A 72,089-nucleotide genomic window follows, 5' to 3' on the forward strand; every position below is an offset into this window, starting at 1 on the left:
GGAACTGAAAGCTTCCTGTGCCAAAACTTCTCTAAAATTCTCCTGTGTTTGAATAGGGAGTTGTTGGTAAAGACCAGGCAAAATTTTCCCTGAAACTATTGATTCCCAAGGGTAAATCAAAAGGACAAGTGGAAATGATTTATATATGCCACAGGACTCAGGCTTCTGCCTCAGACCTACTTAAATGCTAGTACCGAAAGCAATCAAAAGAAGACACTTCTAAGTAAACGTCAATAACTGTCTCACAGGTATGGACGTTCTCTCTTCCCTTTCCCTGGGGACAACCCAGACTTACAGCTAATCTGTCATTGAGCACTTACTGTCTGTAAGAGGAGGAGAAAGAGGAGGAAGAGGAGGAGAGACCAACTGACCACAGATTAGATAGGAAATCTTAAAGTAAATTTCTTTGCCTCCTTTTTTTTTTTTTTTCTTTAGGGATAGCAGCAGAGGTCTGGAGGAAACTTTTTTTTTTTTTTAAGTAGGCATACATAATATTACTGTTAAAATAAAACGATAGATTTGCAGAACTGTTTTGTACCTGGATTCATATTTAGGTTTGTCATTTTCTTAGCCTGCGGCTATTCCTGAAACATGTGCAGTGATTGTCTTCTTTCACATTTTGTTGGCATATATTTCCATGTTATGTTTCTTTGTTTTCCTTTTCCATACAATCCTGATGTTAAGATGATGTCTGCAATTTCAACAATATCAACGTTACTGGATTAATTTCCTTCAAGTTTTTTAAAATAACAGCAAAAAGTTTATAAGCAGCTTACTACTCTAAACTTGTTCTTTATAAGTTTGTTTGGATTTACAAGTTTCTGCTCTTCATCAATGAGGAACTGTCATTAGTTAGTGTATCCTATGTGTGCATGATCCTGGGCACTTGAAGATCTCAACTTGCAGAAGCTCCTGTGTTCGGATGGAGAGACGAGTCCTAAACTGATCATGAAGTAAACCCCCATTATGCCCAAGGTACTATGCTGATGAAAGCTATATCATGAATTATAACAACATATGGGTACACATGGTGTGAGGGGCTTCCCTCCAGCAAGGCAAGCAGGCAAAATCGAGCAGAGACAAAATAATCCATTTCCCATCTTTTGCTATCCACAAAGTCCATATTTCGGTAAACTTTGTTTCAAATTTTTTGGTTGTTCTTATTTCTTAATAAGAAAAAGAGACGATCCTTGCATTGAATGGAGTTGAGCTTTGAATAATTAATTTGGTGTAATTTTTTTGTGAAGGTCGTATTGGTCCTTTCCTGCACTGCTGAATGTCAGGTCAGTGTCATGGGACATTGTTTGGAGACATACTTCGCCTCAGCACATTCAGGATTCTCCTAACATAAGTGCCATTTCCTGGCGTTTTCTTCCCTTGTGATCAGGAAGTTCTTCAAGTGTCTTTAGTTTACAGAACCATTTTGTGTGCATGGGGGTAAGGGGATTAGGGAAACTAGCAATTTGGGTCAAAGCCCTAGTGACTCTATAGATGATACTGCGTTTGCACTTCACTGGGAATGCAAGAACAGCCCAAGTCATGACTTCACAGTGAAAAACAGAGGAGACGACTCTGGAAAGAGCAGGAGTGTTGTTAGAAGCGATGCTGACAGGGAGTAAGAGTTTTAAGGGTAAACTGGAGGCAGATGAGAATAAACTGCTAAGTAAAAAACATAAACATCTTGAGTAAGCTTTCTCAGTTAGAAATAGTTTTTTTTTCTTGCTAGATTTCAGGCATATTTTCATCCCTTAATTTGACTTTCTCCTCTTTCCACATTAAATGGATGGAAAAGTGTTACCAAAAAGTCAGGGGTTATAATGATGAAAAGCACATCTCAGAGCAGTGGTTCTCAAAGTGTGTTCCCTGGACCAGCAGTTTTAACATCACAGGGGAATTTGTTAGGAATGCAAATTCTCAGGCCTTATTCTAGACCTACCAAGTCAGCAGTTTTGGGGCTAAGGCCACTAATTTGTGCTTTGACAAAAGTTCTCCAGGTATATCTAGTGTGTATCAACATTTGAGAACCACTGGTGTAGTGATTAAGGGTATGACATCTGGAGCCAGATAGCTGTAGTACTTAGGGCAATTCATTTGTTTGTTTGTTTCCCATCTGTAAAATGGTAGCTGTACCAAACTCACAGTGTGGTAATGGAGACTAAATGAGCTAAAGTGTGTAAAATCCTTAGAGCAATGCCTGGCCACTGTAAGTGCTATATAAATGATTAGGTGATGATGATAATCTCTTTATAGGTGTTATTTTCATTTTTTCCCCCCACAGGGTACATTTCACAATTTACAGCACAGTTTTTTGTTTACCAGGAGAGCTTCTCCCCTATTATCTTAGAGTTATTTTCCATGGCTCAAAGCAGCATTTCTCAGCATGTGTTCCATGGCTTATTTGCATCAAAACCACCTGTGGTGCTTATTAAAATGCAGATTCTTAACTTCCCCCCAGACCTACAGCAGTGATCAGAATTCTCTAGTGACTCTTCTTCACCCAGAAATTTCAAAACCACCACCCTTGGATAACAAAGACTATGATCTTCATTTTGCAAATGGGAACGTGAGGCACAGGGGGTAGCATAAGCTCAGGGAAATCCAGAATCTCAGTAAGACCACGAATAAGAACTGGATTTCTGATTTTGTGTTCTATTGACAGATTATGCTGCTTCTTTGTGGCTTTATTTGCTTTATCAAGAATTTGATTCGGGTTGTGCCACTTTGTTTACTGAGACCTAGCATTATTTAACCTAAAAATAACATTTACATTATAAATCTAGAACTATCAAAAATGATGAGTTCCGAAAAATATACCTGGACCATTATCCATCACTCAGCTAAAACTGTTTCAGTTGTGGCTGTATCTAATACATCACTATTTTTTTTTTAAGTTAAGTATTCTTAAAAATTAATTAAATTTTTTTGGCTGCGCTGGGTCTTCGTTGCTGTGCCTGGGCTTTCTCTAGTTGCGGACAGTGGGGGCTACTCTTCGTTGCGGTGTGTGGGCTTCTCATTGCGGTGGCTTCTCTTGTTGCGGAGCATGGGCTGTAGGCGCACAGGCTTCAGTAGTTGTGCCTCGTGGGCTCTAGAGCGCAGGCTCAGTAGTTGTAGCGCACGGGCTTAGTTGCTCCGCAGCAGGTGGGATCTTCCTGGACCAGGGCTCGAACCCATGGGCCCTACGCTGGCAGGTGGATTCTTTTCTTTTTTTTGCGGTATGCGGGCCTCTCACTGTTGTGGCCTCTTCCGTTGCGGAGCACAGGCTCCGGACGCGCAGGCTCAGTGGCCATGGCTCACGGGCCTAGCCGCTCGGCAGCATGTGGGATCTTCTCAGACCGGGGCACGAACCTGTGTCCCCTGCATCGGCAGGTGGACTCTCAACCACTGTGCCACCAGGGAAGCCCTGGCAGGTGGATTCTTAACCACTGCACCACCAGGGAAGTCCCTAATACATCACTCTTATGTTAAAGATGAACTAAAAGGGCTCAGAGAGGTTGAGGAAACTGTCAAAAGTCACATGACTAGACATCAGCAGTGTGGAAATCAGAGCTTGGTCTCCCAACTGCCAATCCAGTGTCCTTTCGCCATATCCCACTGTCCTAATCCTTGCTGATTTAAATGATTTAAAGGAGCACTTAAATTTTAGAAACAACTTTACCTATACTGCTCACATAAAATCTGGTCTCAGCAGTTTTTTTTAACCTCCTTTAATTTCTTTTACTTAAAGATATGCTAATATCACATCTTCCTTTTTACAGTAATGATAAATCAATAATATACTGACAACTAATAACTCAAAGCTCCACTGCATAATGCTTTTTCATCAGTGCAAATTTGACTGTTCTAAAGCAGTTAGATTGACTTTTCAGGCTGTGATGAAAACGCTTTGGGCCTTGTCACACAGGGCCTACAGGTCTTGTATACACTGACCTATTACAGTCAAGCTCCCACACAGTATTAATATGCATTTAGATAACTTAGCTCTTAACTTGAGGCTACACAGGGATATTTATCTCCTCTACAAATCACGCTCGTGTAATTGGTGGGACAGAGGTGCTATTCATGCCAGGATCACTTGATTATCCTATAAAATGATTTTCTTTTTGTCTCAATTGTTTGTATTTTTATATTATATATGAACTTCATCTTAATGCAGTCATCTTTTCCCACTTCTCTTTCCTGCTAAGTTTCTTTTCATCTTACCCTTAGCTAGTTCACTACTACTTACTACCTAGTTAACTACTCCTCATTTTTACATCTTAGCTCAACTGTTACCTCCTCATAGAAGTCTTCCTTTTCTTTCTCTCTCTCTATAAGAATCTCCCTGCCCCCATACCATGCACTCTTTGTAACTTTACAGCGTTTATTTCTTCATGGCACTGATCACAATATGTAATTTTAAAATTTATTTGTTTGCTTTTTTATTGTTTCTCTCTCTATACACTTGACTGTGAGGTCCATGTGTCCATCATGCAGGTGTCTGCCCGAGTACTAAGCATGATGCCTGATACACAGCAGAGGCTAAGCCAACATTTGTTGAATGAATATGTCTGTGAGTTGCTGTGGAATTTTGTAGTCTGCTTAGAGGGGTATGAGTACGTGTTATATCTTGGTCCCCTATGATAACTTCTTTTGGATGATCTCCTTCAGTGACAGACACTAACATAGACGTAGGGTTGTCTATCTACTCAGTTAGTTTCCTTGACTCCAGATCTATTAAATGGACAGGCCTCCTAGACCATTTGGACCATGGTACCTTATCGTGAGTAAACCTAGGTTTTCTAGATCATTCTAGACCACGATGTACTATCTTCCAGAGCTTGTATTCTATGGTAGCCTCTGGTCACAGGTGGTTATTGAGCACTTGAAATGTAGCTAGTATGAAGTTCCATATGCTGTGAGTGTAAAATACACATTGGATTCTGAGGATTTAGTATAAAAATGTAGAATATCTCAGTAATACCTGTCATACTGTTTACTTATTGAATAACATTTTGGGTCTATTGGGCTAAATAAAATATATTATTACATTTAATTTCACTTTTTTTCTTTTTACTCTTAAAAAGTGCTACTGGAACATTTGAGATTATATATGTGGATCACATTTGTGACTCACATTATATTTCTATTGGGCAGTGTTGTTCTAGACCTAACTAGTTCACCTCTGTTGTTTGGCAGTGTGGACTGAAGGTGATCCCCTGAAGGGAATGCCCAAATTGCAAGAGCCTCTCATAGCCTGCTCCATTCTTGTTAGCTGTGCACTAGGGGAAGAACTGGCACTCCAGGAGAGTGGCTCAGGTGTCATTTCAGTACTCCCTCAGTGTCAAATCACGAGGCCCACATACAGTTTGCATCCCGAGACACAGAAACTTCAAATATATTGTTAGTGTCCATATATCTTGCTTAAAATAATGATAGGACCAGAACCCAGATCCTTCAATTATGCTAAGTCATTGAATTACTTATAGAAGGACTGACTAATAAAATTATATCTTCCTTTTAAAATGCAATACTAGAAAATTTTAAAGGATTGTTAATTAGTTATACAGGTTTTCTTTAAAAAAATCAATTAATGATGAAATTACACCAGTCTTTAGACAACTAAATAGAAAATCATATTGTATACTCTGATAAATTAAACAAACAGAAACTCCTATTATTGCCACGTGTGCTATAGTAGAGGATTAAACTGGGATGACCTTTATTTGGCAAAAGCGTATACACTGCAAAGCAAAATTTAAACAAGTCAGATATGAACATGAACTCTACTTGTAAATAAACACAAATCTAATAACCATTCTTTGCAAAGCTATAAAAACTCCCTTGGAGACCATACACTGCAGTTTGGAAAACTGGTTGCTATGTCTTATTCCAAAAGCCCTCACCACTGACACATCAGGCAGACTTCTCTTCTTAGGTAAGGAGATGGATTCCTAAATAATTAGCTTCATCATCATTATCTTCTGGTTCATTCATTAGTTTAGCAAATATTTAGTGGGAACCAACTATGTGCCAGGCATCTGTGTGTTCTAGGTGCTCAAGATGCTACAGTGACCAATGCAGACAAACTTTTGCTCTTTGGAGCTTAAATTTTTGTGCTTAGGTATTTTCTCAACAGGAAGAATAAAATGAAAGGATAAAGCAAATCTAAGCAGTGCTACCTTAGAATGCCACAGGTAACTTTTTTTTTTTTTTTAAGTTGGGAATCGAAATGAATTTGAGACTTTCTATCCTGTGTCTTTCTTGGGGAATTTGAAAGTGGAGGTGCATATGGAAGGTGGAGGTGCATAAAACCATACCTATCCAAAGTACTAATTAGTATTTTCAGAATGAAAATGTCAGAAGACCCTTTAAAGCTTCAAATAAAACCATTAGACTGTGTTAAGGGATTTTCCAATCATTCTGGGGGGTCTTGGCATACTTATTCAGGTCTTCTTTCTTCTGCTGGGACATCCCAACCTATAGTTAACCAGATGTCTTAGTTCTTACATCCATTAATTCTAGGAACTCCCAGTCAGAGTGGCTTCCCTTCCCGCCCAACAGACTCATTCTCATTCTCTCACAGTCCGAGTCCTGCCCCGGCACATATTCTCTCCCTTCCACATATTCACTTGCTTACACTTCCACAGGTTCCCCTTCATCCCTTTCAAGCAGAGAGGCTCCTTTAATATGGCATTTTCCCCTTAAAGTTCAGCCGGTAGATGTCTCCATTACTCCCTTATAGCGAAGACCTCGGCAAGTAGGGTTTAATCATTTCTTTAACCGACAACAAGGAAGAAGATTTGATAATTTGCCCAAAATGAGCAGATGCTCGGGAGGACACGTCTCCATCCTACGTCCCTTCCCTCCGATTTAAGCCACAAATGAAAACTACTTTCTCCCTCTTTACCAGGCAAAAGGAAAGGCTGATTTAACTAAGCATGCAAGATGCCAACACCCTCCTCCTCGGTACATCCAAGTTTCCTTCGCTCTGAGCCACCACAAGTCTGCTTCTCCCTTCACTCCGCCCACCCCACCTCTCACCCCCTCAGGTTCCCGAGTCATCAGGGAACGCGAGCGGGTGAAAGGACTCAGCGAAGCTGCATTCCGCGCCACCGCCTCCTCCTGCGCCTCGGGTTCAGCACTGGACAGCTCCCGCACCAGCCCAACAAACGGCAGTCGGCTGATTGACAGAGGAGCCGGCCAAACAGGGCACAAGACGACTTGAAGCCGCCCTACCAGGGTTTGGTTGCGGCCAAGCCGCCTCTTTAAACCGGCTTTCCTCCCGAGAGCAGGGAGAGGCAGGAGTGTGGTTTGTGGCCAAACTTAAAGACTCCAATTAACCAGCTGCCTAGCCCTCGTGGTTCCGGAAAGACAAACGCCTTAAAAGAAACCCTAGCTGCTACGCTCGCGGTGCGGGTCTGGGCGCGCGCGCTCCGCGCCTCGGGGCGAAGCGGACGAGGAGGAGCCTGAGCCGGGAGGCGGGAACGACCTGCCACGGGCGAGACGATGGAGCAGTGTCTTTGGCGGCCGCGGCGGCGGCGGCAGCAGCAGCAGCAGCAGCAGCTCCTGAACACACCTCAATGAGAGCGGCGGTGGAAGCTGCTAAGCAGAAAGACGTAAGCAGGCCAACTATAGCTGCCGGCGGCGAGAGGGGATGTAAGGTGCCGGGCTCCAGGCTGCGAGGTGCGCAATCCCGAGCAGACCCATGGTGGAGCAGGAGCAGCCGGCGTTGCCACAGGTGATCTGATCTCCTGCGACGGTAGCTCAGTCAGCCGCGCGTATGTCAGAACATCCCTACTTTAAAGTCCTTTTGGACTGGGTGCCAGCTGAAAAGGGGGAAGACTCCTAGAAAAAGTCTTAGTGCTGATAGATTGACGGCCAAAATTTAAAAAGTGACTCCCTCCGTTACCTCCTCTCCTTGCTGCGAGGCAGATGGGAGCCATGGCTAACCCCTTACTCTGCTGCCTCCTGCTCGTTCACCTGGGATTGGGAGCTGCCGGCGCCAGCCGCGACCCTCCAAGTCGGACGGATTCCTCTCGATAGAAGGCCCTGAGGGCGAAGCAGCACGCCCAGCAGCCGGCTCGAGCCTCTGCCTCGGACCCCTCGGCTCCCTGGAGCCGCTCCACCGACGGCACCATCTTGGCGCAGAAAATCGCCGAGGAGGTGCCCATGGACGTGGCCTCTTACCTCTACACCGGGGACTCCCACCAGCTGAAGCGAGCCAACTGCTCCAGCCGCTACGAGTTGGCGGGCCTGCCGGGGAAGTCGCCTGCCCTAGCCAGCTCCCATTCCTCCTTGCACGGGGCGCTGGACACGCTGACACACGCCACCAACTTCCTCAACATGATGCTGTAGAGCAATAAGTCGCGGGAGCAGAACTCGCAGGACGACCTGGAGTGGTACCGGGCACTGGTGCGGAGCCTCCTGGAGGGTGAGCCCAGCATCTCCCGGGCGGCCATCACCTTCAGCACCGAGTCGCTGTCCGCCCCAGCCCCGCAGGTCTTCCTCCAGGCCACGCGCGAGGAGAGTCGCATCCTGCTCCAGGACCTGTCCTCCTCAGCACACCACCTGGCCAACGCCACGCTGGAGACCGAGTGGTTCCGCGGCCTCCGGCGCAAGTGGAGGACTCACTTGCACCGCCGCGGCTCCAATGAGGGGCCCCGGGGCCTGGGCCACAGCTGGCGGCGCAGGGACGGTCTTAGCGGGGACAAGAGCCACGTCAAGTGGTCTCCGCCTTATCTGGAGTGCGAGAACGGCAGTTACAAGCCCGGGTGGTTGGTCACTCTCTCCGCTGCTTTCTACGGGTTGCAGCCTAACCTGGTCCCGGAATTCAGGTAGGGAGGGAAAAAAGATCAAAGCAAAGCCTTCCTTCCGGGTTCATGGGTAGGTGCGCGTGTGGGGAAGGAACACTGTGGCTGTGACATTTAGGCCTCCCACCTTCAAAGCAGAGACCCAGGCTGAGGGACACCCCACGCAGGCGCAAGTGCTTAGGGACAAGAAGTGCCCCGCATTTGTCAGCTTCAGACACTCAGCAAAAGCTTTTCTCTCAAATCAGTTCCCCTGCAAGGGGCAAGGGACGGGAGCTCTTGGTAGAGCTGAGAGATGCCCTATGTTTCTCTCTAGCCCTCGGGAGAGCAGGGAGGGGAGTTCCCGGTCAGGGGTGATGCACTGCACCCTGGCAAGCTCAGGGCATGCCAGCCAGGCACAGAGTGGCGTGCCAACTCACAAGAGTAGGAAAGGGAGTGGGAAGAAAAGAGTTCGTTATTCCCGCTACTTCGGGATAGCCTCTACCTACTTCCTCCTATGTGTGTAGTTTGAGGCGCCAGTCTGTTGTTAGTCAGTTACCAGAGCGCCTAATGAAAACGCTGCAATCCCCTGGGCAGTTCTGTCCCTTCAGCAGTGAGTCAGTCCCAGCAGCACAGCTGTCTCTAGGATCCATACTTTGCAGTTTGACAGGTGCGCTCCTTCTACTTGTCTCCCTCCTTCCCTCAACCCATCTCCCATTCCTTGGTCCCCTCTTTCTCCTGTTTTCTGTGTTAGGCACGCCTAGGGGTTCTCTGGCCCTTCACATACACACACTTTATAAATGAACCTGGTTGAGTCATCCTAGGGAGGGAGGGATCAGTTCTCACTGAATGTACTCAGGGAGCTCAGAGAAAATTTAGTAACAGTTCTGTATTTCCTGCCTCAAGGTGTAGCATTTGTGGGAAGATGAGAATTTGCAGATTAGCAGGTGGTAACTTGTGCCCTGGGACGTGCCTGATTTTTGAGGTGAGGGACTTTTAGAAGTAGCCCTGTTGAGTGAACATGAGGAACAGGAAGGAAAGAGTGGAAACTCCAAAGAAGGCCTGGGAGAAGGCCACAGATTGACTGGTATCCTCCCCAATTCCCAATGGGAAGAAGGTCTTGGGGGTTGAGGTTGCTTCTGTACTTTTTGGGAAACTGGGCAAAAGTGAGAAACCTATGTGTGTTTTAATGCCCTTTTGGTACAACAAGGACAGGATGATGACCTGGTGAAAGTTACCAGGGGGAGTACTGGGTGGGCAAATGGGAGGAGTCAGAAAGCTTATTTGTCTTGGCACTGTTATTTACTGCTGAATGACCTCGAGAAAGTTGCTTAATCTCTCTGGGCCTCAACAACTTACCTATCAAGTAAGGGAGTTGAACTAGATGGTCTCTAGGGAGCCATCCAGTTATAAAACTCTGTGGCTTTTAATGCTGGCAACACTTGAGAAGGTATAAATGAAAAGTAACCTCCTTTCTCTAATTCTGTATGACCATATTAAATGTTTTTTGTGTGTGTCTATCTCTTTAAAGGATCTTGTCTTAAACCAGCGTAACTCTTTCCTACTTTAAGGATAATCTTACTTCCTCCTGACTTCTGTAGGATCCTATTAGTAAAAGCTGAGCCCAGCTTTGAGTCTTTGCTATATTATTTGCTCAGAAAAGATCTGCAGATGCCATTCACTGCTAGAAAATTGCTTTTGGCCTTCGCATAAGCCTTTTCAGGGAGTCCCAGGGCCCAGGACTGAAAGATCAGTTGATCAATCGATCGATTGATCTATCCATTCACCCAGCTTACTAACGTGTATTGATACTTTATGTTAGGCTCTGTGCTAACTGCTTTGCATGTATTATCTTGATTAAGCCTCACGACAAACCTGAGTTAGGTTTTATTAGTTTCCCCGTTTTACAGAAAAGGAACCTGAAGCACAGAGAGATTAAGCTTCTTTCCTAAGATCACGCAGCAGTTAAGCAGCAGAGTCGGGATTTGAGCTCGACTCACACTTTTAACCACTATGCTAAACTCTGTCTCATGAAGGTGTCCTAGGAATGCTGCATGTATTGCAGCTGCTGCATAAAAATATATGTATTTTCAAGGGTCAGATGTGAGACTGGGGATGAGAACCATTCATTTTCAGAAGTATTTCTCATAAGGCTCAGAAACCACAGGTCACCTACATGAACTCAGGCCTTCCGCAGGCCAAGATAAAAGGCCGAGACACCAGGGGTCATGTTGTGTAGGCTCACACGACCCGATCTAATTTTTGGACTATGTTCAGAAAATAGATTGTTTCCTCTGGCTGAGTCTCTTTAAGTGCCTTCCTAGTCATCGATGGTGTTCTTTAGCCAAGGCACGAAGCCAGGCCATTTAGTGTGTGGCTCTCTACAGAATCTGGCTCCTCCTAGCAGCACGCATGAAGAGCAGAATAAGTGCTCTCCTGTGAGTACTTTTGCCCCATGTCCCATGCTCCTCAAGTACTGTATTGAGGATTCGCACAGATGTTAATTATAGGAACTGGAAGAAATCTTAGATCAGATGGTTCTTCCTGTTTCATAAAGAAACAGATAAGAAAGGTGAAGTGACTTGTCCAAGAATCACATATCGAGCTTTTAACAACAGCAGAAATAGGATCCAGGCCTTCTGCCTCTGGTTCACACTATGCCATATATATATATAAATTTCAACGGGCCTTTTCTGTCTCTTCATACTCATAAAAGGCAAATGTTTTTGATGTTGTTGATGTTTTATCACCTAAGATGTGTATTCTAAACTTTTATAACGTAAGTGAATAATATTGTACAGGTATGGTAACAGGTAAACCTCAAATGAATTTCTGAGAAACCATGACTAGGCTCTAATCATGATTTTAAATCTATGTTGAATCTATAGAGTGTTATTTGCAAAAAGCCTTATCTGTAATAAAAAAAATTTGCTAATGATTTCCTCATGGAAGAGAAGAGGAGGATAAACTTTGTAGTTAAGACTTTCATTTAACTTCAGTTACTATTTCAGCTAATATTTCGCCAGGTCTTACTTACAAGGTTCAAGATTTAAATTATATTTTATTTTTAGAGAATTCAAATCTGAAATATGAAATTCAAAAGTAATGTGGAAAACATGGTCAACTACCTTCTTATATTAATGCTTATCACTGTAAAACACCTCTCAGAATAAATTTTATTCCCCTCTGCTTCAGAATGACACAGGTTTCTTACATTTTAAGGCCTAGTGTAAGACTCACATGTGAAGAGAAGTTTATTGCTCTTTTTTTTCCCCCCCAAAATGGCATTAGTGTTTTACCTAAATGGCTCCTGAGTCTTGTTATAGACCTATAGTATAAACACTTAAGTTCTCATCTTCTATCCCAGCAAAAAAAAAAAGAGAGACTAACAATTTAAGGTATACTCTAAATTATTTTTATTTATCATCTTAGGTTTGTGATGTCCTTGCAGAGTTTTCTTCAAAGTTAAGTCCTTTGCTTTTGTATACTAATTTTTCTGTGTGGAACTTAAAGTACTATGGAGTTTGAGCCCATTCTAATGAACTCATAGACATATTCCTGGTGGTGGTTGGAACTGTTTAGTGCCTAGGATGAATATAAGGTACCTAAGTGTTTGTTGAATTTAAATTAAGGTAAAGGAACCTTTGGGAATTCTTACTTGATGAGCCGTAAGGGATTTTGGAATTCATTTGGTTTCTTTCCTCTTCTCATTGTACAGTGGAGGAAAGTAAGACCCAGAGGGCTAAAGGAATTTGCTAAGAGTGGCACAGCTCTTTTGTGGTGGGTTAGAATTAATGGGAACCAATATATATTGAGCATCTACTATGTGTCAGATGTTTTATAAATATCCCACTGCATGTAGTTCTTAGTATTCTCAGGTAGTTACAACTTCAGGAAAGTTGAGCAACTTGCCCAGGGCAACACAGCTAGTAAATTAGGGAGCGTGAATTAAATTTAGATCTATCTAGCTATGAGGCTTGTATTGTCTTTCTACTACCCTATGACGCTATCTCTTAATTACCAATTTTGTTTTCACCTTGTTATTAAAAATGTAACACGGTATTGGCTTGAAATAATTAATATATTTGGCCAAATACGTGACAGACACTTGTTTTTTTGGCCAATCATATAATCAAGCATGTTGTATAGAGAGAAGAGTATTAGACTTGAGTCAGAACTTTGCCCTAAGTCCCAGTTTTGTCTCTGACTGGCTGTATTACCTGTCTGAAAATCAGTTTCTGCACAATTAAAACGTGGAAAGAGACTTGGCGATATCCATATACCTTTATAACTCTTTGTTCTATGAGTTCTTAAGCGACCTATCCAACGGGCAACAAGGAGGCTTTGGAAACAGGACTGATACACATAAATGCAGTACCTTGTGGAAATGATATTGATGGGGGAGGAACGTGCAGAAGAAGAGGACACCAAATGAATGTCAGGTGTGCATTTTTCCACAATAGTGTGGAAACGCCTTTTTAGAAACTTACATAAGTAACATTGGTGTCACTGAGTCACTGACTCCTGAGGGGTTACTCCTCTCTCCTTCACAAACATGTGCCCACACACCTCCATCAGAGATTCTGGTATAGATCTCTGCAGATGGCAATTTACATAGTATTAGAGAAATGACCATCTTGCTCTAGGCCAAACATACCCTGTCTCTCTTGTGGGTACTGGTAGTGGTGAAGAGGTTACCTACAGGAACACGACAGAGCTGTCTACCTGGGTAATGGATCAGAGTTTTTAGATGGACTTCTGCTATTGAGGCTTTTGAGTCTCAATTATTTCATCTTTAAGCTGTGAATAGTAAAGTGTATCTTTGGGATTTTGTAAAGACTAAATGAAGGACTGTTATCACACAGGAAGTTCAGTAAATATTTTGTGTCACAGCGTCTGTCTTCCTAAATACTGAACACTTTTAGTTGTATTAAAGTCACATGATTTATAGTAATTTATAATTTATATAATGACTTAGTTTCATTCCTATTATTGCGAAGGCTTGTAATTACAGTGGATCACGGGGGAAATACTGGCCTTGGAGACAGGAGACATTGACCCCAGCCTGGACCACATCCTTGGCTATGGTGCTCCCATGGGCAGCAGTTGCCTTTCTAATCCTGTTTCCTCATCTGTAAGTTAAAGGGGGCTGGACTAGGTGACCTGTTGGGCTCCTTATAATCTAAAAGTCTATGATTATGTACATAACTAAATGTGTCACTTTAACTTGTGAAGTTTCGATGGTTGTGCTGAAACCAGTTAATGTATCCTCACCTGAATGCAGATCATGTTCATATATGTTCAGTGTTTAACTTTATCATGGTCATTTACTCACAGGCTATTTAGAGAAAGCCCTCTCGGTGTACACTGGATTAAGTATACATACTAAGGGAAATGAGAACTCCATTTCAAAATAAGAATAAGCATGATCTGAGTTTCTAGATCTTGAAAGATCACCTGAAATTTACTTAAAGTCAACAAGAAGCTGTTTCACAGATTTCTAAACCAAGGGCCTCAGTACACTTGTGTAATTTCCCCCAAGGTAATCAATGTTTAGGCATCCTGAAGCTCCTACTTACTGTTTAAAAACAACCTGTCTCTGACTTAACTCTGTAGTTGGTGTTAATACTTCAAAGGAGGCTATTTAGTGTGGTGTAGCAGTGGTACAGCATTATCTTGCCACCTTCTAGAACACGCATTCGGAAGCTGAAATGGGATTTCAAGACTGCTAAATAAATGACAGGAGTTTGGGCCTCCCCTCTGGGGAGAGAACTCATGCCTCACAAGACTGATTTTATGGCCTCAATTGCTGGCTAAGTCAAATTTTACTTTCAACTTCATAAAAGCATCAGTTTTTGTTCACTGTTCAGGGTTTTAAGGCTACCTTTTTCCAAGATGCACCGTGTTTTATGATTATATTGTAATATACTGGGATGCCAAGAAGTATGCTGTTGGTGTTATTTGTACTTGGTTGGTACAGAAGCATTAGGGCCTTGTTTGTCTTCTCTATTCAGCTCTGGATTGATGTTCACAGGGTTATTTAAACAGAATTACTGAAACAGTACATTGGAATTTTGATAACTTTAGCAGCTTGATGGCCACTATGTGCAAACAGGCAGTTCAGCGGTCTTGGGACTATGTTTCGGACACTTTGCAGACAACAGCATCATTAGGCTCTTGCCCAGCACAGCTATGGCACATACGTACATTGGCTTGTTTTGCTGGTCTTTTAGTATTATTCGTTTTTCAAGTTTTAGCAAGAAACCTTTTCTGGTGTAATTTCTACTTTGGCTGGGCATTTACTCATCTAACAAGTCTTTCTTCCTAAAACTTGACCTATGAAAAGATTTAGGTGGATAGGCTGTTCTATAAAATACTTCTTCAGTTTAGGAAAAAATTAATGCTCTTGGCTAAAAGTCTTTCTCAGGTACCCACCCCCCCAGCCCCATTTTCTACAATACCAAACTTAGTGTAGGAACCATGACTGACTTTCTCTTTTACACCAAAGGATATTATAGTGTCTCAAAGCAATCACAGGAGTCACCTAGTTTTATTACCTTCATTATAGGTAGAATTTATAGAAAACAGAGATTAGCTTAAATGTGATCTGACCCCAAGATCATTTTCTCCAAAAAACAGTTTCCTTCCTTTTTATTAAAGAAGGCAGTCTCTTTCTCTTTTATAGTTAACTGATACTTATAATTAATTGAAATCCAGTTAATTTTTATTCATTATAATATCTCTTGTAACTTTCCCCCATTTAGAATAAGACAAAACAGGATTTAAAAAAAATCCTGTCCAGTTAGCAAAGTACCCAGTGCACTTATAACCTAAAAGGGAACTTAGAATTACATAAGATGTTGGTTTACTTTCTTAACCTGGTTTTCTCACCACTTATGTGTTTTCCAACGTGTATGCCTTATTACATTATCGTGGAAGGATTTTTATGGAATAACAAGACACATGGCTTTTATCTCAGAAAGAGGAAAAGGTATTGTAGTACAAAATAATGTATTTTATCAATTCTAAGATGTACCTTTTCCACATTTTGATGTCTCTCAAACTGAGATGTGTCTTAATGATTGGGGGCATGTCATTTCCAATTGGCATACACTTTTCTTTTAGTGGTACAGAATGTAATAGCATATCTTACAATTAATGGCATCTTATATTTGATGAACTGTGATATTAGAAAATGGGAAATTAAATTCCATGGTCTCTCCAACTATAAAGTTCTACTATCATCTATAAGCTATCAATATGCAGCAAAATATGCCTACATGGAAACAAAAAACCTAGACCTTACTGCTGTATATCAGATTGCTATTTGTCTTCATAATAATTTTTAAAACAAGACAAGCTATACTAAAACATGTAACCACACTGTCTTTTTAATATATGTGAAATACACAAAACATCGGGCCAGAAGCTGCAGAAACTTATTTTCAGAATAGGTGAGGTAAGGATTATCAAAATCTTTCCTACACCATCTGGCAAAGAGTTTCACTCACACTGTGGGGAGATGGATAGGACAGTGAGAATACAAGACCACTTATAAACTAAAAATAGAGGGACTAGATCTGTCTTTCCTTTCTAAAGTGCTTAGAGGTTTCAGGGTGGAAATAAAAGCTTTGTGGTGTAGCCGTGTAACTAGTTTTGGTTAAAGAGATTTAAATGGAATTGTGGAGGTATGTGTTTTTTCTCTTTCTTTTCTAGTCAGTTGCCGGGAATGGAATGAAGAGTTTGGCTGTCCCCTTATTTGATGCCTTAGACCACTGTGTAGAGCAGGGTGTCTCAACCTCAGAACTATCGACATTTGGGGCCAGATAACCCTTTTCTGTGGGGGCTTTTTTGCTGTAAGATGTTTAGCAGCACCCCTGACTCTACCCACAGGATGCCAGTAGCAACCTCCCTGCCCAGTGTGACAATCAAAAATGTCTACAAACATTGCCAAGTATCACCTAAGGGGTAAAAATGTCTCTGGTTGAAAGCAGCTGGTGTAGAGGGAACACATATAAAAATGCTATTCTGTGGCTATCCTATTTCAAGAGTTCTATATGTATCTATGTGTGTGTGTGTGTGTATGTGTGTGTGTGAGAGTGTGTGTGTGTGTGTGTGTGTGTGAGTTTGTCAGATCACATTTCTATTTGTTTGTCTGGAACATAAGATCACTGCATATATAGAATCTGACATGAATGAGAACTAGAAAATTTTGATGAATCGATGGAATATTAATTCACATTTAGATGTCATTAAGGCTCAAAAAGAACATCTGGCCAAATTATTTCCAGAACTTGTTGCTAAGCATGGATTTGCTACTTATATAGCTAAATGTCTCATTTTTAAGATTTCCCATTAAAGGATGCATTTGGAAAAGAAAATGTGTGTGTGTCTGTGTGTGTGTGTGCGTGTGTGTGTGCGTGTGTGTGTGCGAACCTCTGTGGGGACAAAGAGGAGAGAGGGAGAAAGTAGGGGGTAGAGAGGAGTGTGGACAGGGAACAAATGGAGATGAATGAAACGAAAAACAGTTAGCAATCTATGATAGTGTTTTACTTTTTCATGAAGCTCTGTTTACCACTGAGCACTTTCATAGTTCTGATGAAACTGAATTATTCTTTTCTAGCAAGTAGTGAGGAATCAAGTTCCTGACGATTTAATCATTATAAAGATAGGTTGGCTGTGCTTGCATTTCAGAACTTTATCTCAGGAAGTCAAAGCTATAAACAGGCTGATGCAGAGCTTATCCCATTAAAGGAATATTAATACCTTACAATATATATTCTTAAAATGCTCTGGTTTTTTTAATGATTTTTTGTTTTTTGGCTGCGCTGCATGGCTTGCAGGATCTTAGTTCCCCGACCAGGGATCCAACCCAGGCCCCCTACAGTGGAAGCTCGGACCCTAACAGCTGGACCACCAGGGAATTCCCTAAAATGCTCTGTTTGCCACTTTACCTTTATTGATTCAACTAGAAGCTGTTCATAATTTGAACATATTATAAATGAAATTTCCTAGAAGAAATAATTAAAATGACATATTATATAGACATTATTTAAGGCTTTAACATGTTTAAAGACAGTTTTTAACATTACTATGTTTAGAATCCTGTCAGAAGAAACCTTAAAAAATAACAATGGCTACATGATGGAAAAGAATGTTTAGGCTTTACAAATTACCATAGCACAAACTGATGCATGCCTACTTCCTCCTGTGCCATCCATAAACATGTAGTACATGTGAGCTTCAGGGGCAAGAAACGAGGAGCGTGCTGCTGTATACTGTGTTGATTACAGAGAAATGAGAGATGATGTTGTGAATGTTAAGAGATGAGACCAAAGCTCATGAAGAGAAAGATGAAGATTACTATTTATCTGGATAAGGCACACTTCAGAAAGCTGTTTCAGGTACTAACTTAATAATTAGATTTGTGGGAAGGCCCTCATATTACAGCCCTCTGAAAGTTATTTAGAAATCTATTTGTCTTTCCACTTTTTTGAGAAAGAAGCAAATAACAACTGGGGCATTCCTGAAAGAAACAATGTTCTAGTAAACATCCTGGGAAAGCTCCTTTTTGAAGAATTAGAATTTTAGAAGTAAAAAGGATTTTAGAGATCATGTAATCCAACTTATTTTTACTTTTACACATGAGGAAATTGAGACCCAGGGAAGTGGTGACCATCACTTGCACTGGCTATGGCTGCAGTGAACTTGTAGTTTAATAACAGGCACAGATAAAAAGACGCTGAGTCATCAAGTAAACGTTAATTTACGGTCATTATTCACTGATTACAAACTTAGCTGGGTATCAGGATCACCTGAAAAGCCTGATACTACATTCCTAGGCCCTTTCAGACCCTGTGAAGAAGACATGTGGGGACAGCTTCAGAAGTCTGTATCAAAAACAAAGTCTTGGGGCTTCCCTGGTGGCGCAGTGGTTAAGAATCCACCTGCCAATGCAGGGGACACAGGTTCGAGCCTTGGTCTGGGAAGATCCCACATGCCGCGGAGCAACTAAGCCTGTGTGCCACAACTACTGAGCTCGTGTGCCACAGCTACTGAGCTCGTGTGCCACAGCTACTGAAGCCAGCGCACCTAGAGCCCGTGCTCCACAACAAGAGAAGCCACTGCAATGAGAAGCCCGCGCACCGCAACTAAGAGTAGACCCGCTCGCCACAACTAGAGAAAGCCCACGTGCAGCAACGAAGACCCAACGCAGCCAAAAATAAATAAAAATAAAGTAAATTTCAAAAAAACAAAACAAAACAAAAACCAAAGTCTCCATAATTCACAAGGAGCTGGTCCTTAAACACAAACTTGGGAAAAATTAAACAGTATCTGATAAGCTTGAAACACATAAAATTCCTTTTAAACGATTTTAAGAGTAAGAATTAAGAGTTGTAAATACTTGGCAGCTTCAGCTGTAGTCGTCCAAAAACTTTGGCTGCCGGCCATGACCCTACTGGCAAGGGCAGAATGACTAGAAGGTTATGAAGGCAGGGGGATCACAGAGACTATCATGAGAGCAGCTGCCTCTGGTTGTTATAATTTGTCTCTTTATGTAAACATAATATTTCCCCAACCAGTTCTACAGGTCCTTCAAATGCAAGGACCACATTTCATGGCTTCCCATATTCACTGCCTCTTGAAAGTGCCTTGCATATTTCAGGAAGTATGGAATAGTGTCTAAGAAGAAGGGTTTTAGGATTAAAAACCTAGATTTGAATCTATGAGCTTCCACTTTCACTTACTGTGTGATACTGGGCAAGTTATTTCCTTCTGTGACTCAATTTCTTTATCTGCAAAGAGTACAGATTACACTGTAAAGAGTAAACAATCTTACCTATGTAAAGAGCTTAGCATAATGTATGGAATGTGTTATTTAAAAAAATAACGTGGGCTTCCCTGGTGGCACAGTGGTTGAGAGTCCGCCTGCCGACGCAGGAGACACGGGTTCATGCCCTGGTCCGGGAGGATCCCACATGCCGCGGAGCGGCTAGGCCCGTGAGCCATGGCCGCTGAGCCTGCGTGTCCGGAGCCTGTGCTCCGCAACGGGAGAGGCCACGGCAGTGAGAGGCCCGCGTACCGCAAAAAAAAAAATAAATAAATAAATAAAATAAAAATAAAATAATAACGTATATAACATGCGCCTGGCTAGGAGTATGGGTACTGAGGATATAACAGTGAAAATGACAGATAAAAATCCCTGTACCTGTGGATTTTTTTGGTGGGTGGGGGAATATAGATGACAAACAAGCAAGATAAATATAATTCTTGATACAAACAAATGCTATAAGAAAATAAATATGATGTGGTAAAGAATGGCTGAGAGGTAAGGCGTGTTGCAGTAAATAGGGTGATTAAGGAAAACCTCTCTGAAGATGTGACTCTGAGTTAAGAAATGAAGGATGAGGAGACAGCCATGAAACAAGCTTAAGCTTAGGAATCATGCTTGAGATAGGGCACAGCGAGAACAAAGGCCTTGAGATAGGAATGAGCTTCAAATGCTCTAAAAGCAGAAAGAAAGTCAATGTTGCTGGAATGTAGTGGGGGGGGGGTTGACATAGAAAATGAGAGTAAGGGATGTAGAAGGGGCTCAGTAAGTGGTTAAAATATAGAAACATGTTAAGGGCTCTACAAATGTCTAGCCCTGCAGTACTATGTAGATTGTGGGTGTATTTTCGTTTTCTTTGCTTTCCATTTTTCTTTCCTCCTTTCTGTCTTGGCCTTCCTGCCCAGTGCCTCCCTTAGCTCTGAGAGCGTGGGCTTTCCAGCTTCTCTGATGAGATCTCAGTCAAAGAAGCTATTTACAGCTGCTCCATTCTTGGCTGTGAATGAATACACGGAAAGAGTTGAGTGGTAAGGGAGGTAGAGATTGAAAATCTAGAATTTCTTGCAAAAATCAGCTGGGTACTTTTCTTGCTCCCTGGCTTAAACCTGTACGGTGAAACCCTTTCCAAACACAAACAGCAGGAGACTAAAGGCAGAGGCACAGCAGGCAAACTCAGGGGCAAAACACTTTTCTCCCTCACCAGCATGCCTGAGATGACATGCAGCGGGTCCCCTACCTCTCTCAAGCTTGCGGCGGGCAGGTCTTGTCGTTTGGCATTTCCCGCCTCACTCTGTTGTCTTTCATGGTGAGGACTAAGATGTCTGGTTAGGGGCTGCCTCAGAAAGTGCCAGTGAGAGGCACAAGATACAGAAGTGAGACTGGAAAAGCCAGAAGGGACACCACAAACATTTGGACATGAATTTGGAGGAAGCAGACTTTGTACCATAGGAAAGGAAGTATAGGCAGAAGTACATCTCTAATGAAGAGCATTATCTATGGAAAATTGGGATTATGAATTTTGGGGATTAAAATCATCACCATGATACACTGATGATGATACGATGATCAGCTTCTCTGACACGACAAATGTGAAACTTAGCTTCTTTATATTTCACTTTTCCTTTCTCTACTCTCTCCATTGTTTTATTAATTATATTTAAAATTTTTCTATTGGTTACCTTGACTTTTATATCCATCAATTTAAAATAGTATCTTCTATTCTTTTCTTTCTTTATGCTCCTACTCTTATTCCAGTATTTTTAGGTAATTCAAGATGGTAACATTTTCAGTCTGTCACTGCAGTAAAAAAAAAAAACCCAAAACCCACTTCTGTTTTGTCCATTAGTTGCTTCTAAAAATTAAAATCTGAATATCTGAATCTATGCCATTTTTAGAATGTTCCAAATTTCAAGGACCAATGGATTTTCTCTCCCTTTTTTTTAGATCAGTTGCACAAAACCATGTTACCTTTAGTTTGTGCATGTCTGCATGGAGACTTTTCACCTATTTTCCCTCCATGCAGCTGCCAATTGCTTTTCTCTTCACGTTAAAGAAATAAAAAGAAACCCTATGTTTTCTTATTTCTAAGATCATCCAACTTCTTAATCAATCGTTTGTTAAAGAAAATTTACATTTTTGTTGAAGACATGCTTCTTGGAGTCCCATAATTTGTACAAATTGCTTTAGGTCTTCTGCAGAATAACTATCATGGAACTATTTTCAAATTATTGAAATTTTGGATCCAACTGTGTGTTGGGTGCTGGTCCTCTTATTTCAAGAATTCTTCTTTTTTCCCCACCCCCCAAAACGCAATTTCAAGTACTTTTTCAGAAAGAATCTGTGGAAGGTAAAATTTCTAAGTCTCCCCGTGTCTGAAAATGTCTTTGTCTTCATGCATGATTGATTGTCTGTATATAGAATTAGGACAAACTTAAAATTTGGCAAATGATGCATATTGTATGAAATCAATATTGTAAGGCCCGCTTTTGTAATCAAAGCTGAGAGATTGCAGAGCACTGTACCAGTAAATATTCTTCCCCTTTCTAATATCATGTATTAACTTGTTTTCATGGAGTGGCTCTTCAGAATTGGCAGGTTCCCACATTCTGTTCAATTTAACCAATACTGGCTTGCTTTTTCTAGTGAAGGATCAGTTTTAAAACATTGTGATACTGATACAGAGAACTTGATACAGTATTTGTATCTTTTAATCAGTGTAGCCTTTGCAGTTATGAGCTTCTACTGCTCAAGAGCTGTGTCAGTACAGTTTGCGTGCCATCTGTCCTCTTGACATTAAGGAGATACGGAATCGAATGTTCCATCGTTGGGGACAGTATCCCTCACTCCTCCCCACCCCTTTACATTTACATCAAGTGTTAGAACAGTGCCCAGGCAGCATAGCCACAAGCTGGGTTTATGTGGGCCTCCAAGTCTAACCGAACTCCAGACTTTGAGAGTCATTTTGGAGGAAGCCTGTGTGCCGTGTTTTAATCTAATAAATTTGATGAGAGCGGAGGGGAAAGAAACTATCATAAAGCAGGTAAACGTAGAAGCTTCTTTTGTATCCCAGGTGGGGCTTCTTCAATGGACCAAGCTGCTGCAACGCAGTATTGATTTGACAGAGCCTCTGCTTCAATGATGTCTGTCTCACAATGGCTCCAGATGATTTCTGTACTGCAAAATAAAGCCAAACTCTGGAAACCAGCTCCCTCTTGTTGGTCTTTTGTGTCCTGACAATTCAGAGCTAGTAAGTATTGTACTGGCCTTGACACAGCTGCTCATTTCCTTCACTAGAGCTGAAAACGGATGCTGGGGAAGAGTGCTGAAGACCCTAGTGGTTGGTGGAGTGCTGCCATCTGGCTTCACTGTGAGTAGGCCCCGAATTACTTCTTGGTACAATATAATTATTAGACTCTCTTAGATATCCTTAGTAGTGGTGTAGAACAAGGATTCGTTCCCATCAGGGAGTAAGTGACATCCGGTGGAATGGGTGCGTTAATATATTTATTTATTTAATAAGTTAATTAATTTTATTTTTGGCTGTGTTGGGTCTTCCTTGCTGTTCACGGGCTTTCTCTCGTTGTGGTGAGTGGGGGCTACTCTTCGTTGTGGTGTCTGGGCTTCTTGTTGCGGAGCATGGACCCTAGGCACGTGGTCTTCAGTAGTTGTGGCACGTGGGCTCAGTAGTTGTGGCACACGGGCTTAGTTGCTCTGTGGCATGTGGGATCTTCCCGGACCAGGGATCGAACCCGTGTCCCCTGCATTGGCAGGTGGATTCTTAACCACTGTGCCACGAGGGAAGTCCCAGTATTTTCATTTAATTCAGATTGTAGACAGACAGTTTTTAGTGGTAACTCCTTTCCCCTTGATTGTTACAAGCCTCACTGTATGTGCTGTCATTTACATCGAGGACATTGTATTCTCTTTTATAGTTGAGTCTGTCATTTATGTCGGAGGAATGAGGACATTGTAACTGTATTCTCTTTTAAAGTTGAGTCTGAAGGACATAGACTAAGGTAGGCAATCTGTTAAAGGATTTAGGGTAATAATAACTTCGATTATCCAAGTGATTACTTTAGCTTTCTCAATCTCATACTGTCCATTTTGGGCCAAAGAATTTTTTGTTGTAGGTGGGCTGTCCCGCACATTGTATGCACCTCCCTGGCGTGACAACCCCAGATCACCCCGGTTGAAAACAACTGCTTCCTTTTCATAAGATTATCTAAAATTCCAGCAGGCCTTTCCCCTCTTTTCCTGCAATATTTCACATTGTGAGCCGTTAACGCAGGTGGAGGCACAAGCTGGGTTAGTAGTACGAAGGAAGTACCAGGATGCCTTCATATTCTGCATTCGGCATATTTATGGGAACAACCAACATTTCTGTGCCAGGCCAACGGGGCACAAAGGTGATGAGGGCAGAGTCTCTGCAGAAGCTCAGTCTGGAGGCGCCTGCTCCTCTGTGGCCTGGCTAAGCCTTCAGTTACAGAACGGGCGGCCTCGTGGCTGCTGGAAGGTCCTTCAGGGGAGGAGCACGGCTGGCAGGTGCGCTGTACTTTCCTTTTCCGTAGTAATTTCAGATTAATTCAGTGTACCGAATACAGTTATGGTCCTATTAGATTCTTATCCCTGGGGTAAAGATCAGCTGAGTGGGTCTCTAAGCAAGAGCTAGGGTAAGAATTAAAACTCAGTCATTCTTCCTCCTCCTAAGAACATACCGAGGGGAAAGGAACACTTTCGGTTCTGTAGGGGGAGTTTAAAAGCAGATAAATGGCTTTTGAGGGAAGTTCCTGTGCAGGCTGACATGACCCCCTGGAAGGGCCAACTGGAGAGTTGTGAGGTGTCCTCTTGCTGGAGCCTGCTGCTCGGCACCGCACGAGGGAGGGGAAAGCACCGGGCAGGCCTGCGGGGATGAGGCTTGACAGATGGCGGCCAAAGTGAGGTAAGTGGTAGGATTCTTTTGGAAGCTACTTATTCTGCTAAATGGCCTAAAAAATTTAAAGTGCTGTAAAACATTCTCTTACAAATTTAATATTTGCTATAAAATCATTGCAGAAGCAGTTGAATGATTTTTAGTTGTCTTTATTAAAATGAAACAAATTAGGTACAAAAACCTTTGTTCCAAATAGATACTATGTATCTTACCAATGTTTTTGCTTGGTTTTGAGTTTTAAAGATTGGTGTAGAAATTATTTCTAATATAAATAAATGATTATTTCTTCCTCAGAGGGTTGATTTTTGTAGTACGCTGTTTACAAAAACTGAGTAAGTGAAAATGACAGTTTATAAATTTGTACCATTTAGGAAAAAAATGTTTATGTAGTGTAGCATGAATAACAGCAGATAAAACCATTGAAGATGTTAGTTTTTACACAGGTGGTAAAACCTTTAAAACAGACTCCAACATGCATTACATGTGCATTTCTGACCTTAACGTGCAAAAACAAAGCTACTGGTTAAAATAGACTTATTTTTGCTACAACTGAGCACACTTGTAAAATCCTTATTTTTATCATTAATTTCAATGAATAGCTTTGAAGCTATTCTGCTTAAAATGAGAATAATTTAAAACAATAATATTGAACACTGTAACCCAAAACTAATGGAAAACTACAGTGCTGCTGTGAACAAAGCCAGACAACAAAGTCAGACATTCTGGCAATGTGTAAAACACGAAGAAAAATGTTCCCCCAAGTTGTAGAACACTGAGGTACACAGAACAGTCTTCTCATATAAATCAAAGGTTTTCAAAGAAAAGGGAAAATACTCATTTGTTGTTGGCATCACCGATGTCTAGGTAAGCTGTAGTTAAATCACCCGGACAAATACAAAATTGATAATTCCGTCTTTAAAATAAAATAACCAAGAACTATTCCATAAATAGGATGCTACCTACTGGGGAAAATGGCTATGCATGTAGGCTACATTGTCTTCCGTCCTGGCAGCAGATGGACTGCAGGTGAAAACACTCATAGAATGGAGGTTAGTTATTTCATTAGTGATACTTGAGAAAGTCCCATTTATGCCAAACCAGCAGCGCCCCTAAATAAACAAAACTTTCACAAGAAAATTCCTAAGTCACTTCCTCCATGTGGCCTTCCTCCGATCAACCCCAAAGATCTGTGAGACCTCCTTTATTCTGTATCCCATCATCATCTAAATCCCAAAATTTAATTAAGGATTTTCCAGACTTCTTCTTTAGAATCTTTTCTGAAACAAATGGATTTGTGAGGATCTGGAAGTCATATATAAGCTTTCCTACAGTTATAGACTTTAAATGAAGTTTGGCTTCTATATTATATTGACACCTGTGAATCTGTTGCTTAATATCAATAAAAGCTCCCCAGACTCTCTGAGTGTGATGCTTTTCTTTCCAAAGGCACAGACCTAGGCTTCCTGGTGTCATCCTTCTGTATATAGCTGTGCTCAGGTCAGCGGTGATGGTCAGCAGCCTGCCCGGGGTGAGAGTCTCCCTAAAAGGGACCCCAGAAATTGATCTACCTTTCAAGAGGCTCCATCAGCATCCAGAAACACTGTACCCTATCTCGAAAGGCATCGGTCCTGCTGCTCTGCAAATCAATGTTCTCCAGGCCTCATTTTGGCAGCGTGGGCCCTGGAAGTCTTTCTGTGCTGTACTTCTGTAGCCTTCCTTCTTGTGCACCCGCACTGCAACCTCTGCAACTTCCCCTTACTTGGCGCTGGGATTTCAGGACCTAGGAATTTTCCACGATGTCCTTCTACATGCTTTTCATCGGCAGGCCTGGGCTGGCATGTCACACAAGGCTAGCTCCTTCGGCCAACCCCCTCTGCTTAGTCAGTGGCAGCTCCGCAAATGCTGGAGGGATGACTCAATGCACGGGAGTGTGTCCTAAATACTGCATTTGAAAGTGATAGTTTTCCTGAGCTTCTCATGACAATGACTAACCTCTCTGAATGTTTCTTTATGCCTGTGAATAGCTTATCGAAACGGATTAAGCATCCTTTTATGCATGTTCTTAGTAATACTGGCAATATAGTTCTTTTTGTTTGTTATGGAAATAACCCAAATTGGGAAAGGTAGCTTTAAAACTCCCCCGCTAACCAAAGCATGATCAATTGGGGAAAAAATTTTGAATTCTTTTCTTTTTCTTGTGAGAGGCATGGGAAATAATAGGAAAGGGAAAGTGGGGAGCACCACTCATCAAAAACATATTTTAAGAAATGTGCTGGCTTCTATTTCAGGAAGGTTTACATCAACACTGTTAACAGACAAATGAAGGAAAAGGAAATGTGGATCACTGGTATTGGTACTTTTCAGAAAGGCTGATTGATAATATTTTCTTGTATTTGAGATAATCAAGGACAGAAAGCAATGTCACAGGATGTGAATTACTCCTCGTGACGGTGAGGAAGGTGCCTATTTTCTGTCTGTTGTACAGTATGTCTGGGAAGTCCCTCCCACACTGAGTCCTTGGTCTTTCTTCCTCTGACCCTTTCACATGACTTTGACTCCTTATTGGCAGGGCCTTTTCCTAAGATTCTTTTGCTGATAATCCAGTCATGCTGTTCTCACACAAAGGTGAGTACTAGAAATAGGCATGTCAGGCTATGACACAGCCTTCCTCCTCCTTTGAAGGGGTAATGACCTTATTCAAGATGCTTTTATTAGGTCTCCTCTGCAAGTTACCGGAGAAAAGTCATTGCATTTCATTCACACAACCATGCTGCCACTGCCAGTCTGGGTGGTTCTTCCAAGTCTCGGTCAACCCCCGTTTTACATGGCTGAGGCGAGGTAAGAAGTTGGACAATGAATTGTAATAACCTGGCTGATTTCTTACTTTGATTTAAAAAAAAAACAAAACTAATCATTATTATTTTTTTCTGCCTGTAAAAGTAGTCATTCCGACTGTAGAAAATACAGGGAAAACATAAAGAATAAAATTAAAATCCCACAAAATATCATCGTTATTAAATTTTGGTATTTTTCCTTCTATATCTGAGTTAAGTTATCTTGTCCCACTGGATGGGTGGGACCAACAAAAGAATTTTCTTTTTCTGTTATGGCCAAATCTACTGTTTCAACCTGGGAGGATCTGTCAGTTTTCTCATAGTGTGCATCACAGAGTTTAAAACTACTTGGAAATACAGCCCAAGCTGGCTGTGCTTCTTCACCTGGTACCTGGCAGTCAGGACTAGAAGCTGGTGACACTTCTTTAATTAAAGAACTGAAGGAGGGGAAAAACAAAAACAAAAACAAACAAAAAACAAACAAACAAAAAAAAACAACTGAAGGAGAAGTCTGAACCAACTTGAACTTCCTCTGCAACCTCAAGGGCACAGGTTTCTTTCGAAAGTATGAAAGCCACTGTCTGTAAGTTATCACCTTTTCTCTCACTTTCTCGTGGTTTCATTGACGTGTGATCAGCAGAGTTCACATCAGGCACCTCTTCAGGCTCAATTATTTCTTCCGCTGTCTCCTGAAGCTCTAAGCAGGGTAACGGGGCCTCCTGCTGCTGCTCCATCTCACCAGCGGATGCTTCTTCCCAGGGACTCGTGGGCGGTGATATGGTGAGAGTGAGGTCAAGGTCAGAATCCTCCTCTGATAACTCGAGGCTGACTTCCTCTCTATTCACAGATAGGCTGGTTTGCTTGGTAAATGCAGAATTAAATGTTTCAAAACTCATGTGTTCGCTGTTTAGACCACTCTTGTCATTCTTTAGTTCTGAAGAGCCATCCGAAGCATTCCTCACTGATGGGATGCAGTCAAGTGAATCTTTTTCTTCCAAGGGATCAGAAGCTGACGATGAGACTACTTCTTCAAGCTGGGACGACTCTACAGTGTCTTCCGAAGAGATGCTGGAGAGACTCTGGCTCGACAGAAAACATTCTTGAGAGAGCTTCATTTCTTCTCTGGGTAACAAATAACTAGAACTTTTAACTAGTGATAATGCCTCTGTTACAAGGCAATTATCAGACGGCGATGGTGAGCCTGCAGCAGCCTGCCCTTTCTGTAATGAACACATTTCTTTAGCAAGTATCTCTCTACTCACTGAGAAGGCACAAAGGTACTTAGCGCCTTGTTGTCCTGACATTGCCAGAGAGGGAACGTCCCTAAGACCCTGTGTCTTTTCAAATGCGGACACAGGATGTCTAAGGCTTGTAGCAGGTGATACTTGTTTAATCAACTCCACATTAAAGGGTGTAGGTTTATCAGCTCTGTTTACAACTTCTGTCTGTATCGGTGCATAGGCATTTTTTTCAAAACTGAATGTAACTCGTTCCAGATTAATCACTACATACTCCGTATCATCCTCCCCTTCCAAGGATGACTGACATTCTTTGATTATAAGGCTGCTATGCTGGATAAAGCCCTGCAAAGCACCTGTTTTTGTTTGCATTTTTGCATGAAAAACATCAACTTTGCTTTCAAGGGTGCTGTACACAGACTTTTGAAAAATCATTGACGGATTGCTGATCCCATCGTAAGTCCTGGCGAATGTGGACTGTGTGACAGTATCATTATAAGATGTCACCTGTGTGCCATCAAGTGGCTCAAAGGTTTTATCTTCAGCAGGAATAGAAGATCCATTAGTTTGGGTACTTCCAATGCTAGAAAGCACCAGATTAGAGGTCTCTAGTTTATCTGATGACTCTTGTTCGGCTTTCCCCCCAATTATCTGAAATGATAAAAGCAAAAGAAATAAATTAATTTAAAAAATCAGGGGCCAAATAGATCTTTTTTTCAAGCATTTACATATGTGAAGAACAGAACAGACAAAGATCAATTTTAGTTTGCTCTGTTCTTTTGAATCTTCATAGGGTAGAGATCAAGCAAATCCCTCTCTTCTTAGGCTTAAAATACCCCCCAAATAGGAATTTGTTTTATCTAAATACACACACACGAGAACTCCAAAACTTTCTTAGTTGCACAGCCTTGTGTTTTTTTTTTTTTTTTAATGGACTTTTGGGAAGAAAAGTGGCTAGACCACTGGCAATTTAAAGACTTGAAAATGCAGACTGTTTGCTAAATAGCATCACTTAATTCAGAAATGCAGCAGTAGAGGAAAAAGTGCTCAATTAATTTAAATTATTTTTAGTAAGATTAAAAGATAATCTTTAAAGCAAAGAATAACTTATTTTAAACACCAGCTTTCAATTAGACTATAAATGCACTGTCATCTGGAATGTTCCCATGAGGAAACACTAATTATTATCTCTTGTACTCAGAATACACTGATAAGCAGCTTTCCCAAGGTATCAATCTCTATCCTGTTAAATAAAAGTCCCTTACCCCTTAGCTGTCTTCTTAGCTTATAACTGGACATAATCTCTCTCTCAGTTTAATACCTCCCTATTCAACAAAGCAGCAGAAAACACAGCGCAGCTTGCATTAATAAACTCAACTAAAAGGACTGATTTAAACAGTACCAGAAAGGATTTAGCATAAACAGTAACAGAAATACCTCTGGACAATTTTGATAACCTCATAAAAAGGCTGTTTCTTTTCTTCCTTTTTTTAAAGGCTGAAGAATGGTCTTGTTCAGAATATGGTAAAGTGGATTGACCATACAGTTGACCTACACCTGTAGCTCTGGAACACTACGGCCACAGATTTCCTGCCAGATTTTGAAGCAGTCGTGTTGTAAGTCAGGACCTGTGTTTCAAATCTCTTGTTAAAAACATTTCTGCCTTAGTCAAAGAAAGACACTGACCTGAGCAATTGGCAGGGAGGAGCTGAGACTTGGTTTTAAGGGGACACGACTGGCCAGATACAAAGCGTAGAAAACTCTTGATGGCACACTCATTCTGAGAACAGTTCTATGACCCTCCCAATCGTACTGTGGCTGATAATGTTGGGCCATAGTCGTGAATCTCACCATGCCTGTGCTCTTAGTGAAATGAAAACTTTGATAATCCTAGTTTGCCCTAGAATAGGGAGTGGTACAGGATGTGTGTGCACCTTTAAAGTATGCGTACAGTATTCAAGGAGATGACGGAAACATATTTCTAAGTATATGCTATAGAAAGTGTTAGGAATCGTTAATTTTAACATTCTACTTTCTACTTAATACTCTTTCATGTTTGCAAGAAAATCATTCCTAATTGGACATTACTAAAGTAAGTTAATATATATTACCACGACCGAAAATACTTTATAAGAAACTAGTGTGTGTATAAATATATATGTAATAATTAAAATCTGCCTGACTAAACATAAATACTTTCTTATTCTAAGGTAGTGATTTTATGTATCTCTTTGAGAATAAGATGAAATTTATGAACCCCATCCTCAGAAAAAGAACGCATACACACGTAACATATATTTTATGTGTACACATATAAACACACACATATGTGCATATATATACATAAATACATCCACAGAATTAGACACTGAGAAACAGCTAGAGTGTCCAGATCTGAGTCTTGGCCGGACAATTTACTATGTGCCTCCAGGCCATTCTGTACTTCTCCATCCTCAGTCTTCTCACCTATAAGATGGGTGGCACGGTCCTTACCTCACCCGGCCGTGTGAGAATTAACTGAGCTAATGCGAGTGAAGGGCTCAGACCAGTCTCTGGCCCACAGCGTTCCACCAGTCTTCATTCTGATGAAGATGAGCATCTGCAGACACTCACAGACCCTCTGAGGCTCACCCCTGGACCTGCAAATCCCCACGGAAGCCCAGGTACAGAAACTCAATGTTAACACAGGCACTGAAGGTGCCCAAACCCATGTAAAATTATTCTGTAATAAATCTGCTCTGAAAGCTTAAAAAGGCAGGTATTTTGTCAATCCATTTACTTAGAATCTTGATACAACTTTTTAATTTGCTCCAATTAAAATTCGATTATCAGGCTTCCCTGGTGGCGCAGTGGTTAAGAGCCTGCCTGCCGATGCAGGGAATACAGGTTCGTGCCCCAGTACGGGAAGATCCCACATGCCACGGAGCGGCTGGGCCCGTGAGCCGTGGCCGCTGAACCCGCGCATCTGGAGCCTGTGCTCCGCAAAGAAGAGGCCACAACAGTGAGAGGCCCGCGTACCGCAAAAAAAAAAAAAAAAAAAAAAAAAAAATTCGATTATCCGTCCTATCAGTTGAGAACAGTGAAATGAAACAAAGTGTATTTTTCATATTTACAAACAGTTATCTGCAGACTATGAGAGGTCTGGCATTTTATTTACTGTCTCAGGATTTGTTTTCTGTTTTGGTGGTACGCGGGCCTGTCACTGTTGTGGCCTCTCCCGTTGCGGAGCACAGGCTCCGGACGCGCAGCCTCAGCGGCCACGGCTCACGGGCCCAGCCGCTCCGCGGCATGTGGGATCTTCCCGGACCGGGGCACGAACCCGTGTCCCCTGCATCGGCAGGCGGACTCTCAACCACTGCGCCACCAGGGAAGCCCTCAGGATTTGTTTTTAAAAATATTTTTTAATATATTCAATTTTAGTTTCCTTTAAGGTTTATCAAAGATTTTTTATATTTATTATTACTGCATTTGATCCATAAACACTATTATAGGTAAACAGAATAAGTATTATTCACCTCTTTTAAAAGATAATAAGCTCAGAGAACAAGTAATTTGCCCCAAATCATACAACTGAAAAGCTACATAATTATGGTTGGCTCCCAGATCATCTGAGGCCTACGATTTTTTTCCTCCTTTTGTTTCTTCAATCAGGATGGTAGATAAGCTCCACCTGCAGACAATCCAGACTTTGTAAACTAAGTTTCTGGCATTCTAATCCTTTACATAGCTAGAGAATCCACTTTCCTAAAAGAAACCAATGCCTTGTTATGAATGTGATTTTACGTACAAAAAATATTTCTTCAAAAATAACACCAGCATTTACAGTATTCAGCTTGACCTACCTCATTATTACAGGAATAGATGAAATTCTGGCTTTCTGGGGTCTCTGGATGACCTGCTGTTGCAAACATTTCTTTCTGTTCATTCTGCACCCAAAGCTCCAAGCCTCTCACAGGCGGTGGTTTCATGAAAGGAAGCAGGGGGTCAGTGATTGGGAAGGACACTTTGGCAGTAGGACCTCTGGGAGCCTCATTAGTCTCCAACAGAGGGTCTACGGAGCACCTTTCCACACCGGAGGACTCTTCAATTTCACTGAATTCAAACGATTCTAACGTGCTATTTATGCACACGTATTTTGCTGGGTTGCTGTGTTCTACTACTTTTCGGGATGATTGTATGACTTTGTTTTGATTGCTATAAAACAGAGCTACCCACATATGAAGTAAAAGCTTCACTTCTTCCATGGTATCTGGTAAATCAGTATTCCAAGGCCTGAGATTTTAAAGAAAGAAGAAACCAAAATCATTGAAAATGACTATTTTAGTTGATTATCTTATAAGTAAGTGCCTTAATTATTAACCTTAGTTTTTGTGTTCATTTTTATTTTAAAAATTACATGAACATGAAACAATGAGTAAAATAAAAATGAAGTTGATATAACAAATAATTACAGTGAATCTGCTTGGTATTATTCCCAAGTTACTGGATTTTACACACTTCCTTCTCCCTCCCCAGGGTTTAGCACAAGTATCCCTTCTCGCTACATTTATCTCAACAGAAAAGTTCATCCACTTTCATCCAGGGTCACTCCCACTCACCCGTGTAGTGCTCTGACTACAGTCTTCTCCAGGGGGTTGTTGCTATACTTACTTGCCGTCTAAGCTGAACACGTAATCTGCTTCCCATACGAAAGTGACCTTAAAGGAGCCGTCACAGCTGAATACGGCACGAGAGCGGCAGAAGTCCTGCAGGCTGGAGGGCAGCACCCCGCTCCTGCGCCTGAGCGCTGGGGCCTCGGAAAGCTGCTGCAGTGGGGAGGTGACCTGCTGATGCCGAAATGGCATCACTTTCCCCACTGGGGTTCCCGCTTCAGGGCCTCTTGTGCCATTCTTGGCAAACGCAGGGCCTGGGGCCCCTCTCTGCTGTAGATGCTTCTTTGAATGTTCTGCAAGGAGCAGGGCATAGGAACGCTCCACAGCAATGACAGAGCTTTGGCTTGCGTCGGAACTTTCTAGGGTTTCCTCGGGCAGTGCTGACTGGGCTTCTGCAGGGGCCTGAATGCCAGCAACCAAGCTTTCTTCCTCCTGGCTGACCGTGGGGTCTGATGTCAGATTACTCTTATCAGAGGAGGGCTTGGATGACGGTCCACCTTTTTGACTTTTTACTCCTCTATGATATTCATGGTCTGATGTACCACGCAAAGAATGTTCTTTAGAAAGCAAAACATCGTTCTGTGGCAATTCAGAGGAGCAGGGCAAGTTTCTGGGCTCAGAGGATGGTGTGGTAGAGGTAGCAGCGCTTAATGCAAGATCAGCCAACATATTTAGGGCCTGGGAGTCACAGTTGACAATGGAGTTTTCAGGTGGGTCTTCTGGAGCCACTGTGATATTTTCTGGTTGAGCTCTACTTATGCTAATAACATCTTCTTGACCATCTGAAATTTCTGATTGAAGCTGTGAAGAAGTTTCTCCTTTGGCTTCAGCATAAAAGAAAAAAAGACACATAACACTTGATTTCCATAGAATTAATTCTTTGTCATATTCCTATGGTTCAGTGAAAATCAACAGTTAAGTCAACATATTCAAGAAAAACCTCTTGATATGTTGCATAAATTGTATGTTAAATTTTTATTACCAGAGTGAGGTCTTGTCCAACTTCCTGATGTATTATAATGTATTTACCAAGGAACAAGTCTTAAGGAATGTGCATATTAATTTAAAAAGAAATCACCCTTCAAAACTGCATGTACTCAGGCTTCCCTGGTGGCGCAGTGGTTAAGAGTCTGCCTGCCGATGCAGGACATACGGGTTCGTGCCCCGGTCCAGGAAGATCCCACATGCCACGGAGCGGCTGGGCCCGTGAGCCGTGGCCGCTGAGCCTGCGCGTCCGGAGCCTGTGCTCCGCAACGGAAGAGGCCACAACAGTGAGAGGCCCGCGTACCGCAAAAAAAAAAAAAAAAAAACAAAACAAAAACCTGCATGTACTGACCTACACACAAGGCATACTGCTCAGCTAAAGAAATATACAAAGAGAAAAAAACAAAAACAAGAAAACAAGACTCCTGCCCTCAGAGAGCTTACAATCTAGTGAGAATCTAAGAATTTCTAAGTTTAAAGTGTATATCATAGAAGGTTAATGTACTTTCTTAGAAATCATTTCCCTTGGCAAGTTATTAGAGAAACCACCTAAGTTCAAAATAGAGATGATTTTTAACCGTACTGATGTTTAATTATAATACGTTACGATACAAATAAAAAATGAGAAAAGTAAGAATATTCAGAATCGCCAATTAATTTCAAGTTTTAAAACTTCAGTTTCTGCATTAAAAACATTTCCTCTCTATTCTATCTGCAAAAAAGCAAATCTCCTCATCTACTGATAATTCTCCTTACAGCAGGTACTCAAATCTACCCACTGGCATTCGGTCAGAAAACTAACATTCTCAGGTGGTTTACTTGCCTTCTCAGGACTTTGATTCAGCCTTTTAAAATGTGATTATCATGAAGGACAAAGTTCTCAACAATACTGGGCAGTGAGTCCCTGTAGCAGGTGGCTGGATGGACAGAAAAGCCAACTGTGCTCCTCTTTATAATTAGCAGTAGCAGGTCTGAAATAAATTACTAACCTGTCTGCAAAGCCCAATGACAGTACATTTACAGAGAAAACTCTGGCCTATGAGGTCATCAAACAGAATGACAAGAGTGTGTGTATGGTGAGGAGGGTAAAATTAATCAACCACTGCCCAGTTTTTATTTAAAATATCAAAGCCCAACGGGGTGAGGTACGAGAAAGTGGCCCAAAGAGGGCTGTCTCGTGAACCCTCCGGGTGTACTGGAAACACATTCATTTTAGGATCTGATGTGTTTACTGACACTAAGTTCATTCTATCCTTAAATACTATGGTTCTTACACTGAGTATCACTATGAGGAAGGTCGAATCTAGAGAACACTGTATTGAGTCAAGAAAAAGGGTTCATTTTCATATGTGTCATTTCAGGTAAATCATTTAATAACTGACTTGCTAGAGGTTTTCAATTAATTAAAAATACAATACTGATCATCTATCTCTTTTAAGAAATATAGATAAAATGATGCCAAATAAATTATAAAAAATTAAAGAGTTCAGTAAATAAAAACTATATTGAAAACTTTAAAAAGGACAGAAAACCATTAGTTTCAGTAACAAAATGATTGAGCCTTCTTAAACTCTGATATTTCAAGTAAAGGAAATGAAGTGGATTAGCATGGGTGATTAAGAAATAAAAGAAAAAATTAACACATTATTTAAAAGGTGGTAATCTTAAAATTTTAACTTGGAATGTGGCTGCACAATATATACAGACACTTGCAATACAAATCGCCCTATTTCTGAATACCCATTCTGGAAACTTTTCATTTTCTGGGCTCACTTTTCTGCCAATGCCCAGTTGCACACCTCCTCCCACTAATCGATTAGCCTACAAGTATATAGAAGCCAATTCAGCACAAGGAATTCTAATGACAAGGCTGGGAATACAATGCATTATGTATGTATCTATACTCATCCTGTTTACAAACTAATTGGAAAGACAGGACCAAGACACACCAGATGATTGGAAAATAGTATGAATTAACTCTTTAACGTTCTCAAAAACCCAAAAAAGAAATGGAAAAAAAAGGAGAAATGAGTGCAGATCAGAGCATCAGGAAATGACTCCGGGTGGACTTAGCTGAGCAGAGGGGACTGCACAGGAGTGACAACAGGCGTGGTTCGTGTGGGTGGCACCATGTGCCTGGCAGGGAAGGCACGCATTGGGAAACGGCAGGAGAGAAATGTGCACCCGTGGGTAAGACCACCTCGTAACTGCCTGGGGAGACAAGCAGAGAGGCTGTGTTGGGTATGACTCTCTACAGGCTGTACGGTGATATGACTGAGGAGCTTTCAGAAAAATCTTCAGCCATAAACAACATTAGCGAAACTGAGGAAAGGGACTTCCCTGTGGTCCAGTGGTTAAGACTCTGCGCTTCCAATGCAGGCAGTGTGAGTTCGATCCCTGGTCAGGGAACCGAGATCCCACATGCTGCAAGGTGTGGCCGAAAAAATTTTTTTAAACAATGAGGAAAGGAAAAACCAAGCTCATCCATAATACCATCACCCCAACAAAACAAGAGTTTCTTTCCCTGAATTCCACTAAATTTGAGGCTTTTAAAAAACCTAAAGGTAGATGAGAGAAAGTAGAATCATGAGATTAGACAGAAAACTGATGGAAATACAGAGATATGAGGAAATGAAGGTTTTTCTAAACAAAAAACACCACCACACATACAACACAGTAGGACTCAATACCGAAGATACTGTAAAATGTATAGATTTTGCAGCTTGGTGGAGCTGCACTCTACTCAGAGAGACGGGTGTGAAGAGGGACATGGAGCTGGGAGAAAAGTGAGGTCCGCGGTGATGAGGGAACGTGCCAGCAACGAGGAGGTTCCAGCAGGTGGAACACGGAACCAGCAGTCAGCTGCTGGCTCACAGAAGGAGACTTGGTTATTCACTTCCGCACAAGTAGAAGTAGAAAAGTAAAACTGCTTTTAAAATTAATTTAATGCCTTTTGAAACCAAATACAGGGGCTTCCCTGGTGGCGCAGTGGTTGAGAGTCCGCCTGCCGATGCAGGGGACACGGGTTCGTGGCCCGGTCCGGGAAGATCCCACATGCCGCGGAGCGGCTGGGCCCGTGAGCCACGGCTGCTGAGCCTGCGCGTCTGGAGCCTGTGCTCCGCAACGGGAGAGGCCACAGCAGTGAGAGGCCCACGTACCGAAAAAAAACAAGAAAAAATACAAGTGAAATACAGGATTCGAGATTACTGACTGCTTTGAACCATGTCTTTACAGTTCCCTCTGGACAAACTTATAATATCTTCTATAACTGATTATGGTCCAGAAAAATACTGCCAGATGCTACCTGCTTGTGAATTTAGTCATTAAAAAAGGCCATTTATACTTTAACTCTGCTAAACAGTTCATGTTCAGGCTTTCTGCAGAATGAAAAGTAGGGTCTATTTAGTGAAGGTATGAATCTTGGCACTTTCTTATTTATTCACAATGGGAAACCAAGTTACTTGTCCTGTCAGTGTCTGAACTAAAGAAGACCACAAGAACGTGACAGATTTCAACTGATCTTATACTGTTTCAATATACTACTTTATAATCTCGATTAGTCTGTATTACGGTGCTGAAATTTACAGGAAGAGGACTTCTTACCAGGTTGTGGCTGCTTTCTGATTCTGGGATTCTGATTGCCTTTTACTATATTTTCCCTCTGTTTTTGTGGAGAATTCTTCACAGGTGGCTCAGCCCTTGGAACAGTTTTGACTGGAGATGTCTCTCGTTTCCTTGCCCTTTTAGCATTCGTTGACCCTGGAACATCGTTAGAAATAGGAGCTTCTTGGTTTTTCCAATCCAATTTGGTTGTCTGTACAAACTGTGCAGTCAGCACTTCAGCACCTTATGCAGAAAAGACACCGTTTTCTAAGGGGTAGGGGGCGCACATATTTATCAGCATAGCTTTCCTTTGATTTGTTTTGGGGGGAAACTTTAATAATGGGGAATAAAATATAAAATTTGGGGTATTTCATTAAAAGATTTTTGAACTTGCTAAGTGTTGGTCTATATCCCTAATTAGGATTAGGAGAAAAATATCAGAGTAATAACTTTATAGAAACAAGGCATGACTTAATTTTTAAAAAAGATTCCATAATCTTTGCTGACTGATGTGGCAGGTAAGGCTGAACATGCTAGTTCACAGCACAGGGTGACGGATAATTCAATTTACACAAAAGCGACACAGCTCCCATAAAGCCATATGGTTAAAACCATGATCACACTGTAGAGAAGAGACTGTAGGTTCACAAAGAGCCATCTTACATATTTTCCTTCACTACACCTAAATATCAAAGCTTTAACACTGCCTGAAAAATCATCTCTTAAGAGAAGACAGAGGAAGGTACATTGAAGAAAGTCCTCTTCTGATTTAACTTCCTATAAATCTATTATAATTGCTCATTTCTCTTACAAAATGCTCAGCTTTACTTCTCGCAGGGAAGGAAGGAAAGAACTAAAGGTGGGGGCACATGAGGAGAAAAAACTATTAACAACCTGCTTGTATCACACGCAGAAAGTGTTTCAATCCTTTAAGAGTTTAAAAAAAATGTTAATAAATGTTCCCTGTGAAAACGTTTTCCCCATTGACGATATAAAATAATCACACGTGTGAATGTTTGCAAATATTTTAAAATCACGTTATATGGAAAATACTATTTCTAATTGATTGAGAACAGAAAACATATTAAACAGTTTCAGAATGTGATGGTTATTAGTGAAATGTAGAAAAGAGACCAGTTTCATTTTATTCTTTTGAAGGTTAGAAAAATAAACGGTTTTTTAAAAAAGCTTTTAGACTCTCTTAATGTTGTACATTTCCCTGGGTCTAATTATTTTCTTCCCTACTAAACTATCAAAGGCAATAAAGCAGCAGTTTTGTTTTTAGAGTAAGACTTCTGATTTTATACTGGTTACAATTTCTAAAATTTTTAGCATAAAAAAAGGCAAAATATAAGTCAAGCAGGAAAACTGTTAAGACTAAATTAAGAAGAGAAAGAAAATAAGATGAGATGATCAAGACTAGGGGAAGCGTAACATCTGCACGGGCGGGAGGGGAACATCTCTCACAACCTAGGTCCTGCGAGGAAAAGGAGAAACACGAAACAGGTGACCCTGCACGGACTGCCCTGCTTATTTGCATCACTCAATGACATGTTTCTCAAGCTGCATGCAATAACCCATGGGTGTATTATAAAATAAACTTAATGGGCTGCAACCAGAATTCTTTGTTAAATGAAACAGAAGATATCAGATTGTATTACACATAGTTAGGGTAAATGCTTCCTGAAATTTCTGTTTCAGTAATGTATGAATTTGTGTGTACTGGACTACAATATACAATGTATTTCTTTTCTATTTTTTTTTGAGCTTTTGTGGTATTATATTTAGTCATCTTGGCTGGTTTAATCACATCGTTGTTGTTGTTCATTTTTTGGCCACACTCTGTGGCATGTTGTGTCTTAGTTCCCTGACCAGGGATCAAACCCGTGCCCTGTGCACTGGAAGTGTGGAGTTGTAACCACTGTACTGCCAGGGACATCCCTAAAACATATTTCTTATAGTGGATGAAATTAGCACACTTGAGAAACAGTGACAACATATATGTTGAATTATAGGTAATTTATTTAATACCTTTAAAATGGTTCATATAGAGAGAAACCCAATATGGTTGGCCTGGAATTTGTGAGGAAATGTAGAGTGTGAGTTGCTGCTTCATACTGCCGTTCTTTCTACCACCCTCCTAAACACACACACACACACACACACAATTTCTCAAACTATAATTGGCCAGAAATAACTACTTGTTAAACCACAGGGTAAAATCTTAATTATCTAGGATCCTGGGGATCCACACACCTCCAGTGTTTCTTCTTTAGGCATCAGAATTTTAAAATTCAAAATACTATAGATAGGGTTGGCAAATTTTTTCTGTGAAGGGCCAGACCTCAGTCACAGCCGCCCACCTGTGCCAGCACAGTGAAGTACAGAGACAACAGGTAATGCCTGAGGGACCCTTTGGCCCAAGTCTGCTCACCTCTTCGCTAAGGGGTCATAGAGCATAAGTTCCCTAGTTTTAAACAAAATACACCACACATAATCTGAGATGACTCTAAGCCAAAATTGTGTTATTTGTCGTGCTCTGTTCACTGAAGTGCATTTGACTAACATTAAATGGCTCTGGACGCTGATTCTCCCTCAGTTTTCAGGGGGCAACAAAACCACTTGAGGAACTGTTTCAATATATATGTCTCGAGGCCACTGGACCTTGTTTCAGTAGGTCTGTAGTAGGATCCAGACGACCACTTTTAAAACACACAAAGGATTAGAAATTCTGCCCCAGGATGCTCTAGTTCTGGGAGAGTCCAGGCACTTTCCCCCCTCTTTAAACATGTTCAGGCTATCACTTATCAGTTTTTGCCATCTGTTCTTAGTGTGCCTGATTTTAGCAGATCCTCTTCTTCCACTCGAATTTGTCCGAGGACAGTTCAGAAACTGAATGACCTTATTTCTTAGACAGGTAAGTAAATAACTGAGTGATGATTTGAGCAGTTTTACAAGTGAAATACAAGCTTTTGGTGGGTGGGCTTTTGTCCTATTTCTTGATTTTCATGTCATCTAGATTAGCGCTTCTCCAACTTTAGCATGCACACAGATCACCTGGAGAGAGCTAACGGACACTGTCTAGCTACAGTCCAGGATGGTCACACAGGAACAGGGTTAACACACAACAGTTATTACTAATTGCTCATCTGAAAATCCATACAGACCATGCTTACCGTTTTCCCTTTTCTGACGGAACTTGAGAGTTGTGCGAGAGTCTGGACGCTTCTTTGCTCCACCACGAGTTCTTCTGGGAAAGGGACGGCACAACTTCACCCTTTTACTCTGTACCATGGGCAGCGTGCCTGCTTTTCTCTTACGCTGAACTCTCAGATTTGATGCGGGACTTAATGGGACCAGAGCTCCCTGCCTTGCTTTAAACATCTCTTCAGAATTCTTTTGTGTTTGTGTTTCTTTTCTTACTTCTGCCGCTGAGTCGTGAAATTCAGCACCTGGAGTCATAACTAAAGAAAATCCAGCATCACAAATTCCATCTGAAATACCTTATTTCTTAGACAGGTAAGTAAATAACTGAGTGATGATTTGAGCAGTTTTACAAGTGAAATACAAGCTTTTGGTGGGTGGGCTTTTGTCCTATTTCTTGATTTTCATGTTATCTAGATTAGCGCTTCTCCAACTTTAGCATGCACACAGATCACCTGGAGAGAGCTAACGGACACTGTCAAGCTACAGTCCAGGATGGTCACACAGGAACAGGGTTAACACACAACAGTTATTACTAATTGCTCAGCTGAAAATCCATACAGACCATGCTTACCGTTTTCTCTTTTCTGACGGAACTTGAGAGCTGTGCGAGAGTCTGGACGCTTCTTTGCTCCACCACGAGTTCTTCTGGGAAAGGGACGGCACAACTTCACCCTTTTACTCTGTACCACGGGCAGCGTGCCTGCTTTTCTCTTACGCTGAACTCTCAGATTTGATGCGGGACTTAATGGGACCAGAGTTCCCTGCCTTGTTTTAAACATCTCTTCAGAATTCTTTTGTGTTTCTGTTTCTTTTCTTACTTCTGCCGCTGAGTTGTGAAATTCAGCACCTGGAGTCATAACTAAAGAAAATCCAGCATCACAAATTCCATCTGAAATACCTTATTTCTTGGACAGGTAAGTAAATAACTGAGTGATGATTTGAGCAGTTTTACAAGTGAAATACAAGCTTTTGGTGGGTGGGCTTTTGTCCTATTTCTTGATTTTCATGTTATCTAGATTAGCGCTTCTCCAACTTTAGCATGCACACAGATCACCTGGAGAGAGCTAACGGACACTGTCAAGCTACAGTCCAGGATGGTCACACAGGAACAGGGTTAACACACAACAGTTATTACTAATTGCTCATCTGAAAATCCATACAGACCATGCTTACCGTTTTCTCTTTTCTGACGGAACTTGAGAGTTGTGCGAGAGTCTGGACGCTTCTTTGCTCCACCACGAGTTCTTCTGGGAAGGGGACGGCACAACTTCACCCTTTTACTCTGTACCACGGGCAGCGTGCCTGCTTTTCTCTTACGCTGAACTCTCAGATTTGATGCCGGACTTAATGGGACCAGAGCTCCCTGCCTTGCTTTAAACATCTCTTCAGAATTCTTTTGTGTTTCTGTTTCTTTTCTTACTTCTGCCGCTGAGTCGTGAAATTCAGCACCTGGAGTCATAACTAAAGAAAATCCAGCATCAATAAATTCCATCTGAAATACCGTACTTCTTAGACAGGTAAGTAAATAACTGAGTGATGATTTGAGCAGTTTTACAAGTGAAATACAAGCTATTGGTGGGTGGGCTTTTGTCCTATTTCTTGATTTTCATGTTATCTAGATTAGCGCTTCTCCAACTTTAGCATGCACACAGATCACCTGGAGAGAGCTAACGGACACTGTCAAGCTACAGTCCAGGATGGTCACACAGGAACAGGGTTAACACACAACAGTTATTACTAATTGCTCAGCTGAAAATCCATACAGACCATGCTTACCGTTTTCTCTTTTCTGACGGAACTTGAGAGTTGTGCGAGAGTCTGGACGCTTCTTTGCTCCACCACGAGTTCTTCTGGGAAAGGGATGGCACAACTTCACCCTTTTACTCTGTACCACGGGCAGCGTGCCTGCTTTTCTCTTACGCTGAACTCTCAGATTTGATGCGGGACTTAATGGGACCAGAGCTCCCTGCCTTGCTTTAAACATCTCTTCAGAATTCTTTTGTGTTTCTGTTTCTTTTCTTACTTCTGCCGCTGAGTCGTGAAATTCAGCATTTGGAGTCATAACTAAAGAAAATCCAGCGTCACAAATTCCATCTGAAATACATGGAGACTGAGGACAGTCTGCCAATAAGTCTAGTGCAGTAGATACTTCCAAAATGTACCCATTAGGATTTGAAGAATAAGATCTCAACTGAGTTAAAGACTGTAAAGGGCACTTTTCAGCTGGAGGAGTCAAGTCAAAACCACTGGACACTTTGCCAAAGAATGCAGTCTCTTTAATTCCATCCTGAGAAGCAGCAGTCAATGAAGGACTTTTGTCCACCTTGTACAGTTCTTGGAGATTATGCTTTACTAATGTGTTTGGACAGATTCCTTTTTCAGAAAATGATTTCTTTGCTTCCAGCAGGGCACAATTAAGGGCAGGTAAAATAGGTACCACCTTCAATGAGATGTCATCTTCAACTTTCAAGTCTTTCAGCCCTAAAATGTATACACATGTATTAAAAACCCAAAGTTCTTGTTTTTTCAAAAACATGCAGGAAAAAACGCTTTAGATTACAAAATTACAGGATGGTTAAATATGATACAGTGTTTCAAATGGTAATCTAAATAGCAATTAATAGAAGACTTATGGATGCACTTAATGAACATATATTATCTCCATATATATGAAAACACGCACACACAGAACCAAAAAAGAGTCACTCAGATGGGATCATCAGGTGAGAATGAAGAAGGCAGGCCCGCCTGCAGCTCCATCTCATCTGACCAGGAGCCCAGCGTGGGCTCAATGCACCGGCATTTAGAGTTGGCAGAATTACTTTTCTATTCTCATTTTCTGCTTTTAAAATGTATCTAATCTGTACCTTATATGACCTACTTCAAATTCTCTTAAGAAGGTAGTCACAGGTGCAAACTTTCAGTTATAGGATAAATAAGTACTAAAGATGTAATGTACAACATAATAAAAAATAATTAACACTGCTGACGTTACATATGAAAGTTAAGAAAGTAAATACTGGGACTTCCCTGGTGGCGCAGTGGTTGAGAATCCACCTGCCTTTGCAGGGTACACGGGTTCGAGCTCTGGTCTGGGAAGATCCCACATGCCATGGAGCAACAAAGCCCGTGCACCACAACTACTGAGCCTGCGCTCTAGAGACTGCGAGCCACAACTACTGAGCTTGCATGCCACAACTACCGAAGCCCGCGTGCCTAGAGCCAGTGCTCTGCAACAATAGAAGCTACCACAATGAGAAGCACGTGCACTGCAATGAAGAGTAGCCCCCGCTAGCCGCAACTAGAGAAAGCCTGCAGCAACGAGGACCCAACGCAGCCAAAGAAGGAAAAAGAAAGGAAATACTAATAGTTCTCATCACAAGGGAAAAAATTTTTTTTCTATTTTCTTTAATTTTGTATCTATATGATATGATGGATGTTCACTAGAATTACTGTGGTAGTTGTTTCATAATGTATGTAAGTCAAATCTTTATGCTGGTAAACCCTAAACTTATATAGTGCTGTATGTCAATTATATAATATCTCAATAAAACTGGAAGAAACTAGAGTTACAACACAAACCAGTTGAACTAAAAGAAAGTAAACCCTAAGTAACCCCCAACTCTCATGGTAACTACTGGTATATATTTCATCACCTTCTCTAGCAAATGCAATTTTTTAATATTATGTAACTAGACTGACTAGTCTGTATTTTACTTCCTCTCCCTGGTTCACTCTCTGACTGAAATGCTAATTTTTCAGCAACTCAATAACCTAAAGGAAAAGAGTACAGGAAAAAAGAGAAAAGGTCAGGTCACTGAGAAATAGGTAGTAAAATCCTAGAAAATGTAATTTATCAGTAATAAAAAACCCACAGATAATAAAGACCTTTGGTGCCTACTAAACTGAAGTATACCATTCTTTTTAACGAAAAAGTAACTGCAAAATTAAGAAACACCTAGCTGAATACGTTTATACTTGAGCAGGTATCAGGAAAAGAATGGCAAATAAAAATAAATGGGAAAATGTGGCTAGCCATTAAAATAAAAATTCCTTTCTCTGCAGTTCATTTAGATAGTAAAAGGAAAAATAAAACATGACAAAGTTCTTATGTACTGCTAACAGTTCACGATAAAGCAGCAGTTTTCTAGACAACTTCATTATTTCAAGAATTTGGAAAGGCAGAAGTCAGAACGATTTGTAACAGGCTATTATGAAATCTAAGAAAAAGAACTTTTTAAGTCTGCTAAGCGAAGAGTCACTCAATTTAAAACAAATAACCACAGCACTGAACATTTCTGAGTGACCAGAAATAGAAAAGTGTCTTAACGAACTAGAGGAGGCTGTGAGCATTGAACACAACAATCCAATGTTTACTCAAAAAGAAATCCTGTGCTGTTCAGCCCCAAATGGTACAGGAACTAATGTTTCTTATTCAGGTGGTAGTGTACACCTAAAAATAAGAATAAAGGCAGAGCTCCTGCATACGGAGGGAGGCAGTGTGGGAACAGAGCTGGAAGCCAGCTCAGACTCAGCTGTTTGACCTTGGGCAAGTTTAAGTTTCAGTTTCCTCATCTTTGAAATGGTCACAATAAAAATACCTATTAAGGGCTGTGAAATCAATTGTGCCTAGCAGAATATCAATGTAGTAAATGCTTGAAAAATGCAAGCAGCTATCGCCATTATGTTATTATAACTGGTAATATTTTGCTTATTCCAAACAGGTAATGCCAGTAGTTCTCTGCTTTGAGTAGCTGAATACAATTTAAAAACATCAATTAAAAAATTTTTTTGGATTGGTTGTAGCTTTATAAATACTATATACAAATCATATTTAAACATACACAGTGTGATTATAAAACAATGAGGAAAATTTCCTCATGTGACAAAAAGAAATGACTCATTTACTTTAATTTATTTATTTGCTCAGCAAGCATTTATTATTTTTTAGGTGCCTGACATTGTTAAGCAGTAGGGATGCAGTAGAATACAAGAAAGGCAGGCATTAAATAATTATAAAAATAAATATTTAAATTATATTGGTGAAAAGCCTAGGGGTCCTCATTGAAGGAAGAAGAGTGGTGATGGGAATAAATAAAGTGATATTTAAACTGACACCTGACAGCTATGGGTAAGTGGCTAGACCAGCACTTCTCCTCCAATTTTATTCATTATCTACCCCCACCAAAGACAGCCTTTCTAGACTTTGTTTCCTAACTGCCCTCTGAAATTCTAATACCACAGATATACTGTATATCTATTTACAGACTGCAGGAGCAATATTTTTTGCCCCAGCAGGCAATTCCTGGTTCTGGCTTGGGGGGCGATCAACATCATCTGATCAGGGGGAAGGAGACAAGTAGTCCAGACAGAGGGAAGTGCTTCTGTGAGGACCTTAAGTCCTACTGACGGGGAGACTATGATAAAACCAACTCCCAGCTCTTGTTGTTCAATAACAAATGAATCCAGTTTTGGACATGCTGAATGTGAGGACCATCTGAGACATTTAAGTAGAAAGAAATGTCCATAGGCAGGTGGATATCTGAGCATGGAGCAGACAGGAAAGGATAAGCCTACAAAGAAAGGAGATGAAGGATTAACCAGGGAGAGTAAAGGAAGAAAGTTATTTAAGAGAAGAAAAGAGTTACCAGGGTCATATGCTGCTGAGAGTTTAAGATGAGGACTGAAAAATGGCCCACAGGTGCAGTGAACTGCCAGTCCTGGTCCTTACCTGCTGACGGGGATGAATGGAATAAATGCAACCCGTGAAGACCCATCTGCTCCTCTCCAAAACCTACACAGAATGAGAATCAGAAGAAACGTGAGGTTGCTGATCTTATACAATAAAAGTAAACATACTGAAAAACATTTATTCAAAAAGTTGTTCTTACTTGTTTCTGACATTAAGGCTGACGACGTAAGTAAAATGAAAAATTCTCGATCTTCTAAGCATTTGACGATTGCCTTAAACATAAAAGAGCAAGAAAGAAGATTCAATTCCTCTCTCCTTCTCCCTCTACCACATTCTTCAGTGATTTTTAAGCTCATGAAAAGTTAAAGAAAAAAATTCTTGAAATGTCAGTATTTATGGGAATCAGGACAATTTTGTCCCCAGTATCAGAAACTGCAAGCTCCTTAGCATTCAAGTAATCTTGGCCTTGTTATGGCTACATATAATAAATAACTAGAACATCATGGGTTAGTTTTAGGATAGTGTTCAATTACATAACAAATCAATCAGAAACAACGTCTTTCATTTTTTTTCATTGACATGTTGGACATTTCATACTGCTAAGTAGCCGCTCTGTTCCCATTTAGCCACTACAAATTCAAGGTCAATCAGACCTATGATTAACATGTTAAGCTCATTTTAATACAAAACATATCACAGAATCCTGGGACTAGAAAAACTGGAAGATACCATCCATTAAAAGAATCCTTTCTACAGCTTCCTAAGAGATGAGTAATAAAAGGAAATAACATCATTAGGTCCCCTGGTTATAAGAAATGCAGATGAAAATAAATACTTCTATTTTCCCTCTACCACAGTCTTCAGTGGCATCTTCTGTCATTCTAAATCACAGAGATAACAGCTCTTCTTCCCCATTAGTCACCATTTCAAAAGCCTATATACCCTTAACGAAGATAAAATTCAATGTCATACAATAATTTCTCAGTTAAAAAAACAGAATAAAAGATACCACTTTATAAAGTGATAAAACATACTTCAAAAATTGACAGGTCATAAGCCTACAAATATGATAAATCAATAAATTATTCAACAACTCAAGTATGAAAAAAAGACTTCTTTTCTAATTATTTATTGGAACTAATTATGAGACTGAAACTTCACCCACAGGAACAATCACTATTGTGAGTCTCCAAACATTTCTATCACAGCCCCTATGCATTGGTTGGTTTACATTTTTGTCTCCTATAGTCTTGTAAGTTCCTTGATGGCAGGGACAATTTGTCTTTTTGCTTCTGGCACACAGTAAGCACTCAAGAGAGAATTACTGAATAAATGTATCAACAGTTATATATACCCATATCTTTGGTATTTATCAGCAAACAGATGTAATTCTTGTTTTATCTTTTTATCGGTGTAAAGAGTAAAAGTGACAATAATTAGCTACATTATTCTGAATTTTAGTTTTGTAATATAGATGAAAGTAAAATCCTATATCTGCTTAAAACTGTACATTTCTTTATTCCAAAATATGTGCACGTAAAACAAATATGTAGTGTATCTTATTAGTCTCTCAAATTATGCGCTGAAAGGGCTATATAAAATTCCTATTTTAACCTCTGTGGGGAAAAAAATCATAGAATCTTTGAAATATCTACTTCTAGCCTTTTCCATTCACACACAGAAAAATCCAGCCATACATGTCTTTACCACCTTTTAAAGAAGAGACCTTCCTCAGTACTGTTCTTGAAGTCCAGTGTTGTAGGTACAAGGGACATTTACTGCTCGTCCACTATACACCAGGCACCAAGGTGTCAAAGATGCTTAAGACATGATACCTACCCTCAAGGAGCTCGATGTCTAGGTAGGGAGACCGATATGTAAAGATTATTCATTATAAAATGAGGCAGGAAAAGCAGCCTGGAGCACTGAGAGCGAAGGACCTTATGTGATAAGTAATTTCTGTTAAGTAATTAACACACAAACTGTGAAGTAAAGCTGGGCACCGAGTCTCCTGAGTTCAATACCAGAAGCACTCACAAGTAGACCCTTCACTAATGCATTTTCTCAAAGTATCTTTGAACTTCCTTCCTTTGAATTTCCAAATATAAAATGAACTACACTACTTCGAAAACACATAGCCTGTAGTCCCCGTCGATACTCGGTGGTCACCTGCTCAGCATCCTGTGTCAGCCACTGCACCTCCTTACTGCAGAATGGGGGCCCTGACCTCGCACCCAGTTCTGGAAGGTGGGCTCTGAGTGGCCTGAACTAATCAGTGTGGGCCATTCCCTTTCTAGTTGCTGCTGAGAGACATGCAGATGATGGAACTGGTCTAAGGACAGAAGCCATGGTTTGGAGGACGGGTTCTCTCTGCATGCAAAAAGGAAGCACGCAGCCCTGACTGGCAGCCTAGGACAGAACTATTGCACAGAGGAGGGAGAAGCTGAAAGAAAAAGAGTCCTGAGCAAACAGCACTTGAACTTGCTTTACCATCTAAAACTCAAAAGTAAGCCTATCAAAACCCTTTATTGTTTAAGCCAGTCTGAATTTCTGTTACGTGCAACTCAAGCATCTTACCTGACACTTCCCCCAAGGCAGCTCACCTATCTATTCTGTTAATTTACCGGTTTCATACTGTCTACTATGGGGATAAGTCCGTTGTGCCACTAAAGGGCTGAGCAGACTTGTTTGCTCACTTCCACCATGCACACTGTTTCCTTTGGGATGTTTGGGAATCACTCACTATAAGGTCAGCATCTACTCCTATCCTCAGACCGAGGAGCCCTGGTTAACACAGTGGAGAGGTCTTTGGATGTTACATATTTCTCAGTAGAATCGTGCTTTTCTACGCTATGAAAACAATAGAAGCAGCAACTTTTTCTTCTTTATACACCTATGTGTTGACAAGGGTCACTTTTAAAGAAATATCCCACAAATCAATCTCCTTTGATTAATGCAGAAATACCAGGGATCTACTCAATTCTTCCATCATAAAACAAAAACAACAACAAAAAAGGATTTGAGAAAAACTGTCCTCCTATACTTAAAACCAGGAGTATGAACTGACTAGTGAGACACAGAAAAAGTAAACTAAGATACAAAGGGGATGAACATGTTAGCCAATAAATATCATGTCAATAAATATTAAATGATAAATATCCTCTTAAGGGAATTTCCTGGCGGTCCAGCGGTTAGGACTTGGCACTTTCATTGTTGTGGGCCCGGGTTTGACCCCTGGTCAGGGAACTAAGATCCTACAAGCTGTGTGGCGTGACCAAAAAAAAAAAAAAAAAAAAAAATCCTTTTGAGCAAGCTAAAACAATTCAATCTAGGCAGAGCCAACTAATAAACAGATATCAATTTCTCAATTTAAGGAAAACATAATAATAATATTTTAAACTGATGATTCTTACCAATTGCTCCCTTTTAATGTACTCTGTTAGTTTATCTACTTTTTCCCCTTGTTTGTTGGACAGTTTCACCTCATACATATTGAAGCACATATCTTGGCAACAGACTGTGGAGAAAATCAGAAACACAGAACATTTCCTATTTTAAAATGCTATTGTGAAAAATTCCGTTTCTCCCTAGACCCACCGTGTGGCTGACATGGTTGGTCTTGGTGCTCCGGCCTGGTGTCAGGCCTGAGCCTCTGAGGTGGGAGAGCCGAGTTCAGGACACTGGACCACCAGAGACCACCCGGCTCCATGTAACATCAACCGGCAAGAGCTCTCCCAGAGATCTCTGTCTCAACGCTAAGATCCAGCTCCACCCAATGGCCAGCAAACTCCAGGGCTGGACGCCCCACGCCAAACAACCAGCAAGACAGGAACACAACCCCACCCATTAGCAGAGAGGCTACCTAAAATCATACTAAATTCAGAGACACCCCAAAACACACCACTGGACGCAGCCCTGCCCACCAGAAAGACAAGATCCAGCCCCACCCACCAGAACACAGGCATCAGTCCTCTCCGCCAGGAAGGCTACACAAGCCACTGAACCAACCTTACCCACTGGGGGCAGACACCAAAAACAAAGGGAACTACGAACCTGCAGCCTGCGAAAAGGAGATCCCAAACACAGTAAGTTAAGCACAATGGGAAAACAGAGAAATATGTAGCAGATGAAGGAGCAAGGTAACAAACCATCAGACCAAACGAAGAGGAAATAGGCAGTCTACCTGAAAAAGAATTCAGAGTAATGATAGGAAAGATGATCCAAAATCTTGGAAATAGGATGGAGAAAATACAAGAAACGTTTAACAAGGACCTAGAAGAACTAAAGAGCAAACAAACAATGACGAACAACACAATAAATGAAAATAAAAATTCTCAGGAAGGAAGCAATAGCAGAATAACTGAGGCAGAAGAATGGATAAGTGACCGGGAAGATAAAACAGTGGAAGTAACTACCGCAGAGCAAAATAGAGAAAAAAGAATGAAAAGAACTGAGGACAGTCTCAGAGACCTCTGGGACAATATTAAAAGCACCAATGTTTGAATTATAAGGATCCCAGAAGAAGAAGAGAAAAAGAAAGGGTCTGAGAAAATATCTGAAGAGATTATAGTTGAAAACTTCCCTAACATGGGAAAAGAAACAGCCAGTCAGGTCCAGGAAGTGCAGAGAGTCCCATACAGGATAAATCCAAGGAGAAACATGCCAAGACACATATTACTCAAACTATCAAAAATTAAATACAAAGAAAAAAATCCTAAAAGCAGCAAGGGAAAAGCAACAAATAACACACAAGGGAATCCCCGTAAGGTTAACAGCTGATCATTCAGCAGAAACTCTGCAGGCCAGAAGGGAGTGGCAGGACATATTTAAAGTGATGAAAGGGAAAAACCTACAACCAAGATTACTCTACCAGCAAGGATCTCATTCAGGTTCGATGGAGAAATTAAAACCTTTACAGACAAGCAAAAGCTAAGAGAATTCAGCACCACCAAACCAGCTTTACAACAAATGCTAAAGGAACTTCTCTAGGCAGGGAACACAAGAGAAGGAAAACACCTACAAAAACAAACCCAAAACAATTAAGAAAATGGTACTAGGAACATACATAGCGATAATTACCTTAACTGTAAATGGATTAAATGCTCCAACAAAAAGACATAGCCTGGCTGAAGGGATACAAAAACAAGACCTGTGTACATGCTGTCTACAAGAGACCCACTTCAGACCCAGGGACACATACAGACTGAAAGTGAGGGGATGGAAAAAGATACTCCATGCAAATGGAAATTGAAAGAAAGCTGGAGCAGCAATTCTCATATCAGACAAAATAAACTTTAAAATAAAGACTATTACAAGAGACAAAGAAGGACACCACATAATGATCAAGGGATCAATCCAAGAAGATATAACAACTGTAAATATTATGCATCTGACATAGGAGCACCTCAATACACAAGACAAATGCTAACAGCCATAAAAAGGGAAATCCATAGTAACACAATAATAGTAGGGGACTTTAACACTCCACTTTCACCAACAGACAAATCATCTAAAATGAAAATAAATGAGGAAACACAAGCTTTAAATAACACCTTAAACAAGATGGACTTCACTGATATTTATAGGACATTCCATCCAACAACAACAGAATACACTTTCTTCTCAAGTGCTCATGGAACATTCCCCAGGATACATCATATCTTGGGTCACAAATCAAGCCTTGGGAAATTGAAGAAAATTGAAATCGTATCCAGTATCTTTTCTGACCACAACTTTATGAGACTAGATATCAATTACAGGGAAAAAAACTGTAAAAAATACAAACACATGGAGGCTAAACAACACGCTACTAAATAACCAAGAAATCACTGAAGAAATCAAAGAGGAAATAAAACAATACCTAGAGACAAATGACAATGAAAACACGACCCAAAACCTATGGGATGCAGCAAAAGTTCTAAGAGGGAAGTTTACAGCACTACAATCCTACCTCAAGAGACAAGACAAATCTCAAATAAACAACCTAACCTTACACCTAAAGCAATTAGAGAAAGAAGAACAAAAAAACCCCCAAAGTTAGCAGATGGAAAGAAATCATAAAGATCAGATCAGAAATAAATGAAAAAGAAATGAAGGAAACAATAGCAAAGATCAATCAAACTAAAAGCTGGTCCTTTGAGAAGATAAACAAAGTTGATAAACCATTAGCCAGACTCATCAAGAAAAAAAGGGAGAAGACTCAAATCAACAGAATTAGAAATGAAAGAAGGAGAAGTAACAACTGACACTGCAGAAATACAAAGGATCATAAGAGACTACTGCAAGCAACTATATGCCAATAAAATGGACAACCTGGAAGAAATGGACAAGTTCTCAGAAAAGCACAACCTTCCGAGACTGAACCAGGAAGAAACAGAAAATATAAACAGACCAATCACAAGCAGTGAAATTGAAACTGTGATTAAAATTCTTCCAACAAACAAAAGGCCAGGACCGGATGGCTTCACAGGCAAATTCTATCAAACATTTAGAGAAGAGCTAACACCTATCCTTCTCAAACTCTTCCAAATTATAGCAGAGGGAGGAACACTGCCAACCTCATTCTACGAGGCCACCACCATCCTGATACCAAAACCAGACAAAGATGTCACAAAGAAAGAAAACCACAGGCCAATATCACTAATGAACATAGATGCAAAAATCCTCAACAAAATACTAGCAAACAGAATCCAAGAACACATTAAAAGGATCATACACCATGATCAAGTGGGGTTTATCCCAGGAATGCAAGGATTCTTCAATATACGCAAATCAATCAATGTGATACACCATATTAACAAATTGGAGGATAAAAACCATATGATGATCTCAATGGATGCAGAAAAAGCTTTTGAGAAAATTCAGCACCCATTTACGATATAAACTCTCCAGAAAGTAGGTAGAGGCGGAACCTCCCAAGAACTGAATCACAGAGCTACTCTACACCTTTCACAAAAGACCCTTTTAAGAAGTACTTAAGGGAAAACAGAAGTAAGAGGGCGAGAGAGAGAGTGCACATGCACGCGTGCATGTGTGTATGAAAGAGAGGGTGGAAAAGAACTGGAACAGAGCTCAGGACATGCAGTGTACCATGACATCTGAACAGACCTTTGTGCTCCACGTAATTCTGTTTTCTAAAAGCAGCTTCTGGTAGTCTGTTTTTCAAAGACGACACTTTCATTACATACTTAAACTCTAGTTCGTGTGGTCTAAAAAACAAAATAACAATATCATGTGATGTAATAAACACTGAAACTACAGCTTCATAAGTTTTGGCTTTCGAATATAAAGCAAACAAAAATATTATAACCACAAAAAATTCTTAAATCTATAAACGCCAGATCAAATAATGTACATATTCATAAATATTATAGATTTTTGAGTATGTGACCTCATAAACCATGGTCTGCAAATGTGTTCCCATTTTCTGAATGCATGCATTTCTGTTATAACCAAAATATCCAGACATGTGGAAGAATTATGCATATTGGAACGAGAATCTTCTAGAAATTACACTACGTAAGAACTTTTGATAATATGGGACTGCCGACCATGCAGTGCCACAGGATGAACCGCAGCCAGACTTGCATCATTTCCCCTGACTACCTTTTCCTTCTTTAAAACTCATTTTTAAATACTTGCAGACTTACAGATGCCTCCTTTCCCCCCAAATACTTCTTAATGTGTACCCTTAAGAAAAATATTTCCTTATATAACCACAAAACAATTAGCAAAAATCAACAAATTAACAATGATACAGGACAATTTTTTAACCTACAGACCTCATTCAAATGTTGCCAACTGTCTCACTAAGGTCCCTTGTAACAAAAGAAGGTACTTTTTTCTGGTTCAGGATCCAATCCAGGATGCCACATTGCATTTACGTATGTCTCTTTAGTCTCCTTCAGTCTGCAACAATCTCTGAGTCTTTATCTTCAGTGACCTTGATATTTTTGAATAATATAGACCATTTATTTTGCAGAATGTCCCTCAATCTGGGCATGTCTAACCTTTCTTCCTGATTAGATTGGCAGGAGCACCACAGACTGATATCGTGTTATTCTCTGTGCATCGTATCAGGAAGCACATGATGTTTATTCCTCTCCTGGTGACATTAACTTAACCACTTAGTTAAGATGGTCTCTGTAGCTTCTTCCATTGTAAAGTCTTTATTTTTTCCTTTGCGAGATATGTAAATACCATCAAACTTTCACCTACTACATCAAGCCTCCACTGATTATTATGATGTTGCCAAAATGTGATTTCCAAATTCCATCGCTCTTTCTATACCTATTAGTTGCACTCTACAGTGAGAAAGAACTTTCCCTTCTCTCCCATTTATTTATTCACAGAATCCTTAATTTATTCTATGGGCTATAAATTCCCTCTCTCTTCTTAAAAAAGGCCAGTAGAAAGTAAATGATTTCTAATAGCACACCAGTTTTCATTTTATTTTTCAATTAAAGCATGTCTAACTTTCAACAGTTTTGGGTGCAAACTAAGAATAGATTAAACAAAAAGATATCACAAGATGCCCTTCACAGTTCTCTCTGCAGAAGCAAGTACTGTAATTCATCATAATGTAAATACATGTAAAGGCTACTCTAATACTAGTCTAGGAAAATCGTGTGAAAATTAAAAAGCTAGATACTGCAAACCTTATAAAGATTCTAATAGAATTCAGTGGCTAGAATCTGTTGCATCTGTTATCTAGGCAAGTCCAAGTTGTTTCTTGGGGAAAGTCAAACTTCTAGCATCAAGTAAATTAATTTAGCCTGAGAGATCATTTTCCCATAAATAGATTAAGATACTAAAATATAAAAAGTGATTTGTCAAAGATTATAAAACTAACTTATTTCAAGGCAACGGTCAGATTTATATCTGAATTTAGGTCTCCTGTGTCATGGCCCTGTGCTCTATACATCTCCCCAGGAGTAATCTAAAACCAAGTACAGTTGCTGTATTTCACACCAGTGCCAACAAGCGAGACCTCAAAATGAGAATCAAAAAATTATACAAGCATCAGTAAAGGCACTTATTCAATACTTACAGTTGTTTTGGAACCAATGTGCCGTAAGAGGACCAAAGAGTTATATCACACATCAGACAGCCTTGAATAATTAATTTCCCTTTCCATGGATAGATGAGAACTGTGAGAAATGAGGGTAAGAAAGAAACTGATTATTTTATTTATGAACAAAACATTTACTTAAAGAAACAGCTAAAAGAACCAATTAAATAATTTCTTACCATCTTCTTTGAGTTCAAGTCTAGGGGGAAAAAAAAGAAGCATATTTTATAAGAGCAAAGGAAAGAAATCCAGTAAAACAAAGTATGTACATAATTACTTACTTGCTTTTATGATTATGAGCTGGTGCTGCCATCTTTTTAGGTTCCCTGTACTGAAAAGCTACAATCACATAAGGACAGATCTGTCTGGGTCGCTCAATAACAGTGCTGCCTGAAAGTTCATAGAGGTAATACTGAAAGAAGCAAAATAAGTATTATCAGGGTAATACTACAGAATTCCACGTGCATCAAGTTTATTTCAACCCTACCCAGCCCCAAAATTTAACTCCTTAGATTTAGAAATGATTTATTCCCAGGTGACTATACCTGATTCAGTTCAAAGGTGCGAAACTGACTTGTCTTGTGAGAAAACTTGTTAGTACTTACAGCCACGTGGCAATCATAGCCAGAAGATGGGCTGGTATAGTTAGTTGTATAATTCTCAGACACAAACTTGACTCTTCCCTAGAATGAAAATATTAAGACTAATCAAATGTTTTCAAATAGCAATAATCTGACTCTAGGATTTATTTAAAAGTAGCCTAATAAAGAACATATACACATGTTTGCTGTCAAGGTCCCGCCTCTTCATCAACAGGACCACCAAAGGCAATACTAAGAAGACAAATAATATAAATGGTACTTCAGTGAGCAATCAAAACCTGTATTCTCTCCCCATCAAACAGCTTATGATGTTGGGCAGGGCTGCCTTCTAAGCAGTAAAGTAAGGAAGACTGAGAGCACATAGGCAAAAACTAAACAGCAGTATCCACCAGACAGGGTGGGATATGGGGGCACGAAACCAATGGCGAGGCACAATCTGACATAAGCAAAAAATGTTTGTTACCTGAGCTGACAGGCACGTTGTCTGCGGCAGAACTACAGCACTTATCACAGAGCAGGAGAGGGAAGAGTAAGGGAGGGAAGCAGTGACTATGAGCCAATGCAATGCTACTTTCCCTCCAGTTCTTGGGGACAAGTTTTGGAATATGAAGAGTTCACACTCTTAAAAAAATCAGTAGTGTTAGGTTTATAACCAAAGAACTTAAGATAGTAGGAAAGCTAAAACAAAAGCAAAACCAAAACAAGACCACAGAATATGTCCTCAAAAAGCCCCCCAACCTCTAAAATTAGAGTTTTCCTACTATTTGAGTGAAAATTCTAATTGCGTGATTCATTTATACTGGACTATTTAAGGGCATTTAAAAATTTCTGAGATCATCAGTTGCAGGTGCCCCATGAAACTGTGAACAAGGTCTCAATGTTTTAGGGGTTAAAAAAATATATAAAGGTTTCTCATTTTGACAACTTAAATCAATGAATGTTGCTTTCTAAATTCATCTCTTATAACTGAAATCACACTGCTTTATAAGCAGCTACTCGTTTTCTGTTATTTACTATTTAAAAAGTGGCATTGTGGGACAGGGTGAGAGGAAAGCTTTTCACTGAATACCTGTTGTATTATTTTGAAGCTTTTTTTAAAAAAACATATTCATAGATCATCTATAAAATGAATTTAAAAAAAGCTTTGTCCGTAAAGGAAAGCAAAAAGCAGTTATTTTCTCTGACTTTAGATAGCTGTCTTTGGCAAGGACTATGTGTAGCAAATGATCTGCAAAGAACATTATCACAGACTGATAATCTTTCATTTTTAAAAGAAAAATTACATAGAAGCACATTTAGTCTTTACCTTAATTAGATTAAAAACTACAACATAACCAGACTTCCCATGATACCAAGGTCTTGCATGAAGATAGTCTGAGTATTTGGAAATGTATACACCTATAAAAGTATAAAAATAGATTAATTTACACTTTAAAAAGATGATTTACACATGGGTTACCTTTAACTGAACAAGACAACACAAAAGACAAATAAATGCTAACATTAAAAAACTATTTTGAAACTGCTTACCTTTTAAAAACTATTTGAGATATTCTAAAGGTATGGAAACATTAGAGCTAAGATACAATACATCTGTTCGACAACCAGTTTTCTATTTGGGTATGGTAAGTGAAAAGGGATAAGAGTATCACATGTTTGGAAAAGTCTTCGTGAGTCTGTTTTTTCTCCATGCAATCATTCAGTGAAAAGGCCTATAGTAATCTGATTCTCAAGTTATTTTTTGCAAAACATCTCAGTAAGTACTCATATTTAAGAATGTGTGCTGAGGTCTACTACACTGCAGCTGTGTGCCAGGCAGCAGTGCCACAAAGGGAAATACAACGAGGTCCTGCCTTCAAGCAGCTTATTCTGCTGGGCTGTGAATTCCAGGGAGGCGGGGGTTATATCTGTTTTGTTCACCACTGTAGCCACATCACAGCCCACTGCAGCTTAATAGAGAAGTGAGTCTCAAGAGGGGAGAGACTCCTTTAAGTTACGACAGGAGAAGAGGATCCCCACCCGGCAGCAGCAGTGAGAATAAGGAGGAAAGGACACATTTCAGAGATATTCCTGAAGTATCTCTTTTGAAACATAAAAGACAATGGTGAGGACATGGATATAGCAGACAGAGCAATAAACTTGTGGCCAGGAGATTGGGTTCCAGTTCCAGGTTTTTCACTTACTGCTAATAATAACCATGTGACTGAGGAGTATGTCACTTAAGCGGGCAAGGTGGGCATGAGTATAGATACATAAATCACAGGGTTCTCAGGAAGATTTAAAAAGATCCATAAACTTTTAAAACTATAATACACTACAGTAATATAAAGGATTACTTTCATACACAGAACTATCCATTTCTATTTGAGCCCAAAACTATAGAACACACACAGGCAGTAGTGCTATTTTATTATTACCCCCAGTACATGTGATGAAGAAGATTGTGTATTTATAGGAGCAATCCAGCCTCTATCTACTCCACCACCCTACTGAAGCCAGCCTCTCAAACATCAACAATAAACTCATGTGACTGCAGTAAAGCGCAAAAATGGCCTTAATTTTTAGAGATGTAAGCTGAGGTGTTTGCTTGTAATTCACTTTCACAATTTTCAGAAAAAAAAACTTTTTTAAACAAATGAAGAGAATAATGCAAAACATTATCTGTTAAACGTAGGTGATAGGTATATTATACTATGCTCTCTACTTTTTCTATGTTAGCATTTTTCATAATGAAAAGAAGGGGGGGGTTAAAAAGAGTAGGGGAGAAGGAAAAAAAGGTTTTAGGTAAACTGTTATTGGGGTTATGAACTTATCCCCTTTCATGTCCTTTAGAAGAGCTGAATATAAGTTTAAAAAAACATTTGTTTTACACAGAGTTACCATATGAGCCAGCAATTCCACTCCTAGGTATAAACCCAACAGAAATGAAAAAACATGTCCACATAAAGACCTGGACAAGAACGTACATAGTACCATTTTTTTATAATAGCCAAAAAGTAGAAACAACCAAATGTCCATCAAGTGCTGAATGGATAAAGAAAATGCGGTACAGTGGAATATTATTCAGTCAAAAAAGGAATGAAGTATATGCTACAACATGGATGAATCTCAAAAACACTAAGCTAAGTAAAACAGTTAGTCACAAAAGGTCATATACGATCCCATCTACATGGAATGTCTGGAATAGGCCAATCCATAGGGGCAAAAAGTAGAGTACTGGTTGCTTAGGCTGGTGGGAGTGGGGAGTGACTGATGAAAATGGTCTAAAATTGATTGTGCTGATGGCTGCATATTCATTTTAGTGAATATGCTAAAAAAAATTGTATACTTTAAACAGGTGAAACGAATGGTATGTGAATGTTATCTCAATAAAGTTGTTATTTAAAAGAAATGGTCAGCAGGAATGTAGCCATGGAGCCCAGTAATCCTTCTCAGTGCTGATCTCCAACTTCTGTAGCATCTGACACTGCTAACACCCCTCCTTACAGCCTTCTGTTCTCTGTGAAACTCCACCTCCTGATTCTTCATCCCCTGGACTGCTCTCAACTCCCTCTTCCTAGCCTTGCCCCGTGGCCCCATCCCTTGCTCCCATAACCACCTGAAAGTTCTGCTCTTGCCATCTTTGCTGCCCCATGTAACAATGTTTTTGGCTTCAGCTAACACCCACCCGCTGCCACCTTGAACCCCAACCTCCAGTTCTAATCCCTTTTCCAACTATTTTTACCACCAGCAGGACAGCTTTCAGAAACACTTATGACCACCTCATTATTTCTCAAATTTAGCTCACTGAAGTAGTAGTGTTCATTTAGGTGTAAGCTCCAAGCTAAGCACTTGACACAGTCTCATGTAATCCTCACAGCAAATCTAGATGATAGTTTCATCTATTTTACAGATGAGGAAAGTGAAGCTTAAAGAAATTAGTGCTAATCCACATTCTTGACAGTAAGATTACCTTTCTCTTTTAACTCAACAGCTTCCCTACAATTTCCTCTCCTCCGTGTCTCTCTTCTACTGACAATATCAGTGCAGTGTAAGTTACCTTACATTTGATTCTTTGTTACTCCTCACATTCCACAGTTGCCAAGGTGCGTCAGTTCCCTCTATTATGTGTTCCTACTGCCATTATGATAATTCAGAAGAAATCCTCACTAGCCCCAGATGACTGCACTAAACTCTTGGCACTGAAAGATACCTTCAGTACCTTTTCTAGTCCAACCATCCTTTTAAAAAAGATAACTCCTATTAGAAAACCTTAAGTCTTAGACTCAAAGCTCATTTATGTTTAAAGGTCTGCTTCCAAAGATCACTATTTATCATCAATGAAACTAGCATTTAACATAGGTATCTTATGTAACTAACTAAACCCCACTTCACCTTGTAAAAGAGATTCCTTTTCCTTACAGACGTACCTTTCCCTGGGTCACCCAGAGTGCTGATAGCACTGCTGCCAACACAGAGTCCACGCTGACATACCAACTTTGCCTTAAACAAAAGATCGTACTTTGCTTATCATATCGTTCTTGGGAGGGTCCATGAAATAACTCTATAATCTATATACAGACTTTCAATACAGAATCTGTACGTTCTATGCATTCATGGCACAAAGCAAGCTTACGTAAGGCAATTGTGTTTTAGTTAATATTAACAGCTCAAACTTTTTCGTGAAATTTTATTATTTCTGTTAACAAAAATGTCACCAGCAAAACCAAATTAAACAAGCTCACAGATAAGTCCTCTCTTGAAGATTTCTTTTTCAATTACAGCTTGGGAATCACTAAATTTGAAAATGTCTTCTCCGCAAATGCTTTTTTTTTTTTTTTTTTTTTTTAGTATGAATCCACAACATATCTTATTTGGAAGTTAAACAAACTCTCTAGTATTACTATATAATCCATAAGTTATATGGTAATGTTAATTATTCTTTAGCAAATCTATCCCTGTTCTTTAAAAATCATGACCTCAACCGAAATACTACCTTTGAATTACTTTAAGTTGGATTATAGATCTCTAGCATTGCTGAACTGTATCTAGAAGCCACACACATCTCTGGAGACATACCTGCACACAGTAGTTTCCTTCTCCACAATTTAGGTACAACCAACAATATGGATGTTCAATTTTCAAAATAAGGCATGAAACAATTCCAAGTAACTAGAATGCTGAACGTGTTCATCTTGTCCCCAAAATCATGTAATTTAAACTTGAAAAACCTCCACAAGAAATAGAAAATATCTATCTAAACAATGATCGAGAATAGAAAATATCCATTCACTCCATTAAAAGTCATTATTAATACTTAAGGAATCTGTATTAATCAAAATCTCACCACGAGCTTACAAATGTATTCAAGATAAAACTAAAGAAAACCTATGGAAAGTTGTAGAAATCCAATCTCTTTCATGACAAGCTTTCACTGTCATTTACATTGCCACCAAACTAACAAAAAAGACTGATGAACTGGTAATCTTACAAACTTTATAGACCTAAAATACCAATATTTAACTTTAATGATATAATTAATTTTGTACATTAACATCACAAAATTACTTTTCTACGATCGAATTCCCTTACCTGATTTTCAGTTTCAAACAGAAGAAACCCGTAAGTTTCTTGAAGTTCTTCGTGAGTACAGTTACTTGCTTTTTCTTCTTGGTAAAGAGTTTTGTACCGTATAAGGAGAGAATAATCAAATGTTATAAACATGTTATTTTGCCTTGAAAATTAACTTTTAAAAATGCATCATCTGAATTCCTCCTGCTAAAAGACTAATGACATTTATTATTTTTCTATTCCCTAGAATATATTATAATTACCTTTCAAGTGACTATTTCCAAGGATCTTTTATTTCAGCTGAAATGGGATAGCTAAAAAGAACTAGGCTTATATATCAAAAATAATGGGTCTCTTTCTTTAAAACTAAAATAAAACAGACACAGTGTGTACCAAGCACCTCACCTCATTTAAGAAAATGTCATTTTTCACCAGTCACTTGACTGTACTGAAAACCATGCTCAGATGCAGAGTCCAAGTAAGAAGTATGGAGAATTGAAACTGCCCTCTGGAAGAGAGAGTCTGAACTCAAGGACACTGTCTCAAAAACTGCAAAACACAAACAAAAATAATGCAACTGTTTAAGATAACCAAAGGATGGGGAAAAGTGGCACACTAAATATCACTGAATACTGATACAGGAAATATATCATCTATGATAATAGGAAATAATCATCTATTTCCTTCCTGTATGATTAAGACATTTACAATGTGTTTTGGCTACCATATCTGGACTATCTTAAAAGATCTCACATGTGAAAATAACCTAAATGGATTATAACTGAGGGTGAATGACTTTTAATGCAAGAATAAATCCCTTTTGGTTTCAAGCTGGGCGCTGTAGCCACACTGGGTAAAAGCAGATGCAACTGTAGTGTCAAGTTGGTGGTCAGCAACTGCTTAGACCAATTCTTCTCATTCTTAAATTTTTTTAAACCTAAGCCACATTTTGATAAACTTACCCTTCCTGTCTTCTCACCAAATCCCCAAGGAAGTCTGTTAGGTTCCTTGGAAGGAGCCTACTACTGCACACTCAGCAAACACATTAGAAATCATGTTTCTTTGGGGCTTCCTCACCAGCCTGTACATGTCTATTAAAATTTACTTCTTATGGGCTGTATTATAAAATCATCATTTTACAAAAATAAAACTTTATTACTTTTCTTGAAAGTGCTTTCTTCAAACCATACCCATGTGTTATCCCAAAGATGCTGGTATACCCCTCCCATGAGAGGCATGCTTCCTAATTGAGAACTACTGACTCAATCCAGTAATTCTCTTGATTGAGCCCTTGTGTCTTTTGATTTTACCAGTCCTCACTTAGCAAGAACTGAGCCTAATGAGTTCTCATAACATTGAACTATTTGATTTGTTTACTCCTTTCTATTTACATCCTCTCTATTCTCTTTAACAAGGTTGGGGGGGCGGATACACACTGATTATTTGTAAATAATAGAGAGAATAATTTATGTAAGACTGGAAGTTTGGGTCTTACAGTATAAATAAGTACATTAATCTGGCTTCCTACTTATACCAGGACTCTGCCAATTACACTAGAATTCAAAAGTTAAAGAAAACATAAGCTTTTTAATTAAAATTAATTTATGAACAACAGATTAAAAAACCCTAGACTATTACAGAAATCAAAACAAACATTTCAGTAAAATTCATTTGGACTAAACTGTCCTAATGCTTCAATTCCCAAGGTAATTTAAAAATGATTTTGATAATAATACTTCATCGTATCAAAAATAAAAGATTATAAATAGCAAGGAAAGAAAGAAAAGAGGATGAAACACTTAAGAATATTCTGAAGTTGGCACATCTGATCTATATCGATTGTATCTGACTTTGATTTTTCCTCAGTTTCACCTTCTCTCTTTCAATATCGGTATACCAGTGCTGTGAAAAATATGGATATTCTAAAGAGATTCAAACAGCAAAACACCAGTGATAACAATTTAAAAATTATGGCTTTCTTTAGCTACTTCCTCAAAACAAACTGGGAAGCCTATGCACTTGCAAACTCCTTTTACAAATAATCTGTACAGCTAGCTCAAATGCAAATCAGGATTCCTTTAAAAATTATAATTTTGGAAACCTAGTATTTAAATTTTTAAAAAGGCAATATAATATTTAAAGAATCTAATTATACCATGAGGCTCAATATTTGTGAAAGATGTTGCTTACAAGTGAAAGAAATAAAAGTTGTCATAGCTTTGGAAATGACCAATCTATGATTATCAACTTCCCTAAATTCTGCAAGATGTTAATAGATTATAAGTTTCACAAGTACTGAATACTACATATATCCCCAATTTTGAGCATCAACGCACAATAATAAACTGAAAACTGTGAGAAATAATGCAATTTAAAAGACCCCATCTAATACAATGTGGGGAGTACTGCTCCCAATAAAGCTAGGACTAATGGTAATGATTTAAAATAAACAAGGAGGAACAAGTAAGAAATGACTTATTTTGTACTTTTATACTGTAACTTCTAAAACCATTTATTTATGGTTAAAAATGCTTCCTTTTTATGTCAGCACTCTCCAAATAGCCATATGTTAGAAAAGTAATAATTTTACAGTTGGCAGAAGGAAAAGCATATCAAAAGAGAAGTTAATGGAAAACCACAGTAAACCCTGAATCTTTCATGACTTCATAATAAATGACCTCAATTATACTCTCAAGAAAGCACAAGTTTCCTGCTCTATAATTAAGGACATAATGAGAATTTTACTGATAAATCATTTGACGTTGTCTCTTCCCACACAATGCGCTTTCATTTAACCGCCTAAAACAAGCGTACAAAACGAGGAGCATTAAATAAATGGATAGTTTCATTTTTTGCTGAGCAATGCACATGCTCTAGTTTAACATTCAAGATGATCAGAATATTAAGAGAAAGAAGAGGGGGCTATTCCACAAAGAAATCTAAAGCAACATCTAAGAAGGTAACTTGAAAAGTACCTGTCTGTAAAGCATAAAGAGTGTCCCTTACTGTTTAAGTGATCAACAAAGAGCACATGGAAAAAACTGAAGTTGAATCAAAATGGCTCTGAAAACTCAGTTAATATTCTTTCCTGTAGCACCTGGCTTTGGGCACGTTTCTCTGCCATTTGTGGATTGGATCTTAAAAGTCAGGTCAAGCTTGGGTTTCCCTGGTGGCACAGTGGTTGAGAGTCCGCCTGCCGACGCAGGGGACACGGGTTCGTGTCCCGGTCCGGGAAGATCCCACATGCTGCGGAGCGGCTGGGCCCGTGAGCCATGGCCGCTGAGCCTGTGCGTCCGGAGCCTGTGCTCCGCAATGGGAGAGGCCACAACAGTGAGAGGCCTGCGTACTGCAAAAAAAAAAAAAAAAAAAAAAAAAGTTAGGTCAAGCTTGACACAACAAGTTGGATTCTGCTCAAAGCGCCCTGCATCAATCTCCCCCATCTCAAAATCCATGACAGGGATACTGAGTGTCTGATTTCGGGACACTTTTTTCTCTCTTTATAACTTCTAATAAGAGAGATAAAAAAATTATAAACCAGCTTCTGATGCTATACCACAGGTATCTATTTTCCATTCTATAAGCATCTGGTCTGAAAGCAAATAATGAGATGAACAAACGTCAACAACTTAGGTGTCACAGTAATCTAACAGAATCTAGCCACTTCTACATCTCCCCCAGACTTACATGACCACAACTCCTGTTTGTGAATTAAGCAATAGCACTTATCAGAGACAGAAACACTAAGAACCCAACAATATGTGCCATTAAAGGCCCTTATTAGTAGAAGGCAACCTACACCTTTTAATACTCTCCATGCCTATATACTGTATCTCCTCTAAGTAGGTCATTTGACAGTTGTTGAAGGAACAGCCCATTCTTTAATCACCTAATCCTAAAATGTACTACCCTTACCTTTAAGATATCAAAGGACTGCCAGTTTAAGATATATACAGCTTTTTTAGAACACAATTTGGCAGAAAGTAACAAAAACTTAAATGGGCATACCAAATAACCATTCCATTTCTGGGAATCTGTTCCTCAGAAATATTAGCATAAGTGCAGGGGTTATATGTCCAAGGGTGTTCCATGCACCAACACCTATAACAGCAAAAACACTGGAGACAACCTAAATTGCCATCAATAGGGAAACACCTTGCACTTACTAAATAAAAACAAAGTAAATCTGTATATACTGACGTACAAAGATATCTATTGTATACTACTGAGTGAATAATATGTATTATCTGTCATTTTGGTAAAAAAAAAAAACCATAAAAAATTATGTGTTTGGAAGTATACAGAAAAAGATGTAGAAAAGATGGGAAATCCAACCGTTAACAGTATATACACCAATGGTGATTGGGGAGTGGACAAAAAGGAGAACTTATACTTTTGCCTTATATATATCACTACAATTTAGATTTTTCTTACATAAGCATGTATTACTTCTACTATTTAAAATATCTCAATTTAAAATCAAGTAAAATAAATCATAGTTTCAAAGAAATACAAATAGAGGAGTGTGACAATTTCTCTTGAACACACACACCTTTTCTGATGCAATTTGCAAACTTAATCACCTATCAATTTTGGACTAATAATTATAAGAAATCTGTAGCTACTGGAAGTTAGAATTTTTAAAAAAGTCCTTTCATTTTACATGATCTAAATTAAAATCTAAAAAACTGTACTGTGCAGCTTTGGATTCATTAGTAATAGCTTATAGCATTTAGTTTAATACCCACTCTTCTCTGATATGAACCTTGTCTCGGTCTTCTCTCACAGGGAATGGAGCTGGGAGGGTGGTCTTAATTCATTTGCACCAAGTATACCCCCGGACTTCTTGACATAGTCCTGTTCTCTGCTAATGTCATAAATGCTAAAATGAAAAAAGAAAAAATTAAATCATAAAGTGAATAGTTCTATTTCAGGCATATCTACTATATAAATAAATGTTTACTGAGCATCTAGTTTGCATTAGGTACAATTTTGTAATGTTTCCCTTCTTTGTCAAGTCTCCAGAGCTAAAGGCTAAATTTGCTGTATAAGAAGTAGTAACACACATAGATTGAAGTGGTTTTCCCCCAATTCTTTAATTTCTAAAGAAAATTTTCTTCGCAGAGATAAACAGGAATCAATTTTGCCTCATTGAAAAAACCCTTTCAAAATGCACAGATTATAGAACCACACCCATGTTCTACTGGCTGGAAATAATAAAATCAAATAGAACACAAATAAAACCTCTCCCCACCCCTACATAAGTAATATTTGATTCACCCTTCATTAAACAAAACTATTAGTGATGACTATTATGTGCCTAGTACTATGCTATACCTTGCATTTTATCAAGACAAACGAGAAAAAGTCTCTATGATGAAAGTGTCCCGGTGGCCTGGAGATCTTAGAATGCGCTCACAAAATACTCCTAGAGTGAGTGTGTGACCTTTGGAAAGCAAGGGCTGTATCTCCTGGTGACAGTGGTCTCAAAGAGGAAAGCAGAGCTGGAAGTAAAGACCCTCCCAAACCAGATTACACTTGCAACTTAGAAAAGGAGTAGCAACAAAGGCACCATATTTTTAAAAACAATCCTCAGCTTCAGGAGCAGAGGAGGGAACCCTTAAGCCTGAAAACTGCTCTGTTGCATCCGTACACTGGGCTCAAACACATCTTCAGAGCTAGAATAAGATGAAGGCAGGGAGAGGGCATCTTTTCCTTTGTCCTCGGTGAGAAAGCTTTCCCAGAATTCTCTCTGCAGGCACCCCATTCTCAACTCATTGGCCAGAACTGAGTCACACGTTTATTCCTAAAACAATCACTAACCAAAGAGAGTGGAATTACCATAATGAGCTTAGAGTAACTAAGAGTCACACAGCCCCCCACTCTCACCCGCCCAAGCTGCTCCTGAAGCATGGGATCACCCCAAAAGCTAGACAAAATTGTGGTTTGGGGGAAGGGAAGAAAAAGGGAGGTGATTACTGGGAAGGCAGTCAACAACATTATCACACTAAGGTCTCAACAAGTTAGTGGTAGGTCTGCACTAGAATCCTGGTCTCCTGAATCCCAATTTAATTCTCCCCTCTTGACATAATGAACGATATAATCAATATTGCTACTTTTTCTAAAGAATCTTAAATATATTCACACAGTTCTACCTCAAATCCTTTTTGAAAAAAGGTGTACTATTATAAAACTATACATGCTATTTTTTGTAAAGTATACTGAATTTCTCAAATAATGAACTGCTTGCAGTTCCTCATGTGTATCGTGTTTCCACCTCTGCATTTGCTATTTCTATTGCCCTGAAAATGTATACACTAGTGCCCTTTTTTGGCTTATCATTTGAATACTTACTTAGATTTCAGGTATCAGTACCTCTCTGAAACCTTTCATGACATATCCCATCTCAATGACACTGGCTGTTGGTATCACTGGCTACCCACTGTATCATGTTCCAGATTCTCCCACATATCTATAGTACTGATTTCGTTATAGATTTTTCTTCCTGCCACTGGATTAGATGAAAAACTTTCTTGACTGGACCTTTATTTTCTAAATACTTTCTCACTCTTTTTGTCTAATTGTTGTGGCTATTCTATTTTTTAGGAGAGTTCTTCAGCTTTATTATCTAATCCTTTCTTGCTTCCTGAATAATTTCTCTCCCTTTTTTAAAAAAAGAATCTCTTCTTTTACGTAAGTTGTATTTTCTCTTTTCTTTTTAAAAGATACCACAGTTTACAGATACTTCTATTTCTATTCCACCCATATTCCTGCCCTGAGAAGTACTTGGTACCTCTAAATCCTGAGCCTTTTCCAGATTCTGTGGAGGGAATCGGCTTGCTTCTCTTGTTGGCTTACCTCTCTTCAGCCTTCAGCATTCTCTAATCCACTAAATCATTTAGTAATTGACCACCTTCTTTTGTAGTTTCCCAAATACTGATTTCATTTATCTTCTCCTTTCTCACTCTCTTGATCTTTGTGGATTTATATCTTTACTCTGTTACTATGATCTTAGTGGAATTTCCAGAGGAGTGTACAACTGGAGGTGTCACAGACATAACTGAAGTGTCTACTTAATGTAAGTCTTAATTTCTTCAATCAAAAAATGTGCAATATACCACCTACCATGGTAGCTACTATCACCATTATTTTTATTTTAACTTTTATAATTATGAAGACCTCATTTTATTTACTTATGTATTTATCACAGAACTAATTACATATCAAATCTTCAACAAATATTAATTTTAAAAGAATTAATTTTTAGTGTGTATTAACGCAATAACCATTTACTCAAATACATGAAAAGAACAGTCAAAGTAGATCTTCAACGATTTCTTTCAGAGTATTTATCATGGTTTATAATTACATAATCATAATTATTTCACTAATGTCTATTTACCTAATAAACCAAGCCTTATGAGGACAGGAATCATGTCTGTTTTGTCTACTTGTGATTACCCAGCATCAGCCCAATGCCTGGCACGCAGTGAATGTTCAGTAAATATGTATTTGATAATTAAATGAAAGAATAATACTTATGCAATTTAATCTGTTCCAAAACTCAGAAAAAGAGCTTCCCGATTTTTTTTATAAAGCAGTCAAATGCTAACACCAAAATCTGACAAAGAAAATACTAAGAAAGGAAACTATAGATCTCACGAATATTGATACTAAAATCCTAAAATATATGTATTGGCAAAGGGAATCCATCAGGACACTAATATAATAACAGAAGTCAATTAAGGTACATTTTAGGAATGTATGAATTGGTTCAATAAATAGGAAATCCATAAATTTAACTAACCACATTAACAGGTCAAAGTTATCATGAGGGGCTGCTGGAACATGGGATGAGGCAGGAGAGCCACATGTCAGACTGTCCAAAGGAAGTTACTATATACTTCTTTCCAAACAGATGACTTAGATAAGTTTTTGTTGCTGCACAGTATTTTTTTCATTTATGTAGTATTATTTTGGCCATACTTAATCTACAAAACAAATTGATGCTTCCAAATAAAAGAAAGCTGTTCATTTAATGTAACACAGAAAAAATCCTACCATAAGTTGTTTAGGGGAAAGAAAAGCTGATAACAAAGGAGAAGTATGTATATATATACACAAAGTCTTAAGAACATATACTATGATTTAAACAATGGTCATCATCTGTATAATGCTTATCTGATGTTTTTCTTGTTTATTTGATTATGCGCCCACCACTAGATTATTAGCTTCATGAATACAGGAATTTATCCTTTTCCATGCTGTACCCCAGTGCCCAGAACAGTGCCTGGTACACAGTAAGGTTTCAATAAACATTTCATGTATTGAATGAATCAATCCATATTCCAAATCACTTCACTTCTCTACTTAAACCCTTCGCGGCTTCTCGTTGCCCCCAGAATACAACACACACTCCCTGCCATGGCCCTGTGAAATCTGACCCCTGCTTGCTTCCTCCACCTCACCTGATCCTCCCTCCTCTGGCTTACTACTACGGTCCAGCTACCCTGGTCTTTCCATTCAAGCTCTTTGCTCTTTTCAGGCCTTTGCACTTGCTGTTATTTCTGACTGAAACGCTCGCTCTCCTGTTTTGCCCTCGGCTTAGCTCCCTCTCTTCTTTGAGTGAAATCTCAAGTTATTCCCTCAGATAAACCTCCTCTGATCACCCCACCTAAAGTAGGTATTTTCTTTAAATCACTCATTACAACATACAGCTATTTTGTCAATTTACTTTTGGGTGTGTGTGTGTGTCCATCTTCCCCAGCAGAATGTAAGGTCCACAGAGGCAGATACTCTTTGTCTTGCTCACAAAGACCTTCAGTACCCAGCAGAGCTCCTAGCACCACAGTACTCAACGCTCTACCAAGTTATCTTTGGGTAGGTCAAGTACAGGTAATTCCTGTTTCATTCTTTTTACAGCTTTACGTATTATCTGAAATTTTACGTAAGCATAAATATAATCTGGGGGAACTAAAGCTATTTTCATTTTGGAAAAAAAGATCTTCCATGGCCCTAAGTAGTAGCAAGTTAGTTTTTAAAATGAACACAAAGTAAATGAATGGAAATAGCATTTCCCATAAGCCAAAACAGTAAGAGACCCATAAGATAAAGCTTCTCTATTAAAAAATAGAAAATACTACAGAATGAGAAATGTATGATTTTTATAACAATTTTTAAGTTCTTAAAAATTTTTAAACTTTAAAAATTTCTTAAATTAAAAAAAGTCTGCCATGTACAAAAGTTTAAATGTCTTCTAATGTCAAGATAATCACCCACAGAAAGAGTAAAAACCAAGATACCCTTGCTATTATTTGAAGTGCAAAAGTCCATTTGGAATCACTGCTTTACAATTCAAAAGATTTCCTAAAATACTGTAAGTCTACACACACAGAAGAGTTGTAAAGAGTGATGCCATCTCTCTGGCAGTTCGGCAAGGGTTTCTCCACTCCACGCTCGCAGAATCCCATGAGTCAGGAGGCAAAGGCGCTCCGTAAACCCTTAAGTACATACAACCGTTTGTTCACCACCTACCTCGGCGGCCCCACCAAAGCTTCACTCCCCAAAGCCCCCTGAAGGTGGGACACCTAGTCCGTCCCTTCTCCCAGTCTCCTCGTCACCCAGTTGTCTGGCAGGCAGCTCACCGGCCAGGTGGGAGGCCCCAGACGCAGGTGTCTCCAGGAGCCCCTGGCTGGGTGGGGGTTAGGGCCGGCCCCTCCTCCTCACCTCATGGCGTGTGGCGGAGGGGGCTGTCCCTCTGCCCAGCTGGCCCCTCCGGCCCCCTCCTGCCAGCGAAAGCCAGTGTGGCGGGGGCGGCGCGGGTTGTGCCTTTAAAAGTCAACGAGGGCGGGTGGCGAACCGCGAGCCGCGCACACGCGCACAGCCAGGCTACCTGGCCGTGCGCCGGCTCGGGGAGCCGCAGTCTGGTCCGAGGGCTGGACAAGCAGAGTGTCCTCAGTTCCCTGTTTCTGACGTCTCCCAATACTCTTAGGTGGACAGTTTTATTGTTATTTTACAACGATCGCTCCAAGCTTCAATTCCCTCGAAGGTCTTGCCTGCAGGTTATTCAGTAACCATTCTGGATTGCAAATCCTAGACCTAAACCGAAATCCATGTCTTTTCACCACAGTGACCCCA

General features: G+C 39.8%; 1 protein-coding gene and 1 pseudogene across 1 annotated transcript; one reads left to right on the forward strand and one right to left on the reverse strand.

Moving 5' to 3' along the window:
- Positions 1 to 7,542: 7,542 nt before the first annotated feature.
- LOC149749486 (metabotropic glycine receptor pseudogene) lies at positions 7,543 to 9,518 on the forward strand (annotated as a pseudogene).
- Positions 9,519 to 24,656: 15,138 nt separating this feature from the next.
- LOC149749487 (protein TASOR 2-like) lies at positions 24,657 to 43,625 on the reverse strand. The gene is given in 6 exon segments (XM_089908625.1): positions 24,657 to 29,246; positions 32,438 to 32,867; positions 33,194 to 33,246; positions 33,248 to 34,071; positions 37,835 to 38,077; positions 42,818 to 43,625. Coding segments are annotated over 6 exon segments (3,774 nt in total). The 5' UTR covers positions 43,578 to 43,625; the 3' UTR covers positions 24,657 to 27,782.
- Between the last annotated feature and the right edge of the window lie 28,464 nt (positions 43,626 to 72,089).

Source organism: Delphinapterus leucas, chromosome 3 (genome assembly GCF_059928025.1).
Source record: "Delphinapterus leucas isolate spDelLeu-1000000601 "Yukka" chromosome 3, BTC_Dleu_Yukka2, whole genome shotgun sequence".
In the NCBI taxonomy this organism is placed as follows: domain Eukaryota; kingdom Metazoa; phylum Chordata; class Mammalia; order Artiodactyla; family Monodontidae; genus Delphinapterus; species Delphinapterus leucas.